This window comes from Pundamilia nyererei, unplaced genomic scaffold (assembly GCF_000239375.1).
Source record: "Pundamilia nyererei isolate P.nyererei 1_Seehausen unplaced genomic scaffold, PunNye1.0 scaffold00392, whole genome shotgun sequence".
Taxonomy (NCBI): Eukaryota; Metazoa; Chordata; class Actinopteri; order Cichliformes; family Cichlidae; genus Pundamilia; species Pundamilia nyererei.
Genome location: NW_005187793.1, coordinates 10053 through 81624, shown reverse-complemented (window position 1 = coordinate 81624; position 71572 = coordinate 10053). Strand labels below are relative to the sequence as shown.

The following is a 71572-nucleotide window of genomic DNA, read 5'->3' as shown; positions in this document are numbered from 1 at the left end:
ACTTACTTTATTTTCACAGATTCTTTTTTAGCAAACAGTCTGAACACACACACACACACACACACACTTGAAGTCACGGATGTGTGGGAGATTGGATAATGTGATCAGATAAAAACAGCTAAATCTGCCGTCTTCTATCATCATTTTTATTTTCATCCCAATTCTTCAATTTATCACGCGTTGGGCTGAACCGCATCCCTAAATGTTTGATGTATTTTTCAGCGTAATTTGATTCAACATCTTAATCGAGTAACTAACTTCAGAGCAGAACGCAAACGCTTGAGCTGCTGACTGACACTGAAATTTTCAGAGGCATTTAATTCAAATGGAATATTTGGTAATACCGTTCGCACACTCACTTTGCTTTTCTGAAGCGCTGCATCCTAAAAGTAAAAGAAAAGAGAGTGCGTATGGCTGAACGCTTTTGCAACAATCATTTAAACCAGGACTGCAAAGCTGATTTCAATTTAGCAGATTGGTTAAATTACAAAAGAACCTTGATAAAAGATTAAACTACAGTAAGATATTTTCTGCTCTTGTATTGTTCTTTGTCTGTCCTTAGTGCCTTTTCTTTTGATCACTGGTTATTGGCTTTACTTAAGCCTACTACTTATTCTGGACCAGAACAAATTTGTCAAGGCACAGTATACAGTACTATCAAGCAGCACAACCAGAATAGCAGAAATTAACATTTTATTAACCTAAATTTGATTTAGACTTATAGTTGATGATATCATTGTGACTGTAGGATCACATAAATCCCCCTCACTTGTCATAAAGCTTATTAATTAATTCACATCCTGGTACCCTGTATATTAAAGTGTTGACGATGTCTAGGTATAAGTGCAGCGTGTGCAGGTCTTGTCGATATGCCGAGTCTCTGCACGTTCCTGCAACCATGAACACTTAGTTTCCACTCACAGATAAAAACACGAAACTGTGTAACATAAATTATTACTTACAGCTCTAAGGAACAAATAAAAAACAGGAAATATACTGTTTGTTGGCATGGATCCATGGTAAGTTGAGAGAGACGCTAGTGTGCTAAAAACCACGTCTCAACAGTGAAGCAGAACGCAGCATTATAGTGAGGGAGACGACAACAGTGACTTGACTTTATTTTTGCACTGTGGAAGTATTCACGAGTTTAAGATGCGTTTTACTTTCACTGTGGAGTCTTTTAGTCTATACTGACCTCGTCTGAAGCCTCTGCTTCCCCACCAGACAAGTAGCTTTGAGAACAGACTGAGGTTTCCAAACTAGTGTGGAAGTTGTGAGAAGATATTGGCACTGTGCCTGCATGGTAATGTAGTCTTATTAGAAACTGTTCATGGATGCACTGTTCACTTTGCAGATGAAGAAGAAAACTCTAAAGAAATCTCAATCCATATGGAGAGATGGGTATTACAACATAATTAAGCTATAAGTCATTTCACTAGCAAAAGCCTTTGTATCCTGACTAGACCATGTGCTGACCTTGCCAATATGAGAAACACACTTGGCTTTTGCTTAAAGGTAAATTTGCCTGAAACACCTCTTAATGCATCACAGTGTTTAACATCCTCAAGTCCAGTGTCTCCTATATTACCACAGCACCTTCTGATTGGACTAATGTTTACGGACAGGGAAAAGCGAGAAAAACAGCTCTGAGGTACAAATGTAGAGAAACCGGAGCTTCAGGCTGAAGTGCACAGATGAGCACACACAAGCTGAAAAGCTTCCAGGATGAAGGGGGGAAACGGCAGTGGAGAGAAAAGGAATGAGAGGAACAATGGCAAATACTGTCTTTCAGAAACACCGTGGTGCATGCAAACATCCACTAAAACAGGCATCATCACACATACACAAGGAAACACTTCGGTATACTCACATCTTGGACTGAACAGGGTCATATCAGGGATGCAGAACAACCAGAAGACTGTTGAGTGGAAGGACTAGCCGAGGATTTCTTTCCTTCTGTTTTATAACTCTCTCGTCTTATGTCCTCACTCTCAGACTATGTGCGCGGTGTTATTTGCGTGTACGCGCGCCGGTAAGCGTGTGCTCAAAATACTGTTTGGCTGACTGCTGTGATACTACTGAGTCAGTGACAAACCAGCTAGAGAAGCACCAATGGGATGTACCAAATTTGTTATTGTGGCAGGGGCGTACGGGAGCACTGGAATGTTCCATTAGCTGGAAAACTGGAAGGAGGGTAGGATGAGTGCGCAGCTGCTTCTCCCCACAGCAACAGGAGCTTTGGCAGGAGCTTCGGGCTTACAAATTCAAACCAGGCGAAAAGGAAGCTGCTATAGTGCATGTAGTGCATGTGTGTGTTTGTGTTTGCACTTTAATGCATGTGTCAAAGAAGAGCAGAAGCCTGAAGGCACAGGTGTGTATTTGTTTCACTTCACATGTGCACTATACAGAACTGTAGTCTCTACTGTATATAATTAGCACGACTAAAAGTAATGCAATAGGGAAATCAATTTTCCACAATCCAAGGACAAAAGTGACCTATTTCCCATAGTTTCCAGTGTCATTAACATGCAGTTGTCTGCTAGGTTTCACCTCTTTTATGATTTTTCATGCTTTCAACTGTTTTTCAGGTCAATTTTGGTGCATTTTAATACAATTATCTGTCAAATAATATGCTTTGTGTTGCCATCAATTCTATTACTGGCTCACTCAAGAAGTCTGGCCTCCTGGTTTTGGCAAGTGAAATTCCATTTATTTTCCATTATTTTTCTGCTGCTTATCCAGATTCAGGCCGAGGAGACAGCAGTCTGAGTTGAGAATCCCAGACTTCCTTCACCACAGCCACCTATTCCAGCTCATCCTTCTTATCCGTAATCTCTTCATGGAGTCCTGGGTCTGCCCCAGGGCCTCCTCCCTGAAGGACATGACCAGAGTAGCTCACCTAGGAGGAGGCATCCTAGTCAGTTGCCTGTACCACCTCAACTGGCTCCTTTCGATGTGGAGGAGCAGCGGCTCTATTCCGAGTCCCTCTCAAATGACCGAGCTCCTCACTCTATCTCTAAGGGAGAACCCAGCTAGTCTTCAAAGGAAAATAAATGTAAAAAATAATAATAAAAAAGAATATGATTCACTTTGGATCTCGCCCCAGTCCATCTGTCAATCTAATGTTCTCCCTTCACTCGTGAACAATGTTGAATCAAATCCACAAAACACATGTAGACTGGTTGGACAAGTGCAGCCTTGAATATCATCGAGATTATAAGCTGGTCCAGTGTTCCAGGCAAGTGAAATTCCAGTATTTTATTGTATGCTATTAGTGTGGTGATTGGCAAATATGATATGTTTGAAGTCCATGGAGCAGCTTGCTAACCAGAGTAACTTAGCATGCCAGCCTCTTATTAAAATGTTGCCACTTTGTCTTAAAGAAAAACAAAATCATCTGTAGCTAACATGCTAATGCAGCTTCAAAACAGGGCTCCCTCAACCAATAAAATTTAATCACTGCAGTCATGCCCATCTTTTATATACAGTTTATAGTACACACACATTATGTGAGTAAACAGAAAATAAAACAGGAAACGATCATATAAGTAGTGACTTTATCTCTACACAAAACCTATACTGCACTGGAGGCAAGTTACATGTAAGACAGCTGAGAAAGTAACTGAAGATTTCATTGCAATCCTAGTAATGTCCCATTTCTCAGCATTATTTCCATCTCTGGGATCTTGATTATAATTAATACTGTATCGCAAAACACACCCAGCAGAATCCTGTTTTGCGTGGTGAAAACTGTGCATGCTGTCTAATCGCTGTTTCACTTTTGTTGCGCGGTAGTTAGAGAGCGAATACACCTGAGGGCGTTTAATCTTTCTAGCTCCCGAGGAGGGGGCTTTCATGTGGGGTTTGTTTAATTAGCTCCTTTAACTACCAACACAGAGTGAGACTGGCTGCAAGCCAAACTTTAATCTTAGGCAACTCTAAAATGATTATTAGCTCTTTTCACACTACACTTAACCCAGACAAAATTGCTTTATTAAACTGTTAACTCTTGGATAACTGTGTTGTTAAGTGACAAGGAGCTGAAACCCTATAACTTATCACTCAGTAAGGTAGAACAGCACAGTGTATCTTGTATCTTTAGACACTTTTTTATTAGCTGCCCAGTACAAAAACACATAACAGGGTGATTCTAAAAGAGCTTTTATTTGAAAACCTGAAAGGTTTAGGAAAATGGAAAGTGGAAAAGAAGAAGTAGCAAACCTAAGAAAAGGGATTTACAACAGGTGAACAGTATGAGAAAATCATGTGCCTGAAAAATAGGAAAAAAAATCCAGCAAAGACCTGACACTGGACCTGAGATGAATCTGGCCCTTCAGCTGATCTGGCTACTGTTCACTGAAGCCTCATCAGAAATGGTTTTAGTGGAAGGATGGCTGTCAATGCCGTTTCCCTTCCTTAACAATGCCATTCTTAAGGAAGGGAACAATCATCATTCCATAAAACCTGTTGGCACTGATTATGAGTGTTGGTTCAAATCCTGACATATATACATATGTAAGAGGTCAGGAGAAAGCTGGAACCGTGGGTGTCAGCAGATGTCTGTAAAACACAGTGGAGGTTCTGTTATGGTTTAGGTCTCCAGTTCAGTTAGTGGTGTTTGGGATCTTGTCAAAACTGATGGAATTATGATCGTAGTACCATGATGGTGAATTTGGATCCGTCATGTAACATCATCTGGAAAGCATCTGACTTGAAACACCTTCCTTTTTCAGCATGACAGTGATCCCGAACACCCTGCTAATGCAGTAAAAGCATACCTGGTCTGAAAGCCAGGATTTCATCATTTTTGAAGTAGTGTGGGGTTGTGTTGAACAGAACAAAATCAGCCAAAATATACAGAAAAAAGTACTACACAGTACTGTGCTTCAGCCCTGCCAAGCGAGCTACTCCATGGATTTGTCATAATTATAAAATGCATTTATTTATTTTTACATGTGCCTGGTTTAGTTAGCATTTCGCAGCTCTTTCTTTTGTGTGAGAGTCAATATCACAAGTACAGTTCAGAATACTGACCACTACTCAAAATCCAGCGCAATTACAATACGGAAAAAGAGGTAGAGATGATATACAGGAAGCCTGTTAGGGATGGGATACTGCTGTTTTTTTCAGGTTGAAGGTACTTATGGTGGAAGTGGAACTTTATTTGTGTAGTGGTAATTTAAAAAAAGTAGTGTGTGAATAATAGTGTTACGGTGATACACCTACGCAGTTAAGTCGAAACTCAGCTATAGGCCTGCAGAAAGAAATTTGTTTTAGCTGACATACTCAAGCTGTGCTTAGCCATCTGAAAAATTGACCACATAGCAAAGCATATGCTGTAGGCTATATACTCTTGATAAACTCTCATGAGGAGGCAGGCACCCATGCTGAGGTTTAGCATGAAGTAGTGACTGAGGTCAAGAAATAAAATAAAATAAACTTTTCCTACATGAAAACTTCTAAAACTACTGTATTTTTGTTGGTTAGTGATGCATCTTGAAAAATTTGTAATAAACTCAAGATTCTTAAATCCTTATTCACATTCATACTGTCATGGTCCCTCTGCCCTCTTGGTCTTAGACCTGCTTTCTCGTCTACATCTGAAGTAGCCACTCACACTCTGATATAGATGATTGGTTGTGTATCTTAGACTGCTTAGTTTTGATGCTCTGTTTCCTGGTTACCTGTTAATCCATACTTACCTGATTTAGCCATCACAGATCTTTTGCTGGTGTATCCGCGTTTTGGAGAAACCTACCTGTTCAACTATTGTCCACTAAAGCATACTTACCTGAGTGCAAATTTGTGGATTTTGAGAATACTTGTCTGTACACACCCTTGTGGAGAAACTGCAAAGTCCTACATCCATGGCTCTGAATGCCAAAGAAGATTAATCTAAAGCCTTCCTTGTAAAGACAGTTACTACTATCCTGAACTGGCAACCTGTGTGAACAAAACACTCTTACCTGCCAAATCGCCTGGTTGTAATTGGACTTAACTCAGCAAAAAAACCCCCAAAAAAACCCCTGAAACTCATTGCTTGAACTATTGTCAGTACTTAGTCACTGTCTGAAAGTGTTCATTAACACCATTGCACTGCGTCCTGCCATCGAGTCTTTTGCACAAACTGTGACACATACATAAAACACAAAACTCTTTTGTGTTTAAAACATGAATTTACAGCTGGAGTCTCAGTTTTCTTTCAATTCTCTGCATTCAAACGCAGATCCTAAGAATATATGAAAAGTTATTTTTTGTACTGACACCTGGATATCAACAAATCATACCATGTACTCCAGCACAGTTATGAAGCAATTAAAAGAACAGAATTGAACCTTTCAATATCAGTACGTTACAGCTGACATGGATAACAAAAGAGCATAAGTGAACGCATAGTGCATTCTCCATCTCCCTCTTAAGGTCTCAAAGTCTAAAGCTGGCGATCACCTGCTTGCTTTCAAATGAAACAGGTCTTCATTTATTTCAGCTAAAGCTTCATTCTTTTTCTTCATTTTTTTCTATTGGATCGAAAAATACATAGAACCTACTTTGTTAGCTGTTTCAGAAAACATATACATGCAACAATACTAGCAAATACTTTGCACTGTTTAAAAAATGGGAACAATAATAATAATCTGGTCCTTTGCAAGTCTTACCTCAGTTGGATAAAAAAACATAGCATCTTACACCAAATCAGTTTATTTATGCAACAAGAATTAAGTCAGAATGCAGAAGCAGTCCTGTGAAAAACTAAGTAAGTTTAGCTTCCATACGAATTAAGAGGCGTAGAAGCAGCCAGGTGCTGATAATCGAATGCATTTAATTAATTCATCATAACCAAGTGTGAGCATCTCTGTAACAGCAGACGTTTTCTGGCTTGGAGGAATCACATGTGTGTTAGCATAGAGTCAAGGAGAACATCAGTGGTAAATGTAAAGAATCAACAATTGCCTATCAGTACTGGAAGGTACATGGCCATTTACAAAGAACCAACATGTGGACTGACAAGTGGAAAGCAAGAGTTTCCAATTTTCCTAGAGGAAGTAGCAACAAATGGCAAGGTCAGACTGTGCAACACTCAGAGAAACTGCAAAACAATACAAGAGCCACAGGCCTCAGTTAGCATGTTAAATATTAAAGTTCATGACACTGGAAAGGTTGAACAACTATGTCTCGCTTGGAAGGATTGCCAGGAAAAAAGTCTCTTCTCTGTAAAAAACAAAATAATGGCAGCAGAGCTCAAGTTTGCAAAAGTGCATGTGAGCAAACCACCCTGTCCTGTTTAGACAGGACAAGAACAAAATGGAAATATTTGGCTGGACAGAACCAAGTTTATTGAAAATCAGACATATCGTATCAGCACAAAAACCTTGTACCAGCTGTCAAGTACGGAGGTGGAGGGTTGATGATTTAGGCCAGTGGTCCCCAACCCCCGGGCCATCCGTGAGTTGTTTGGTACCGGGCCGCGAGAGTTGAGGCTCAGGTGTGAAATGTATGTTTTTCAAGGTTTTTATCGGTTTTCAGCGTTATTTTGTTATCGTTTTTATCGTTAACTCTGTTTTCCTGGGTCTTTTCACGTGTGTTATGAATAAATCTTCTTTTTTTCGGTATCGGTACTAGTTTTATTTTGTTGTATTTAAAGGCCGGTCCGTGAAAATATTGTCGGGATAAACCGGTCCGTGGCGCAAAAAAGGTTGGGGACCGCTGATTTAGGCCATAAGACCATATTGGGATCTAGATATCTTGCAGTCCTAGAGTCGACCATGAACGCCTCTGTATATCAAATGTGAGGCCATCTGTCCAAAAGCTGAAGCTTGACACAAATTGTGTGATGCAACAAGACAGTGGACCCAAACACAGCAACAGATCTAATATAGAAATCGAAAAAGAAAAGAGTCGAGGTGTTCCACATGGCTCAAAGTCCAGAACTTAACCCAAGTGAACCTTAAGACAGCTGTGCATAAACAAATGCCTAAATGAATTAAAGCAACGTTGTAAAGAATAGTGGTCCACCTTTCCTCTACAACAATGTGAGAGATTAATAAAGTCATATAGAAAACGAATGCTTCAAATTACTTTAAATTATTGTGAGATTCTGCATGCAACTGAATTATCCAATTATTTACTTTTTCACACTGCTTGCCTGTAAAAGAGGATTATATGAGCTGGTCCATCTGTAATAAATACAGGATGAATTAAAATGTTCTCATTTTAATTTACTTTGTTCTGTTATGGGATGACTCGGCAGCATGTCCTACACACACTCTCCTCTCCTGATTAGCCTCTTTTTGTGTTCACACCCAGACAGACAGCAGCGACCAATGCCCAATGAAAATCAGTGTTCAGCGAGGTATTACTGTATCTTGACATGATAATCTTCTTTTTAAATGCACCACTGCACTCTTTCCTCCACCATGGAGCACTGCAGACAGCTCATACATTATCATTGAGTGCCTTTTCTCTTTCCTTACCCCTTCCTTCTCCATGTCACACCCACTGAACCCCCCACCTTCCCCCTGCCACTCTCTCCAGCTTGAGTGTCTCAGTGTGAAAACCTCATTATGTTTTGCTACTGGACCTGCAAACTCAATTGGACAGCAAGTTATAGTTCATGTCTGAGCCAGTGTGTCTGCTATTGTGTTTCTGTTTGAGTGTGGATGCGCATGCATTCATTTCTGTTTTGTGTGCGTGCATGCACCTGTATGTGATCTGTGGTGAATGAATCAAAAGGGCTCCATCACTGTGACAGTCCTCAGGTGGGGCAGTTTTTTTAAGCATTTAATAACTGTGGCAGCCGTGTAATTTGGCTGATGATAATGTCTATGCATTTCAAGACAGCTTTATACTGGCACTATTCACTTAGCTTTGATGCTAACCTTGAGCGATCGGGCTAAACATATTCTTTTTTGCAGTACAAACATTTTATTTATGACCAAACACTGACCAATGCTTCCAGAATACCTATAAATTATTATGAGTTATACTTTAAGATGTTAAAGTGTAAGAGATGGTATACAAAAATCGACAACCTTGGATTGTAATCTTTTCCTGAAAATATAGCCCAGTGTTGTGAGGTTGTAAAACATGAATTTGGACTTTGTCTTTATTGTGAGGAGCTTGAATGTGAGATAACAGTGTCCTCTGTGCAGTTTGATCTCAGTTTTGGATGAGGCCGTTTCTCCCTGGAGCATCTCTCGGACAGAGACCACACACAAAACTGTATGCTGTTTCCAGACTTGTGATGTAGTGAACAAAGAAAAATTGGCTTGACAAAGAGCACAGTAGGTTCCTCAGAGGATGAGCCAACCTATATTGGGCATTCTCTGATGAGTAATTAGTAGGAGGATTCAATTATGTTCAGAGATAGTGAGAACCTGAAACTCAGTTAACTTTGCATTACTGCCTCCTTCCCTGCCTCCTACCGTGAGAGAGCGGAGAGTGTGGCTGAACTGAGTCGCATTCTCAAACAACCCCATTCATCATCCTCCAGAGCCCTATCTTTTTCTGTCAGGGATAGTCTTGTTCACTTGGACTGCCCAGCTGTGACGAAAGAAAAAAAAAATCTCTTAACTAACCAGAAACTTCTGTGTCATCTTGAGAGCCTGACAGAAATTAGAAAAGACAGAAAAACAAAAACAACTCAACAAGGAAAATATGAAAGAGACTAAAACTATTAAGCACACTTAATAAAAACAAATATAATCATATACAAACAAACAAGCAAAAACGACCTTAAGAATTAAGGGAATTTTTATGTAGAGCTTGAGCACCAGCAAAAAAAGAGCCAATTCAATTTGGTGCTGATTTGGATAAATATGAGGGTACTGGAAGTTTGTTTCATATTTGCTCAAAGGGGTTCATACGATTGTTGGTGTTTTCTATGTTTTTTCTGTTTTGCTGTATGGTCTTTAGCTTACAATGTAAAATGCCCTGAGGCAACTGTTTTTCTGATTTGGTGCTTTAAAAATAAATTTCAATTGAAACTGAATTGAATATTTCCATCCGACCAGCACCTTGTGACCAGGTGTCCCCTCAAACAATTTGCATTGATCTCTTGCTATAAAGGGAGGTGTGCACAGCATGCCAGCTGTTCTAAAATGCTAGAATATTTCAGAGTAGTTTAATAAACATTATAGTGAATTGATATTTGATATTGCTCCTTTGGCATTTAAGTACTCGGGCATGTGTACATGTCGTCATATTAATTGTTTTTCTAATAAGCAGTTATGAAGGTTGGGTACTGTAGTTATGATGTAAGAGTACTCTCTAAGTATCCTTCTGTTTTTGGTCTTCTTTGCTTCAACTGGACACAAATTATTGTGTTGTAGAGGACAAAACTTTTTTTTTTTAAAACTTGAGGGTGGCATAGTGAGGATATCATTTTTTTTCACCAATATGACATGTTGCCTGTTTACTGCACAAACTTTATGCATTTTTCTGGATTCATTTATCTTTAGTAGGCCTTTCAGATATAAAGGATAAACTAACTCGTTTAAGTACGCAGTACAGATCTACTCAAGCGCTGTAGATTTTCAATTCAATGGAGTTTTATATTTATGTATCAACAAATCACAACAACAGTTGCCTTTATTATTTTTTTAAGGTAAATACCCTACAATAATACAAAAAAAACCCCTTTCACAATCAGAGTTCGAGCAAGCACTCTGTGACAGTAGGAAGGAAAAACTCATTTAACAAGACAAGACCTCCAGCAGAACCAGACTTAGGGAGGGGCAGTATTATGCTATAACATGTTAGGGCTGAGAAGGAGACAAAAACTGAAGGTAAACAGCTGACTTTAAACTTATATACATGCCAGAAATTACCTGTTTAAATATTTTGTTTCTATTGATTTTTATCTAGCAAAAGGCTCTCGAAATACAATTTTCTCTAAATATATTTATTTTCCATTTTCCTCATGTAACAACAAAATAAGATAGCTGTGTAAATATACTGTTCCTGTTTTGGTGGTTACAAATAAACTTTGGGTTGAATTTGATTGTGTTTGTCTGTTGTAACAGTTTGTGGGGGTTTTGTAACAGTAACTATTTTTGAGCTGGTTCAGCATAGTACTCCATGTATCAACTTTATGTAAACAAAAAGGAATGATGCTGAATGAAGGATTAAGTTCTTGAAAGTACTTAATCAAAGAGCTATATGTGTATACATACATATATCGTAACATATATTTATATATATGTGTGTGTATGTACATTGTACAAGTAAATGCATAGTTATTTATAGAATTTTAGTTTTTCTTCTTAGGAAGGAGTAATAAGACATATGGAGAGAATATTATGTCAGTGCACTCTGGTATATTGCTTGTGTATATTAGAACTCATTTATTCATGATTTTAAGACTTATTTTGTCTGATTTGTCAAAATAGTTCCATAAGAATCAATGTGCTGCAGAAAATATCATCACAAAACCTGGGTGAAGAAGAATGCTATCATTATTGCAAGATTGTTTATTCAGCCAACTTCTCTCCTCTGGGTGTCAAATAGAACAGCTTGTTGTTGTCCAGTAGAGTTACCAAGCCATGTGTGAAGAAACATTTGTACCGATGTCTAAATAGTTTAAATGATCTAGCGCTAATCCAATTTTGCATGTCAGTTTGTTGAAAAAGTAAACTAAAAATTAGGTTGCACTAAAGAGGGCCATAGTGTGGTTAGTGTGCACTGTTCATTCTTGGTTTTTGGCCTTGACCCTGTGTACAGACTTTTGTCTAAGACCTCTAAATAATTCAATGAAGTGATATACACTAGATGATGAAACTTCTTCTTTCCCCCATAATTTTAGGATAAAATGTTACGTTACACTAACAGTCCAGTTGGACTATCTGTCTGTGTAGTCTCTCTCACAAGGCGGTAAAATCCTTTATTTAACTTCAGAAAGACTCAGTCTCTGATGTTCTTTTGTAATCTGTATGTAATCATGTTACTAATTAAGGCCATTAGTTGTGAAATGTTCAGCCAGGTGGTTTTTAAACAGTACATAACCAATCACGTATTTCATTGGACCGACATTTTGAAACATGTTGCAGGAATCGAATTCAAAGTCAGCGTATATTTTATTCATTTCATTTATTCATTTTGGGATTTTAACCCGACACTGCTTCAAAAATATTGAAGTTGAGACTTGGGGCAGCTGACAGGATTCCTCTGTTTCTCTATCTAGGTATGCTTTTACTGCATTGGCTCTGTGTTTAGGATCTTTGTCAGGCTGAAAAATGAAGCCAGTCTAACACTTTCCAAATTGCATCGCATGGTAGATCAAAATACTTTTGTGGCATTCTTAATACAACCAATTTTGACAAAGCTAAATTGCAGCCCAAACTATGACAGAGCCTCCACCGTGTTTTACTGATGGCTGTAGACATTCATGGTTGTACTTCTCTCCTTAGCCAGTTATAGAGAAGCACACAATCAGAATGAATACTGTTATTGCCCCAAACGTGTTGTAGGTAACTACATAGCTTCATATTTGCCTAATCAGACTGAGAAAGTGACAAAATGTTCATGTTGACTTTGCACTGGCTATTATTGAGTCTAACTACTGGTTCGGGCAGTCAAAGCTGCCATGTTGTATTTGGTGCGCTGTTGTTTTTATCCAGTGGCAATGTCAGAATATTTTGTTCTTCAAATGTCAGTCATCCTCATAGGCAGCGACCAGGCCAACAAAAGACCTTAAATGGCGTACTCATGGAGCGAGAACTATATGTGATTCCAGTAATAGGTGTGTGTGCATGTGTGTGTCGTCTTGTCTTGTTATATTAAAAAACTTTGTATCCATGTCAGAAAAGCAGTAATGAGGAAGCAGCTACTCGTTTTAAAACAGAATAATTGCCACTTACTGCTGTTACTTTTTGTCAGGACTAACTGCCTCTTTGACAGAATAGCATCTCTATGCTTCCTGGTTATTATCATTTAAGCCTTCATTCTTTGACCAAGACCCGTGTCTCTGTAATAGAAAGTCATTGCAGCAGATTATCCTTTAACCTATGCATCAGTCTCCTTCATCCTTTGCACCACTCCTCATCATCGGCTCCCCTCTGTAGCATTCAGAAAATAATATGCTTTTCCCAGTTTGTCAGGCTGCATCACTCTTTGAAGTTAATGAGTCAAAACTATCAGTCGTTTCGCTTTTAATTAGAAAACGGACAGAATGATTACAATTTTAATTGAAGTTGTCATTTTCAATTAAGATATGACATCCTTGAGAAGCCCTCTCGTCTCACAGCCCTTTATTTATTCATTTATCAAGAGCCTCCTGGAGATGTTTCACTCCAGATCTCATTTCTCTTCTTCTCCTCCTCTTTTCCTGTTTGGGACTCTCATCATGCCACCACTCTATGTCTTAATGTCTGTTTAATGTCTTATTTTTACCCTCATCTTACACTCTACTATGGCCATTATTCTTAATCACTATTCCTACTCAGTCCCTTACAGAAAAGCTTCTCGTCTAAGTCTCTTTTTACTCCACTGCATCACATTTTATATTCGTCTGTCAACATCCCTCTTCTTTAAAATGAGTAAAGAAATGTGAATGGATCTAATTTATTTGCTTTACAAAATATGTTAAAAAATGTGTTTGGTAACTTCCACAATTAACACAAATTACAATAATGCATCACATCTCTTGGATGTTGATAACGCCACCTCACGTGGGTCGGTTATAAGGAGATTAATGTGTTAAAAAACACTTTAAGTGAGATTCAGGGCTCGATGTATGACAAAGCTAAAAGAGTCGGGGTACAGAGCACAGTGTGCGTTAATCTAAAACCTGTAAATTCTGAACCAAAGTTGTTTATATTTTTTACCCGGAGGCTATTTCCTCAAAAGCTGAAGCTTTAGGAGGGAGTTTTCTCTTCCAGCAAGAACAAGTTTCACAGATAAATAAGAAAGACAACCACTGAATTTTAGATGGCATTTTAAATATTCCCTCAGATTCTTTTGTGATAGAGTTTACAGTTTTCAAGATTCAGCTAGGACATGAAATATAAATGTTGGTGAGAGATGTTTCTGATTTCTGATGATGGCTTTGTTGTTTAAGATTATGAAAACACAAAATACTGTGTGTTCAAGCCAGGACTCTTTGATCTTGAAAAAGAGAATGTTATAGATGACTGGATTTCAAACAGTGATATAATCTGCTGGTCAACTCGCCAATAGTTTGGTCAAAACGTCTTTGCGTGTATGTTTTATGAGGCGACTTCATCCATTTGTGCATGGACTGATTATTAGTTTTGCCTAAGGAAAAAATAAACTACCTTTAAAAAAAACAGTCACTGTACTTAGATATTTCCAGGGACACTGTGCTAAAGACGATGCTTGTGTAACTGCATTTTGTTAAAACAGCTGGTCAGAAAGCTAAGTGTAACTGACTGTGTTTCTCTCTTTTATAGAGGAATTAAAATCATTTAAAATTTTGTGACAGGCTGGCAGGACGAGAGGTGTACCCCAGCTCTCGTCCTGTGACATCTGTGATGGGCTCCGGACCCCATGTGACCCTGAATTGGATAAGGAGAAGAAAATGTATGGGTGTATAAATGACTATTTAACTAAATGCAAACACTCATTTATTAATTATTCACTGAGGCTCAGAAGGCTAGCAGGTAAAAACGGGTATGATTTTTTGTTGACCATAATTTTTTGTGGTTGATCACAGCACTGATATTTGCAGACAGTGTGAGCTTGTTTTAAAAAGCTTGACTTCTGTCTTTGTGGATTCTGTAATTTTCCCTGAAACATGAACCACAATTCTTTTATCTTATTCGACTAGCTAAAGAACATGACCTTTATAATAACAGATTAGGAGAACTCTACATGGACAGAAATGCAAATGTGCACGACTCCGTATTGCATTTTTAACAAAGGACTATTCACACACAACTAAAAAAGTGCACGCACAGCACTGCTCCCAAACAAATACATACAGGAATTCTGTTGTGGACGGTTAGGCTGCACAGACAAGGATGCTCAGAATTTTAAGGCAGAAGTTGCAGTTGTTGAACATTGTTTTCTTTTGTACTGGTTATTTTTTGCCAATTGCAAGAAGAGCTTGTTCATTCCTAAAAGAACATCATGTCTGATAGAGTGCTGGAACAGGTGCCAGCCAATGGAGGCTGTGCTTTTCTTTTCTTTTTCTTTGATTAATGAAAAAAAAGATAACAATAAGTTTTGGGGCTGAGTACAATTATGTTGGTTATATAAATGTGGCAATTATGTGTAATTATGTTTTTACCCTGGACTTCTTGTGCTGTTCTACATTTCTGCTTCTCGGTCATATATTTAGTTTTCCTCCATTCTTTTTTTTTCCTGCTTCTTCCTTCGGTTCTTCTTGTCCTCACCTCTTCCAAACTGGAGGGGTGGGTGGCTACAGCTCTTTGCAGTCCATTTCCTAGTGAGGAGGCTCTTGAGTGCAGCCCGAGCCATTCTTTGCCTGCACAATGCTGTATTCACATTAACTCTTATCAAAGTTCATCTTGCATCCAAATGCTGTGCGCTGCTCAATACCGACTGCACTGAAAGGAGAAAATGAAAAAGACAAAGCAAGCAGCCGAGAACGAGAGGGAGAGAGCAGTGTGTAGATAAAGGACAGAGAAATAATAGTTTAATGGTGATTGGAGATGGGTGGAATAATCATGGCAGTCGTCTGACTGCACAGTAAAAAAATTGTAATATAAAAGTATTTTACTGTGTATTTTACAGTTTTGTACTGTTTTTCTAGAATATCATTAAATTCACATAAATAGACTGTGATTTTACATTTCAAATGTAAATTAACGTAAAATCATTGTAAATGTAATAAAACATAATTTTCTTGTTTTTTTAATGTATTTGTCTGTACATATGCATATTTAGATTGTTAAAATACATTCACAAATGTATCATAAGTTCACAAATATTTGTCCGTTATTTGAAAGATTGAACTGTTAAATTCAAATGTAATGCTATGGAAAAATATATATAATGGTTCTTATAAACTTTCTTTACATCAAATAATTATTATTATCATTGTTATTTAGGGCGATTGTGGCTCAAGAGTTGGCAGTTCGCCTTGTAATCAGAAGGTTGCCGGTTTGAGCCCTGGCTCGGACAGTCTTGGTCGTTGTGTCCTTGGGCAAGACACTTAATCTACTGGTGATGGCCAGAGGGGCCGATGGTGCGATATGGCAGCCTCTCCTCTGTCAGTCTGTCCCAGGGCAGCTCTGGCTATGACTGTAGCTTGCCTCCACCAGTGTGTGAGAGTGAATGAATATTGGAATTGTACAGTGATTTGAAGGTCTCGAAAGGCACTAAATAAATGTAATCCATTATTATTATTATTTAAACCAACTGTTAACTGTATATTTCTGTACATTTAAGTATTATTATTCATATTGCCGCATTCATTGACCTTGTTTATAGGTCATTTCATTGTTTAATCACATTAAAATGTTCCTAATTTAATGTTTAAAAGCACTTGAAAGAGGCAAAATCCCATGTAAAATTAGGGCAACAAACTGTATTGTCACTACTGAAAATAACCGTACTTTTATGAGAAAGTTATTTTCTGTTATTTTCTGGTATTATTTTGGCGCCCCAGCTGCCGGAATATTACTGTTTTTGTAGGATTTTTTTTTTACGGTGTGGACTGAATATTGGTTTGATGTAAAATTAAACTCTGTTCATATCTGAAACTCTGATAGTTTATATTAAAAACAGACCTAACACTTGATTTTTACAGAGCTAGGAAAGAAGTTAGGGAAGAACAAATGGCTGGCACAAATAATTAAATAGAATTCGAATGCTCTCGTGGCATTTGTTCTCAGTTTGGTATCATATGAGAAACGCTGATGTCAGGATTCAAAAACTGATGCAAGGGACATTAAAAAAAAGGAAAGAAAACATTGTCCTACTTCTGGTAAACAGAGACCCTCATCAGGTGAAGACGAGAAGGGAGTGTTTAGTGCAGCTCTTATGATTTGTTCAGATGATTAGAAACCCCCTTCGTAATTCTCTCTCTAAGTATCATCAGCCTCTTCACATAAAAATACATGGTTACTCCTCCGCCTGTATCATCATCGACTAAAGTGCAGCTGGATTTCCTCATTGAAATGTAAAGAGCGATAATTGCAGACTGATTGCAGCTGTATGAGAGCTTTCATCTAAGTCCTGGTCTTGAAATATTGTGTGGTGGAAAGATATTTTGTACCACGTACCTTGAAATGCGGATTATGCCTACTGCTCTGCTGCAAAAGAGCCAACATTTCATGAAATTGCTGCATCTTAATAAAGTTCCTGCTAAAGACTGTTGTTTTATCTTAGCGGCCTCCAGCTCCCCCGAGACACTCTAATAAAGTCAGGATACATTATCATCCAGGAATGAATGAAATGTTTTCTACCTCAACATAAATGAGAACCAGCACATTACAAAGAATAGTTATGACTTAAATTCTGATTCAGTTCATATTACAAGCTCATACTGTATGACAAATGCTGTTTTCTTGAACACCTGGGATTTGCTGCTTTTTGCAATTATTCACTTTTTACACCAACAGTGAAAGTGCCTTTCACTGGCTAATATTTTCAGCTGCAAATAAAAATCATTTGAACTAATCTTGGTAAAGCTAAAGCTGGTTATGAGGTCAGATACTGCAAAAAACAAAAACAAAGGCTGCTTGTTTGATATTTTAGACTTGAGCTTATATTTATGGACTGACTAGTCTGATCAGACACAGGTTTTATATGAGAACTGGCAATATATGAGTCACACAAGGTTTAAGTTGGCAGGGGCTCCGCTAACAACAAAAGCAATGGACTGCAAAATATGGACACCGCACTGTGCATTTAAAACCTAATAATTAATAAGGCTGGAGTAGCTATAAGCAGTATATGAGGATTGATTTCATATTAACAGTTATTACAAAAAGTTTTCAGATGGCTAAACACGTATAACTTTAGATGGGGACAAGATGTTTATGCAGTAGCAGTTCAAATGAGCAGAGAAACAGTTTGGGGCTAAAGGTGGCCGTAGAATAAATGAAACTTTCAAGTTCATTGTTTTCTCTGGGAGACTCTTTGAGTAATTGTCAGAGGAGTGATGGGTAGTATTAGTTGTATTGTATTAAAAGAAATGTATCTGGCCCAGCGGGCTTTTGATGAGCTTAAGGCTCATAGATCCCAACAGCACACGTGCACTTAACTCACCGCTCACACTTTCGAAACTCTTTGTACTCCATCGTGACTCAGCCTGAGCTGCCAGAGGAGACTGTCTGATACCGTAAGCACTGCCGAACAATTTAACGGTGATGGGTAGTGTTGGGAGAGTGTCTCCACTTTGCTCTGGAACTCTGTCCCACAATTTCCCAACTTCAATATTGAGGCACTTTCAAATCAGTAACGCGTGTTCCTGAGTCTGTGTACACACCGTGCTCAATAAACCTCTTGAGTTATATAGTGCAAACTGTCTGTACCCCAGAAAGAATCAGGTTTGTGAGGAAAAAATGAGGATTAGATGTTCTTTGTTAAAAAGAAAATACAGAATCTAATGTGTGTGTCTCAGTATTGCTTAATGTGTGTGTTTAGAGAGCCTCAGGTCTTCGGGATGGCACTGTTCTTCTGCTCCCACTTTAATTGGCTGCTGGCCCCTTAGCCTCGCCTGAATAGAGAGTCATTTAGGGACCTTTCACTCTCATAGAGGATTGTCGGTTGCCGCTGCCGGAGAAATTGCATTCCTGTTTCCATACAATGGCTGGTCTGAGTTGGAAGGGGCATGAGTATCACTGTCATTATCATAACAATGGAAGCTAATTCCACTGCCACTAGCACCATTCTGAAACCCTCTGCAGCACCAGCTTATCAGGGGGCACCATGAGACCAGCAGGAAGCTGCGCGAGCAACGAGCATGAGGCAAAGATTCACACATACTGAGCACGCTCTCAGACAGACGCAGGCACATTCAGGACTCACACTCTGCTTAGAAAGACTGTCAGAGATGTAAACCAACACATCAGCAAAAAAAAAAAAAAAAGTTTATTGGACAGCACGTCTCACTGATGGCACACAGTGTGGCTGAATATTTCTCTGCACTCATGTTATCTTTTCAGAGGCAAGGACTTTTTTCATGTCATCACTGAAACAATGACTCTTTAAATACCAACTTTAACCGCTACAGCTAAACACTTCTTTAACCCTTAAATGTGTGTGTTGGAGCATTAGCTATAGGTACAGGTATACTAGCAGGATTAGGGCTGTATGTGTATGTAAAACTGGATGTGCTGCATACTTGCAGAGAGAATATATAAAATATATAAAGTAGAAATTGAAAGCTTAAGGACATTTGTAACTATTTAACCCTGTGTGCTTATTCGCATTAATTCACTGCAGGCTGATTTGACCCAGTTATATTGCAGCACTGATCCCATTCTTCCATCTGAGTGTATTATTTACCATCCAGCAGTATCTTCCTCTGCTAATTCAAAAGCCATCGTGATGTCAGACCTTAGAGTCCCCATTAAAAGCTCACTGACCTGATCCACATTTAAATCACACACACTCATTTGCATGGTTATGCCTGTGAGGCTGTTCATTTCCCAAATGCAATCTTTCTCCCAAACCTTTGTCTTTCCTTCAAGTCTCTAAACGTCCATCGTACTTTAAGCTAAAGTTGAGGTAGAGCATGTTTAACCTGAACCGTAAAAAGCAAGTCTCAACTTCAAACAAGTATTTGAATGACCAAAAGGTCCTCATATTTCCTAAACATCTTCATTCTAATGGTGATGAGTTTGACAGGTGCTTACATACACAGCTGGCCACGTATATGAGGATATAAGTACCCCATGTTGGTGCTCTAGAAGAGACCATTTGAATTCACTATCTGAAACCATTATAACTGTGTCTATCTATATATATTTTTTCTAAAAGTGACAACATTTTAAAATTATTATTTGCTTTTTTAACATTTAGCACCAAAGTGGCCCAAGATACAGACAGTGTGAAGTCGCATTAAAATCCAACAGAAACAAGGAAAAAAACAGGAAGAATAAAAATAATTTAAAAAACACACCCAGAGAAATAATTAGAAGAGACTCACAGAAGCAGGCAGGGGAAAAGACCACACACACACACACACACACACACACACACACACACACACACACACACACACACACACACACACACACACAGGACCGATTAATCACAGGTGGGAAGAATTAAGACACAGCAAACAGAGGTAAGAGCAACAAAAACAAACAAGTAGAGAAATCCTTTCAAAATTCAACAAAGGTAACAAAGAAACAAAGACTAACCAAGAATTAAACTCTAAATTAAATCAAACTATGGCAAGAAATGTCAACCTCATGGTTATGTTTAGAATTTAGGGGATGACCAAAGCTGTGAAGGTCTTCCTCGGGAGATAGTGAATCATTGATGTTTGCTTAAAAACAATCCATGCAGATCCAAAACGTACCGAGATGCCGTAGCTTGGATCAAAGTGACCACCTAAATAAATATGCCTGATTTCTGTAAGCGAGATGAACAGAACTCAAACTCAAATTTGCTTTAATGTTGGCTGAACACATGAGTTTCCAGGACAGGTGAGGAAGAAGATATTTTAAAAAGTGCACTGATGCATGTGAGACTTTTCATTCCAGCTGTGGCATAAAGCCATTTCATTGTAAAATACTTGTAAATTATTTAAAGCACATCTAAACCTAACCGAATCCATGTACAGTATTGTGCAAAAGTCTTAAGCACCCCCTTATTTCTTTTATTTTGCTTCAAAGGAGCCAGTGGTTTTGAGCATAAGCTCTCCAGTTGTTTTTTGTTGTTGTTGTTTTTGTTGTTTTTTTGAAGGTCTGAAAGTGCATGAACACTGGTGCCTTTTTCAGTCATTTTCAGTCCTGTCCGATCATGTATTATCCTCTCCAGGACCTCCCCTGGACCTCAACATTATTGAAGCAGTGTGGGATCATCTTGACAGAGAACTGAACAAAAGGCAGCCAAGGTCCAAAAAAGAACTTTAAATGTCCTTTAAGAGCCTGGAGAACTATTCCTGAACACTACATAAAGAAATTACAAGGAAGCCTACCCAAGAGAGTTCAGGCTGTGTTGAAGAATTAAGGTGTTCACAGCAAATGTTGACTTTCATTAACAAATTCTGCCTTACATACTCTATTTTCATGCATGTTTACACATATGTCAATCAGTCACTGCATCACACGTATTTCCTGCTCTCCCAGTAAAAATGGTAGTTAAAGAGATTTGCACAGTAAAGTACTACAACAAAAGCAAAACATTCACCAACACTGGTGGCTATTGTCCCAGCATCTTAAAATAATCACACCTGCAGTATTTCACCCCTTTGAAAAATCCAGGTCACCTGCTGTCCTCCCACTGAGCAATATGCTCTGCATCTGTTAAAAGAAAAACATGAAATATAAAAGAGATTCTGCTTGTTGTTCACACACAAAATGTCGCATTTGTGTTATAATTCTCAAGTTATCCTTCGGTTCTCTTCAGAAATGATTGTAAAGTCATAAATGTTTAAGTCATGAAAGAGTTTCAAACTGTGGATACGTTTTCATACAAAAAACCCCCACATAGACACAAGTACAAGCGGTATGTGGAGACACACAACTTAGTGTCTGCTCCAGGCTGTGTGATATCCACTTATCATTTTATTACCAATTAAAACAACACAGCAATAATGTCTGGAAATTAGTCTGATGGGCTGCAGGGCTCTGTGCACTTATAATCAGCTTAATTTATGCTTGTAGTTCTTTGTTGCTTTAGTGAAATTTTGCTTTTATTTTGAGAGGAAGTGTGACAACGTTATTGATTGAGGAAGAATATTTCCATAAATTTAGCTTTGTTAAAACCATGTAGGACTATCTGCTACAGACACAGTTCAGCAGCAAGCTCTCCTTTGATCACAATTTACTAATCATGTTTTACACATTGTACACAAAGGAAAAACAAAGGTGGTTTGTAAAAAAATCACATCCCTGCAACGAGGACCAGATTCAGAGCAGATCCATCATTCAGCTGCGAGTAATCAATAGATTACACAGCAAACACTTGCAAAGACACACTCAAGTGGGCAAAACTAAACATCTGCCACCATCTCATTTCTCATGATCAATGTAAGTGCATGTGTGTGTGTTTTCAGACACTGAAGGCTTTTGTGGAGCTGAGGTATATTGATTACTCAGAGCTTCTTGATGGTGAGCACTGAGTGCCATTGATTTAGACTGAGAGGCAGGTGTGAGCGGGATCACATGGAGATTTCTGTGTTTTCACATCATTACTGGACACACTGGATTAATATTTTACACTTCACTGAACATCAGTGACAGAGGCAGTGAAGTAGGAAAACTAATTGCCTCGACACAGTGCAGCACAGCATGTACAAGAAGCAGAAACCAAAATTGTAAAGAAGAGGCCATTTTTAAATGGAAAAATGAGGGGATGTCCATTCTGCTGCCTAAACAAACAAACTATTATTGAGCTCTCTTTATATAGATTTTTTTTTAATATTAAAATATAATATTTATTTTTCGTTATGTCAAAGGATCACTTATACCATGTGGCTTAGAAGATAAAACACTGTCCTTGAACTGCAACGTAGCATTAATCTTATTACAGTAATCTCTCTTAAATGTATTAAAATGTCAAAAAAAAAGTACAAATTACAAAGTAGTCAGTGTAGTGAATCCTTTTATAATAGCACTATAGGCACTGAGGTTTTCGGACACACAGATCTCTTTCAAAATGAAGACTGCCATAGGAGGACAGTACATTCTCATTTGCAAATCATCTGTGGACAAACAGCGGTTGCTTTTGAGTAAAATTAATGTGCAAAGATTTCATAGTGAAGAAAAAAAGAAGTGTTCCTCTCAGGTTAAGCTTTATCTCTGAATAAAAAATGTCAAGTCTTATTTTTTCTGAAATTCTGTTACAATATTTTTAGGCAGCCAGTTGTGCAAAAATTTAATCTAGGTTTTCATCCATACCGTGCTGGCAAATGTATCTGTTCAGTGTTTTACAGCGCTGGTCATTCCAGTTGAAACCACTCGATGCCTGCAGCTCGACACAGTTTCCAAAACTGTAAAGAAAAAGAGAAGCTGTGAGTGGACTAATGTGAAGGGTTTGTGATAGATACCAGAAATGGTTAGCATTATGCACTGCTACTGAGAGCATGGACAAAAGAAGTGATTATAATTACAAAGGTTAAGGAAACACAGAGGGAAACAGAGACATCTAGTGGCATTAATGAGGGATGCATGTCAACTAAGATCACTGTTTTTTCTATTGGTTAAAAACTGGGTTAATTAATTAATTTGAAATAAAAATAAAGAACTAAAGTAAACAGAGGGGGAGGGGCTAAATTAAAAGAAAACAAACGTCCAAACCCACCCCCCAAAAAACAAAACAGAGAAGCAGATTTTTCCACCTTTCAGGAGAATTGCTTTGTTTGTTTTGGTCCATTTCCCTCGGCCGTCTGTCAGTAGCTAATGTCTCATTCTAAATGGGTCTCTTACCCTTGGTTGTCAGGCTGCCCAAAGGCAAAGCTGAAGTATTTGGGAATCTCTCCTGTGTCCCAGCGAAATGAGTCTTTTGGAGGTTTATATGTCAGCCCTGTGGAGTAAAAACATGCTGTTTTATCTATGCACCATTTCAACTACATCCATACCCATAGCATGTCTAAATAAAAAAACAAAACAGCAAGTTAACGTGTCAGTGTTTTTCAGTGTTAAAGATATAACTGATATATTTCATTTATATTAATTTATAATACAAAAGAGTACCTATCCAGAAGTTTTCAGTTTCAAAGTCATTCCTGGTGAGCTCGTTGCTCGTCTCCAGCTGACTAAGATAGAAAGCCAGAATGTCCTGAACCTTCTGATTGAGGATTTGAGCCAAAATGCCTCCTTGTTCCTGATGGTTTACATAAAAAGTTTAAACTTGGTCTCTGTATGTTGTTTTATAGAAAACTCGATGAGGCTCCTTAGTGAGGCGCACACACACCTGACAGTGACTTTTAGCCCCATAGTAGGTCTCAACATCAGAAGACACCATGAAGCAATTTCCATCTATGATGAGATCACAGCTTTGAAATGGGAATTCCACTTTCTCTGTTGGGACACAAGCACATAAACTAAAAATGAAGAGTAATAACACTGAGTGACCACCAACCTCAAATCAGACAGAACAGACTTACACATGCTTGGGAACAAGCACAAATTTCCTTACTCAGTGGCTGCCAGTTTCTCAGAAATAAAGTGATGTACACTAAGGTATTAAAGTGTCTACCGGTCTACCTGATGAGATCACAGAAAATCCCCTCATATCTCCTCTAAAGGTCAATGATGAAACCATCAATAAACTACTATAGTATCCTTTACCATGTCATTAGCAGATGGCATTTCTCATGATGTGTGTGGACTATGTGGACGAATTAAAGCATTTCTTGGTTTCAGAGCAAAACTTGATTAGATATATAAAAACATAAAGAACTGTTAGTCAGTGACAATATTAAAACCACTAACTGGTGGTGTAAGATTTTCTTGTCTGATTCCACTGGCAAATTTCAAATTGTTGGCTCTATAATGCAGGAGGACAATTGGAAAAAAGAGTGAGCATCTCAGGAACTTTGACAAGGGTAAAACATTCATGGCTTTCAGGCTGTAGCACACGCTGACTGTCCACCATCTAAAAGCACCTAAAATGTAAATGTAAGTCACATTTTAAAAAAGCTGTTGCTTTTGATAAAAATGATTAATTGCACTTTCATTTATATCAGTGAACAGTGTGTGTGTGTGTGTGTGTGTGTGTGTGTGTGTGTGTGTGTGTGTGTGTGCACTGCAGGCATTAATTGTCCTCTGGATGTTCATTAACACATACAACCAGCCTAAACTTTGTTGCACATTATGTGGTCGACTTTTCTCTCGGCTGCTTTCAGTGTAGTTGCTATTATGAGATCTCTCAGTGAAAGCCTCCTTTAACACGGGTCTTTGTGCTCTAACTCATCTGATGTGTCAGATAGGTTATCCTTTCCTTGTCAGGAAGTGCAAGGAACCAAATCTTGTAACTAGGGAGGGCACTGAGGGCATACTGTGTTTGCGTGGCCATAAAGCACACTCTGTACTTCAGGTCTTAACTGAGTGTACTCTGTCAGACACCTCACAACAATAAAGTGGAACTCCGTGACGACAGTCTCACCCTGGGGGACAAATTCATGGTGCACAACCTATTAAACCTACCAACGCTATTAGCCTTTAACGCACTAACGTGTTTCTAACCTTGCTCATCACTTGAGATGCTGCATGTGGACTCGTAAACTGAAAACTCCTTGCAAATCCAATCAAGCTCTCATTAACACCAATGATTGTCCACATAAAATCAGATAAAATGAAATCAGTCGTAAACAGAAGCTAATTTTTGCTGACTTTACAAGTCTGAGGTCTGTGAAGAAACTGCAAAGTGGACAGTACACATGCTCAGAATGGGACTTCCAGGAAGTGATCAAAGAATAGCAGCATCTTTGGAAGCTGTCTTAAAAAGATCCAAGAAGAGGAAATTAAACTAGTAGATCAAATTTAATTTTCATTATCATTATTATTATTATTGTTGTTGTTATTATTATTAGTTTTGCCTTTGTTTTATTTTTATGGTGCTGTTCCTATATTTTTTTTTATTTTTTTTATCACACCTTAGACAGCCCTTTGTGCCAGCGATCACTTTTAGTACAGTAACCTTGCAACACTGTAACAAACATGTTCAGGAACAGATGGAGAAACTTTACAGGAATCTGAGGTGTAGACTCGATCCCCAAATTCTCCAGATCTCATTTTGATCAGGCACATGTGAGCTGGACAAACTAATTTTAACTACGGAGAACACAACTCGCAATTCACAAGACTTAAAAGATGTGTTGCTAACATTTTGCTGACTGATACCACAAGTCAGCATCTGACATCCAGTGAAATCCATCACTTGACAGCTTAGAGATTATCAGTCAGTTCAACTGAGACCTGCACAATATCAGGCAGGAGGCCTTACTCTTGTGGCAGACTGTTGCATACTAAAGCACACTTCACTTACCTGCACACTCAGCACCCCCATAGCCAACAGCACACAAGCAAGAGCATCCCTCTTCTTTGAAATGTCCGTGCACACATTGCACATTGCACCGAACTGAAAAACACACAATAAAACAGCAGCATTTTTGCCTTTGCTTTCTCTTTGTATATTAAGATAAACAAGGACAGCAGACTGAGAATGATATTTATGACATCAGCTGTTGATAATTGGTACCCTGGCAGAAGCGTCCAGTGAACCCGAGGTCACACTTGCATTTGCAAGAGGAGATATTAAGATGGCCGTGTTCGCCACAGTTCATACGACATGGGTTCTTTGGAATCTCTGATTAGAAACACAAAAACATGTAGGCCGCAAAATGAACAACTGGGAACTGATCATATTAAATATTAAAGAAAGTTTGCTGTCACTGAAAAAATACAACTATAAATACATTTTGTGTGTGTGTTTGTCTTACCACATAGTCCGCCTACATGGTCCCACAGTCTCAAACAGCCAGACATTGAGGAGGTGCAGAGAGAGCAGTACAGCCCTGATTTATACGGCATCACCAGTTGACCATTTACCTCCCAGTTACCCCTGAAACATGAAAATATATGCAGCAAAAAATTGTGTTTTCTAATAATACTTTTAATATTTAGCTTTTTGGGAAAGCAAATTGTTACCCAGGATAGTATGCACAGACAAATATCTCCCAGAGTTCTCCATTTCTCCAGCACTGTTGGTTGGCACAGCCCACCTGGCTTGAAGTAGCCCAGACCAGCTACAAGACAAGAGAGGATTTGGACACAAAAAACAGCATTTTTATAGGCAACAGAAACTGTATGCAGCTGTGGGACTTCATATAAACATGTGTAAGGTTTGTATATGCTGGTGAATACCTGGGTATAGTGTTGACAGGTGGCATTTTCCTTACATCGGCCGCTGGAGTAGAGAAAATCTTTTCCTTCCTCGAACCAGAAGTCAGTGATGTCAGAAAATGAAGCAGCACCAACAACAGAAAGATGTGTGTTCCAGCCAATATGGCTGAAAGACGAGGAGTGTTGAAGGAAAGGCTCTTTGTGACACAATGTGGCTCTCTCCTTTGCAAGTGTAGCCAACTCCTCATTCCAGTCCTATAGAAAATTAACATCCCCATTATTCTGCAATAGAGTGACATGGGTTTCAATTTCAACAGTAAACAAAGAGACACACAGATAAAAGGCTAATGCTTCCAATCTCGTCTCTGTTTTTATGGTCCTATGGTCCTAGGCAACTGGCTAACATAGGAGGGTCATCAGAAAATGCAGCTCAAACAGGCCCTTTGTCTTGTTTACACTGTGTTTCTCTGATTTTCTTGTTTATAATCTAATGCATTTTATAATCTAAGCGGCATTAGATTATAATATTTATAATTTATTCATATTTATGTCAGACTTGATCAGTATTGTCAGTATTTCCTACCAAAAGTTCCAAATAAACTACTTTGTCTTTTAAAAAGTGATGTATATCAAGGCCATCTAAAGTAGGTTAATTATACACAATGATTAGCCAGTGTCAGCTACCAAAATTACATGGTAAATGGACTGATTGTTATATAGCAATGTTCTACTCTCCTGGAGTACTCTACACAACACGCCACATTCACTATCTTCTATGCACTTACTAACTACCATTCACACACCAAGAGAGGCATTGCAGAGCAACTTGGGGTCAATATCTTACCCAGAGATATTTGGCATGCAGACTAGGGGGAGCCAGGGATCAAACCACTAGTAGAGGGCCTGCTCTGCCTCCTGAGCTACAGCCACCCCGCTCCTAAATGTAGGAGAATGCATATTGCAAAATACATAAAGGCCCCAGGTAGCTGGTGAGTTTGAACCAATAACTTTCTAGCTTTAAGGAGACTTCTATTACTTCTATTACTATCACTAGCATTGGTGCTCTGTCCCTTTCCTTTTTGTAATTTTGTAATAAGAGGAATTGGACAAAAGTTGTCTTTTTGCAGATTAAGCATGATGCAGAAAACAGTACCAGAAATCCTCAGTGGGGTTTCGGTGAATAACTGCCTTTATAGAGTGACTCTGTTCTCATACAGTTAGGCATCACACAGGCTTTATTCCAGGGACCTGGCAAGTTAAAGATCGGCTAATATTGAGAATATGTGTCAGAAATGTGCCCCTCATATACCCTTTTTTAGCACCTAGAACAGTTAAGAGCTAAAGTGCACGTGTGAAAGCCATTATGATGTACTTTTGGACTATTGATATTGGGCTGGCTGTTGTTCAGGAGATAGAGCAGGTTGTCTGGTGATTTGATACCTGGCTTGCACATCAAAGTATCTTTGGCCAAGATGCAAATTGTCCCAGATGCATCTATTGGAGTGTGAATGCTAAATTTGATAAAAGCGCTTGTGTGAATGAGTAAATGAGTGCAGTAAGAAAGCACTTTGGGTGTTCAAATAAAGTGCTGTATAATAGTCCACTGATATACATAAAACTCTTTGTTATTCTGGTGCAAAACCATTAGTTTGCAGTAGCAGTGTGCAATATGTCTACCAGAACAGGAGTGAGGGATCTTATATCGATGTGTCTGCTTGGCTGGCTCTCTGATGTCATGCACTGCTAAGACTGCACTACCCAAATCAATCACAGGGCTTTGTTAAGAGTTGAGGCGTGAACTCAGTGAGCACAGTCCATGGTTAGCTACAATCCTGACGAACTTTAGGTCAAAGAAGAATGATTCAAATGTCCACAATCATTTTTTAGCCTAAATGACAGAGATTCCTGTTTCTGCTTGTATTTCTGTCCCTCTGTTCTGTTCATAATTAGTACAGATGGAAAATCCAAATCTGTCTGAAATGTCAGACTGACAGGATTTTCAAAACAGGTTTTCCTGGTGTAACTCTGCTGTGTAGTGTCAAAATGCTGAGGCCTCTTGAGTTCATCATTCACTCTGCTCTCTGATGTCAGCCAGCCAAAGCCTTTGATGACGGAGGGCTATTAGATCACTGGGTAATATCTTTCATTTTGAAGTGTGCCATTATGTATCAGCGCCTAACAGCATGAACAATTTATGCATTTCAGCCTTCTTTGTGGCGCCAACAACTGTTATATTCAGGCGTTTAGTAGCAGTAAAAATACAGAAAAAATGGAATTGCATCTAAAGTTCAGGAAAATGGTTCCCTCTGAAGCTAACTACATTAAAATAACACGTTGGACCCTTGGGTATAGTTCTGAGAGAGATTAGTAAGATAAAATCTCACAAACAGAGGTCATGATTTCCATATCAAAAGAGACCACTAAACTTCAATTTCGGCCTCTTTGAGTGATGGTATGACCTCAATACTTCTTAGCCTAAAGAGCTCAAAGAAAATCCGCCGACAGGGCACTGGGTGAGAAAAGGAGGAGCATCATTCATTCTTGGAATATTGGTATTTTATCTCATCCTGAAAGCAAAGCCTAAAGGACCATATAATAATCACTTCAACACAATCTCACCATAATACTTGCTGGTTCATTCTTGTGCGGGAGAGGGGGAAGAAAAAAAGTATATTAAGATATTCGCAAACACAGGCGAAGCCTTGAGCCTTTTAACGTTTATCAGTAAAGCTCTTTAATAATGCCTCTTCAGCTTGGCAAAGCCTTCTCTGAGGGTTTTCATGGGGAAATTACCTGTAAAACCAGAGTTGTGAATGCAAAGTGATTATCCACATCCTCTTTTTCTCATTACTGCCTTATCAGTTGCGAACAGTTCTCTGAGGCTGAAGAGCAGTCGAAGAAAAGGGGCTCAGTCTGTACGACTGGCTTTGAGGATGTAATCTATGAAAAAAGTGACAGTTTGCCCTGGCACAAATCTCATATTGGGCCCAAAGGGTATCTAGTACACAGTGAGTTTCATAATCCTTCATTACCTCTCATAACCACATACATGCAAGAGAGTTGTGCAGATAAGCACTGTATCAACTGATGGAGTAAGACAGGGAAACAATTTAGCACTGCTGTTTAGAATTTGCTGCACATTCAGAAACATTACTCATTGTTTCTCTCGAAACATGCTGTTATTGTCATGTTTACAATAGACCTATCTGTTGATCATTAGAATAAAGAGACAAGTGAAAAATGTTGCTTAGTTACTTAACTTTAGTTGTCTAAGAAATAAACTTAGTGACCCTGACAAACTTGCACACACCCAGTTGATTTTGGCCTCATTCTCATTTCTGACGCTATCAGTGAGCCTGCAGCAGAGCAGAACAAATTGTGCACTAACGCTACTATTTCACACCGCCGAGACTATCAGCACTACAAAGGAAGACAGCTCGACCCCAAACCCTGCTGTTTGTGTGGTCATTTGGTGAGTTTACTTTTAAGAATTCAAATTATTTTCAGTGAAACAACTGTGGCCACTGATCAAAGCTGCCTTTTCTGCACTTCAGCGTGTCCTTTAAATGCACAGGGACCTCAGTAACCTCAAGAGTGCTCCTAAGTTATAGATGCTGTCATGGGAGAGTCACACTTAGCTGATTGAGCACTCAGCTCGGACGTGCTACCTCATATCTTCACACATTCCTGATCAGTGTGACTGACACTTATGACAATTACTGTTTTTCTGGGCCTTGGGACTGAAGCTGCAGGCTTACTTAATGTTAGAAGCATAACAATTAAGTTTACAACCTGCAGCTAAGTGTTTTTCACACAGGAATGGGAAGAGAAACAACAACAAATGACTAATGTTCCTTATTAGGAGAAAAACATGAGCTGCATAGGAAGACCAGGCAGTCTACCCACACTGATTAGTTTACGTGAGCCCACACTGTTAACAAAAGCGTGATGTTAAACTCAGTGACAGCAAAGGCACTATTCAAAAACACACAGAGGAGACAGACAATAGGTGCCACAAACCATTTTTTGCATGTTAGCTGCCATGGGTTTGACCCGGCTGCGCAGTCTATTGTGGTGAGCAACAATCTGTGAGTGCTCCTTCACCCCGAGCCCTGGAAGAAGATACAGATGGTCATTAACTATACTTCTACTGCTGTCGCTGTGGCAACTAAATGCAAATACACTGGAGAGAGACAGAGAGTAAAAGTTTGGACTGTAAAGTCTATCACATCTACACCCGGGAGTCTGTAGGTTAAACACAAAATCAATCACAACACATTTTAAAACTTTTTAACATTATTGAGAGAATTCTTTGTCATATGTCATATGTCATATCTAAAACCGTTTTAATAATATAAACGTGCTGGCAGCGTCTCTAAACAACATGTGTATGTCTGCTGATCATAGTGTATGTAATTATGCTATAAATAAACGCTAAGAATGTGTCTACTTCTTATGTTAACTCAAGTAAAACAGTTAACTGAACGTATTCCCAATTCTCCTTACTTTTAGCACTTAGACAAGCTAAAATAAATGCTATATAATAATCTAAACTGGGGCTGACCACGTTAAATCTTTGTTTGTTAGGCTGTATCATGAGAAAATTTCACTGCACTGCTGACTTTGATCTGTTGATCATCAACTTCACATCTTACTGACTTAATTCACTGATATTAGATCTAAAAACATTTTAAGAAAAAGTTAAAGAGAAGCCTGTTTAATTCAATTTAAGCTAATGCCACATTTAATATAGAGTTTAGTAGTCAGCAGAAATTTACATTTTACTTCTAACTACTAGATAAAAAATTTGAACCTTTATAACTGAACCTGTCCTTTCAAACACCCACTCCACAGCTGCACTTAACCAATCTAAAATGTGTGTAAATTGATCACTCTCTACTGGAAACTGTCCCTTGTGGCCACCTGACTTCTCTCACAACGCTAATTGTGTTTACCGGTGGTGGGGAAAATCCGGAGCTCCGGTGTCTCTGCCATGATCCAGTTTGCTGAGTTAAACGAGGGCAGAAGAAAGCAAACGACAAAAACATCCAAACGCCCGGACGCTGTTACCGACCCCATTGTGAACTCCTGCAGCGTCTGCACCAACAGTGGCCACTTGCTCTGCTATCCTATCCTGCCTCCCTGCCCCTCTCCTCCCTCTTTTATCCTCACCGGCTCAAGTGCTTTCACCTCAGGCTGCGGCACATGCCACTGACTATTCAAAGAGGAATTTACTAATCCTACAGGGACTGTAGACACAGTGTAGATTTTCTATGCTGTTTCAATATATTACTAAGTAAATATTCAAATTATCCCAATTTTAATTTGTGTTTAAAGCATACTGATCTTTCAACAGGTTATAAAAGTAAGTAAAATAAGTCATCTTTTCAAATCCATTAAGCAGACTGAGCTGTCTTTCCACAGAACTTAAAATGAAATGATTATATTGCAGTTTTCCTAATGCTGTTTTCTTCTCAATACAATGCACTTAAAAATAAATACACTTTCCCCCCCATATTTTATAAATTGCTCTAGTTTGTAGTACAAGCATCATGGCAGAGGCACTTAGCGCTCCAAGCTGAGTGCCATAGCAATTTTACGCACTATCTACCGATTAGTAATGTAATCTACAATATTTCAAGAATTCTTTAAGCTTGTTGTGTGACACATATGATGAGTATAGCAAGATTATAACAACAGTTTTAAGATAAATGTGGTAGGTAGCGGAATACCATAATAAAGTATAGCACTTGAAAATAAATGCTTTGTTTGCCTACTATCCAAAACTGACAGCAGGTGTGTTGCCACTTACTGTCAGACGCTGGAAGGAAAACATATGGCTTAATGATTTCTGTCATTCTTATTGATGGATTGCTCACTGATATCTGTTTTTCAAATGAGCCAGTTGAAATCTGTCTTCATTTCTAAGCCATATGAAACTGTAGGAGAACATGATGTGTGGTACAAAAAGCCTACAAATATCTGTGTAAAAGTACAGTATGGTGCTCTCTCTGGGTGCCTGTTTAGACTTGGTGACAATGTTTTTAAGGACCCAGTACAGGAAGCATGAATCATGAATCTGCAAACTGTGAGGTGATTCAGTGTCTGGAGATGACTGCAGCACAGTACAATACAATCCCACTCATTTCTCTCCATTGTGGTCTGTAGGTATTTTGCACTGAGGATTCGGTCCCTCGGCTGTCCGCTTTTTTCCCATCCTTTTGATTTTGCTGTATCAGTGAGGAACATTCTGACTCTGCTGAGCCAAATGACAGCTGTGCGCTCAGTCTGTTAAAGGCTCAGACAAACACAGACCCACAAAGATGATTTCTCAGGTAAAACCAACAATCAAAGGAAGAACCAAAACATTCTTCATGCTTGAGTTCAAAGCAGTAGTCAAGGTCTTCGGTACATTTTACACATCGAAATGTAGCGCTGCTGACTGCTCACAGGGGTGTGATGACAATAGTCCATCTACACAAATGTTTTCTTTAGCATATCTCTACATTTTTATTTAAATGATGAGATTTCACTCAAAAAAAAGATGTAGCAGAGTGAAACTGACATATCTGTTTCATCCCTATTGCAACGTTACAAGTGTATCTGTCTACAGCTAACGTTGTTGTTCAAAGAAAGGCTAAGGTATATGGCAAAGCAGAAATGGTTTAAGGTGCAGCTCTTTATCGCTTTCTTTAGAACTAAGGATTAGCTCTGCAAGTGCAACTTCATTCCACATCACTCGTGCACCATACAGACAGGTTTAAAAATTATAATCTATCACTTACCTCAACAACTAGTCATGCAAAACTTTCATAAGTCAATGCACTGATTCCAAAAAGTGTGTAAAGGTGTCCTGAGGTATTAGGTGTCAAATTGTTTGCAAGCATATACAGTAAGCTGAAGGTTTGGTCCTCCATAGTATAATATTCAGAATATTAAGTCTTGTTTTTCCCTTACATCTCACGTATGATACTCTATCTCGCATTATATTCAGGTAATCAGTGTTATTCACACCAAGTCTGCAGTTGTAATATTCTGGCTGATAGGTGTACATGTAGTCTGCTTACTCTTGCTGCGTATAGCTCGTTTAAGAAGAGCATCTGAGATTAAAGAGATGAATTTAGCAAAGTAAAAGTGAACTGGGGGCACTTTTTGATTTGGATCCAGATGTTATACAGCTGCCCACAATCCACTGCTACAATAATAGCCACGGCAGGTATGGACATTATGCTCGAAAGCTGAAACCAGTCTTTATTTCAATCTAATTAATCAGTCTAATTACAGAACAGGAAAGCACCTTTATTCCAGCAGAAGTTACAGCTTCATTGTACCTTTTCTCCAAGACCAAGCTGCTTTAAACAGAGAGGAAGTGCACTCCAAATTAAGTAAAAAGGGATCATAATGTGGTCACATTTTTCTCCTTTGGTGATTGGCTACTGAAGAGTAAACAACATTCCACAACGTTTAGCTGCAGCAGCTTTCCCACTGCCAACTGTGGTCCTTCTCTCACCTGGAGTTCCTACACACTCTGGGAGCCGGCGGCACAAAGTTCACACTGCACGCAAGTTCTAACACATTTGAGAAGCGATTAGTGAGTGCACACTGGACTGGTTTTAGTGGAAACATGTTTGCATCACCTGTGACTGCCATCACCTTACTGTGTTTCTGTTTGCTTCATCCTACTTTGGGGCAGGTAAGCAAGCATGTAACTAAAATTGTTAGCTATTGACTGAATGAATGAAGGAATTAGTCGCAGCAGGGTACCTGAACTTATATCACGTCATTCCACTTAAAGTTCTTATGTCAAAAGGAATTGGTTAAAATGTGCTTCATGAATTATGTATGGCTTAAAGAGAATTGCATGCATAACTTCTTTTGAAGTCCAGAGCAGATCTTAATGTGAATGTACTTCTTGGCATCACAAAAAATGTTTCACAGAGCAAACCTTGAGTCACCCTTACTTTGCACGCAAGCCTCAAGAGCAACATCCCAGAGGCTCCGGTGGCTGAATTCACTCACTATATCTATGCTGTGCTTCACTGCAAACCAGCAAAACATTTCCAAAACGCTGCATCTGGCTGTGAATGGCTCTCTTCAGCTTCTGCCATGCATGTCTGTGCCTTTATGTGTTTGTTTGTTTGTTTGTTTGTTTTCTACTGAAAAATGGCCAGCCAATTATGTGTTTGTAGAAGTGCATAATAATGTGAGTGTGATGCTGTAGACTCTTGCATATGTGCGTGAGAGCATATTGTTATTTAGGCTCTAAATCTATTAAATAGAACTGTGCTGCAATTTTGTGCTTCAGCACCACATGCCTCCTACAGACTGTGGTAACATCACCCAGTTAACATGAACACCATGTGAAATATCTCCTAGCACAGGCAGAAAGGGGCCTTTGACAACTACCTGATAAACACCAGCCATCAGTACCAAAAATGACTGAAGTCATTCCAAACCTCAGTTCAGTCTAAATAAGAAAAGCGTTTTCAGCAAATATTGACTCTTCTTACATAACTGCTGCTGGATGAAAACACTAATTGGCTGTCTGAAAACATGTGAGAGAGCAGAGGTCTGGTGGGGACTGATGCTGCTGAATCAACGAGAGTAATGAGGGAACGGTTATGGGTTGAAAATAGGTGTGTACAACTCACTTGAGCTCACACCCTGTTAAATGAAAGCAAGGCGCTGGAAGGAGATGACTGGTTGAGTCAAAAATCAGCAAGTAATTACCCTCTAATGAAAGCTTTTACCTCCATTTCTGTAATGACTCGTGTAGTTAAAACTTCAAACCTAAGCAGAACATCACACCTGGAATCACATAAGAAAGTGTTACACACAGAGCCTTTCTTGTCAGCATGACTGAGTTACAGTATGGAGCTAGCTGGGGGGGGAGGTTCCTGCTGGCAAATATAGTGACAAAACATTCTCTGATCCCCACAAGATTTACTCCTTCATATGAGCACATCAGCCTCTGCAGTGCACTGGGTAACATAGCGCAGTAGGTAGAGCAGATTCATTTGTCTATTCATTTAGATGAAGAGATTTTTTTTCCTCATTGCGATAGCATTCACACAGAAATATGTGCAGGTGCAATTTATATGACTTAACATTACAGAAATGCACTAGAAGTTTGCATTTTGAATTTTTTTTCATTTGACACAAAAAAGAAAACCACATCCTTTTATTGAAGACTTTTGAATGAATTCGTGTCCTTGAATGAACAGGAAGATAAATAAACTGTTAATAGAAGCAGCATCACTGGCTTGTGGTGCTTTCATCTCTCAACAAATTTCACCTGTCCTGAGTCAAATAAATTGCTTTTCCATTTTCAGATATTTAGCAAGGATGGTGTTTTTTTGTTTTTTTAATAAGAAACTGTCATTTTCAATGTAATATTATATAGCGTGCCTAACCTTCTCACGTGGTTTTTTTAGATGGTTGCAACTGTTTTTCTGATCCTCTTTGTGAATTAGAAGATCAGTATTGACTTAAAATATTCAACATTTATGAATTTATTCAGTAGCTCTGTATTATTCTAGGACTGTCCGAGCAGGCAAGAAATTCAAGGGTCCTTGAAGCAGGTCCAGAAGCTTCTGTCAGCCCATGAAGCCTCCTACATGCAGAGTCTGCGCAACCTAAAGAAGAAAATAAATTTACTGCTGAGCAGTGCTGCAAGGCAGAACACAAAAGCCATCAACAGTAAGTAAATATCTTAGAAAGACTTTATTCAAATTCTTAGATATCAGAGTATTTCTGCTGTTATGTTCTTATAATTTCTAGGTACCTGCCCCAAACTGGAGTCCCTCATTAATGGGAGGAAACTTGGCAAATCGCACAGCATTGGCCATGAGATTCACTTCCTGTGTGACCCTGGTTATGAACTCGTGGGATCAGAGAGCAGGGTTTGTCAGGAAAGCCTGACCTGGAGCAGCCAGCAACCAACCTGCCGAGGTGAGAGAGGAGCCTTCTGCTGCCTGGCCTTGCTGTGATGGTCATTTTCTCCATTGCGTCCTCCTAATCCTCCTCCCACCAGTGTTTCTCCACTTCATTACTCTGACCATCACTCATCATGCTATCTAACCCACTGATCACTTTTACAATCTTGTCAACATCTTCTGTGTAACCTCTCTTCTCCTTGCCCCCTTTTATTTGCACTATTCTGCTTTCTGGGCATCAAACATGCCGACCACATTTTTCTATACGATGATACATTTCACATGTGACCCATGATCATATTTCTTTATGTACTTTGGTCATTGTCCAGAGAGCTTTTTGAATGCTGTGACATGCGATATTCCAGCCTCCTTGTCCTTTGACAGCTTGCTGACTTTGAGATAACAACTCAAAGGCTGTTTGATCAGGATGTGGCATCCCCTACACTTTGGCTGCCCCTCCTGTTAACTCATTTGCTCCCGTATTTTCTCATATGTCTCCACACACATGCATATGTCATTATGTAATGTTCCGTGATGTTCAAGCATCAAAGCTATTGAGTTGCATACATGTGTGTATCTCTGGACAGAGTTCAAACATAACCTTAATATCTTTTTTCCCTCAGACATCAATGAGTGTGCATCCTCCCCTTGTCTGAATGGTGGGACGTGTGTTAATGAGGTGAACCAGTTTTCCTGTGTCTGTGCCAAAGGCTGGGCTGGAGTTACCTGTCAAAGCCCTGTGCCAACATGTAAGTATAATACATTGCATACTCAGACCACACACTTGAATGAAATGTAGTGATACTTTACCATTTGAAAGAGATTGCATTGGGCATTTGCTTGTGTAGGCACTAAAATTCAGTAGACACCAACAGTTTTACTAAATTCATCTCCTTTTTCACACTATCTAAATATTTCTACAGTTACAGATGGTTTCATAGTTTACTGAGAGATTTGAAAGTCTGGTAATGTTTTTGATAGTCATCCAATCGTTACATTAAAACATCCACCAACTTTACCCAAGAGAGTGGAGTGGTAGATGTGGACAGATTTCCAGGGCTAAGAGAGAGAGAGAGACAGCTGTGAACACGCAGGTTCAATTTAGACGCTTACTTAAAACACATGTGTTTGGACAGTGGGATGAAGCACAGGGAGAACATGCAAACTCCACTCAGAAAAGTCTGGCTGACAAACAGGTTTAAAGCCAGAGCGTTTCTGCTGTGAGGCCACAGCACTAACCACTATACCTCCCACTATTTAAACATACACAACATATTCCTCCCCACCCACAACCCCCATTTAACATAGTGTGGGTAACTGCAGTCACCAGTCTGTCACAGGGCTAACACACAGAGACAGACAACCATTCGCACGCACATTCACACCTATGGGTAATTTGGATTTATCAATTAACCTATCCCCACAAACTGCATGTCTTTGGACTGTGGGAGGAAGCCAGAGTACCCTGGGAGAACCCATGCAAACACAGGGAGAACATGCAAACTCCACACAGAAAGACCTGATGGTGGAATTGAACTCAGGACCTTCTTGCTGTGTAGCAACAGTGCTAACCACCGAGCCACCGTGCTGCCCTAAAAATACTAATAATAATGATAATAATAATAATAATCTAAATTACATTTCACCAGAATTTCTACACAAACATTTGCTTCTTTTTATTCCTTACTGGCAAAATAAACAAATCCAAATATATTAACACTCAGATATCTTCACTAAGCTCATGCTGCTGTCTTGTTCTTGTAGAAGAACAGAGCTTATTAAATATTACCTATCAAACTCGTATCTGTGAGGGCTTTATGTTGTTGCCACCGATACAACCCAGTGACTCTCCTCTTGGATTCCATTTGACACGGGCAGGCGTGACTGACACTGTCTCATATCACCATCGGCACACCAACATCAGTGTCTGGCATATATTGTCAGCTGACTAAATAAATAACTTGTATCCCTGGGGCAGATACAAAGCTACAGCAAAGAAAATATGAAAACAGGTTATGAAAACCTTTTCTACAACACACCAGCATTGCTTACCTGTCTTCTCTTCCTTATTCAGTCTTTGTCACCATGACAAACACCTCTGCCGCCACCTCCCCATCCACAGCTGCTGCTGCATCCACTTTACCAGCTGCCACCACCGGGCCTCATGTTCGCCCATCACAGTGCACTATAGTGCAGGGGACCACCCACTGCACCTGTGAGCCAGGATACACCATCTCTGGCAGAGACAGCTACACCTGCACTGGTACACCTAACAGCTTTAGTATAACACAGACTATACATTTTTCATATTATGATGTTTCCATATGGGTTGTTAGCCATGTCTGTGTGTTATGCATTTTAGATATTGATGAATGTGAGCTGTTTCATAACGGACAGGCTGGGAGGTTGTGTTTACACGCTTGTGTTAACACCCCTGGAGGCTATCGCTGTTCCTGTCCTGCAGGATACAACGTGACCCGTGACGGACGCAGTTGCAAAGGTGAGAAGTCCTTCTTCCTGCTTTATTTTTTGCTATTACTTTTGTTTTGATTTTTTCTTTTGCCAAATTTGCACTCAGAAGTACTCAAAGCATTCCTCCAAAAGGCAGATTCTGAGGAATGTAATACAAAAATGTAGAGTCTACAAGTACACTTAATACAATGTTATTCATTTTGACTCTTTTTCTTTTCAGTAATGGCAAATCAAAGAGTTGCAGCCTAAATGATGTCCCAACTAAATGTGGGGGTTTTGTGTTTCTCTTTTGTGGCAGATATTGATGAGTGTGCTACGAGGCAAAACAACTGCACGAAGGACCAGATGTGCATTAATACATATGGTGGTTTCCAGTGTGTTCGTGTGGACTGCCCCAAAATTCCTAATGCTACATATGTCAAAACGTCACCTACGTGAGCATTATCCTTATTTTTGTGTGAGATGCATAGTAACAACTAATTCTTTAAAATCTCTCTTTTAGTAACATCTTTCTCATTATTTTCCAGGCGCTGTGAACGTAACCCCTGCCCTGTGGACAACAAGGTGTGCTCTCAGGCCCCAAACTCCTTCTCCTACCATTACTTGGCTGTTGTTTCCAACCTGTCAGCTCCCCGCGTCATGTTCAGAGTGTCAGCACTGCGCCCGATAGGTGACACCCTTCGTTTCTCCCTGCTAGGCGGAAGGCCAGTTCGCCGCCACTTCACAGTGCAGCGCTCAGACCGCCTCACGGGCGAGCTGATGCTGGTGAGCCCTGTGCAGGGCCCTGCCACTCTGGAGGCAGAGGTGGAGATGAGTGAGCTGGAGAGGCGAGTGCAGCTGGGGAAATACATCACCAAAGTCACTATGTTTGTTTCCCAGTATGAATTCTAAGAAAAATCTATTTATTGTGCAAAAAAATAGAAATGCATGTAGAAAATTGGTACATGTAGCAAAGAGTAACAGCACTTGACTTGAGGATACTTGCAATAAGCTGGAAAGACTAAAGAATGACAGCCCGTCCTGAAATAAAGCATTATTTTTGTAATAGTGCCTTAAAATTTATATGCACGTAATCATTATGCCTACGGATGTTTTGGTTTATAATTATGTTTTATTGATTCTAGTTTTGGTACTCTTTCTGTGATAAAACTATAATACCTGTATTGCCTCCAGTACACCCATTAAACATCATATAAAACATTAACAGTTCAGTCTTTTCCTTACTAATTCTTTAAGGCTTTTCTACACTCTATTCCTTCTGAAATGTGTTTTAAGAACTGCCCGATAGACTGTGAGCAGGGACATATGCGAGCAGAGGTTGTTTAACACTTCAGTTCCTGCAGCACAGAGCAACGCTGTTCGCCTGACAGCCAAGGAAGGCTTGCTGAAAAGAGCCTCTGTGTTCCTACAGTGCACGAATAACTTTAACTTTTGCATTTGCAAAACAAGTACACACAGAAAAGAGCTGTGTCATGTGCCCTAAAAGTAAAGTCTGTGCAATCTTTTTCCTTTCATTTGGGGGGGTTTATATCTGAGGAGTTTCCAAGGAGCGTGATGAAATGTGTCGCCACTGTGCTGCACCAGCCATCTATCTTCTCCTTGATGTTACACAGCTTTCTGAGAAATAAGGAATCACATAGTGGATAGTGTGCCAGGATGTAGTTACACTGGAGGGAAACAGGAAGTCTTTAGTTGCAGAGAGGGCTCCGTACTCTGGCTGAGACGCAGCAATGGCTCCATGAGGGAGCAGAGATACTTTAGACACAGAATTCTAAAACAAGATTGAGTGTTGAGTGAAGAAAAAGATGCCCAGAGATAGAGAGGGAGGCAGACAGAGAATGACAGATGAATAGAGATGACTGAACAGAAGACAATTCACACCAGCCAGTCAGTCACTGACTTAGCTGCAGAGTGAATTAAAAACAGTAGTGTTTATTACCACCACAAAAAAGACCTCCCTGTTCTTCAGATCTCCCCTCTACAGTCTTAATAAAAGACTGTAGGCTGGAGGGTGGCTTTTGTCTGTCCCCCAGGGATCCACAAGAGGTAATGATTCAGTAATAAAGCCCCCGATCCTCTGCATTTTACCTCTCCATTGTCTGTCTAGGTTGATACACAACAAAGTTGGTCTGTGAGAGCACCTGGCCTGAAATCTGATGTTTTGCCCATTCTCTTCACCTCACCGTCCTGTTTTCCACCGCTCCTTAACCTTATCACATTACATCCACTTTCTTGTCATTCCATCCCTTTTCCTCTGGCTCCACTGCCCTTCTCTACAGCTTTTTCCAGTGTGGATGAGTCACACCTCTGTGCAGATAAAAAAACAAAACAGTCCCCCTAATGAGTGCTTGCAAAGTGAGACTGCAGTGAGTATTCTGATCTCAGTCTGGTTGTTGGGGCATTATTATCAGAAACAAGCATGCTCACTTTGACAGCCACTTGGGTTTTCAGTGGTACTTACTTTTGCGTGTATCTTGGTCTCATGTTGCTTTTAATGGAAAAAGGAGAGAGTGATGGTGTCTGCTGAATCTCCAGATTGTGCATGTGTAGTAGAGAACTCTTAGTGAAAAATGTTCCTCACCCGAGTAGTGTTTTTGAACGCACCATCAACCCTCACTCCTCTAATGCTTACATTGTCCTATGCACCCATTATTCAGCCTGTTCTTGCCTTTTTGGCCTTATTCCAGTTAAGGATGGTACCAGAATGAGCACATTAGTGACTTTCTTTATGTCATTGTCTGATCCTGGTGTTTTTGGACCAAATTTTTATTTCCTGTGTTTGGCTTCCCAGTGCCTGGCAGCAGTGAGGATCACAGCATTAAGTCTCTAGTCTATAGCAGTGTGGTCCTCAGTTACTAATCATTTTTCTCCATTTTTTAAAAATATGTTTCCCCTGCTCTTTCCTGTTTAGGCCTTTTTAAATAAATTCTAGCTTGTGTATTTTAATGTAGTAGCCACACAAGTGTTTCATCTTTTAACTGAGTAGCCATGTCTTTCTTTAGAGTTAATTTGTTTTTGTTTAGTTTTTCCTTTCAGTAAGCTGGAGAGCCATGTAATTGCGAGGCGTCTTTGGTGAGGTCCAAACGCTGATGCAGAGAGTGATGTAAGAACATAAATATGAAGGATACTGTCTTAGTTTGAAGTGAAATATGGGGAGGGGGGGGGGGGATACAATCACTTCCAGTACTTCTTGTTCTTCTTTATACTGACAGTTCTTAATGACTTTGGCTGTATGTTTGGGGTCCTTGTGCTGCTGCAGAATACATTTGGGGCCAATAAACAATCATTTATATTTCTGAAAGCATTCTTTGCATACAGCATTTTTTCACACCTGCCTAACTTTTGCACAGTACCGCATATTACAATGTTATAGTAAAGTAATATTTTAATAATCGAATTCTATGAGTTTTTAGGGGGTTTTAGTTGAGTTTTTCTTCTTTATTTGCAGATCTAACCTTATTCAAGGTTTATTGCTTTGTCAAATAAACTAGTTAAATTAATCTGCCATGCCCCTTTCTTTACCAGCAACTCTGCGTGCTTTTACTACAAATAGGCAATATGATATATATAACAAAAAATAATACAATGTTTGTTTAATATTTCCTGAGGTGCGCTGTTGGTCTTCATTCTTTCAATTTTTTGACACCCCATACAAAACACCTGCTTCCTACCTCACCCTTGCCACTGCACATACAAGTCTCATAACAGTGTTGTGGTCAGGAAGAAATGGCAACATCAATTACAAGTAGTAGGATTACTGTTAGGAATACTATTTTTATTCTCTTTCAAAAGGCAAGCTTATTGTTAAACCTACACTGTGAGACTTTGCAAAGAAAATGTACCGTTTCAAAATATGATGCAACACTGCCCTCTGTTCACAAATTAGACATACTGCACCCTCAACTCTTTTTAAAAGTGGCCATAAACCATATCTGTTTAAACAGTTATTGGTTATCGGTTTGGAATTTACTAAGATTTTAACAGATTGCAAGAGAGAGAGAGAGAGAAAGGCCAAACTTCATGTGCAATAGGATCCAGACACACATTTATTTGTTTACTGTGCTTGTGGCTTTTCATCACCATTTGTAATCATTGTGGCTATGATTATTAGCATCACTATTGTTTTTAGATACATCATTTAAACAACTAGCCTCTTTGAGATTTGGAGCTCTTTTTTAAGAAGGGCCTGTATAGAGAGAATACAAAAATAATAGCAAATAAAACATTAGGAAAAGTATAATGCATAATGTTTCAACAAAATCAGAGAATGTAATAGTTTTGTAGCACATTTTCTTGTGGGCATTTAAACCCAGTTTTTCAGTGAGAGTAAGAGCTACAGCTACCATTAGATTGTCCTGCGAAAGGGCATTGCAAATAAGCCTGTTATATTTAAATATAACACGGGAGCCGTGGAAAGTGGGCAATTTTTGAAGAACTTTAAATATAGCCCAACATTTCATTCAACATCATATCATGTATAGCCGACATTTCAAGTCTTGTTACATCTGAACTGACCTGCTCACATAATGTGATTGGTGGATGATCACCAGCACACATAAACATCAAATTTGATCTTTTGTTTTTTTTGTTTGTTGCTTGGGAATTCATAGTTTTCAGTGTCCATTCATTCATTTTATTATAGTCCATAAGCTGTTTACTTTAGTTTTCTTCCACTAAACAGTTCTCTGGGCTCAACCTTTAATTTTCTCAAACATAATGTAAGTTGCATTTACTGAAGACACAACCTAAGATTATCCTTTCAGCAAAAATGAGACAGGGGAAAACAGAAAAGTACAGCTTTAATGTCAGTTATGGTCCAAACAAGGCTGGCCATGTGGTGAGAATGAACCATGGAATAAATATCACTGTAAAATTCTAAACTTTCATTTTTGATAAAGCATAGTTAGGGATGCACCAGGTGCCCCTGAGTTCGCCCTTAGCTACACTAGGTGATTATTACACACCACTCTGCTTTCAATCCCTAGTTATTATTACTCTCAAGCTCTCTTCTACAGTATGTTTTGCCCTGTCTTTCTCTCTTACCTGAGCCTGCACAAAGATTTTTCCTGTCAAAGGTGAGTCCTACCATCGCCAAGTACTTTCTCAGAGGGTTAAATGTGATTGTTGGGGGCTCTCTCTGTGTTACTGTAGGGTATATATAAATATATAAAGCGCCTGCTGTTTTGACTTGGCTCTATAAAAAAGAAAAGTGAATTTAAAAAAACAGCTTTCGTGATTTGACTAGTTGCATTTACACATGTGGTTTTCGTGCAGATAACAGAAATTTCTCTCAGCTCCCATAAATGATTTTACAATCCAGGATCCAAAACAAAACAAAACCGTAATGATTAAAGTGCCTTTTATACTAAATCACGTGTGCTGTGACCTGCTGAGATGTTGTCGCCTCTCAGCCAAGATGCTTTGCTGCTGCAGATCAAACCCAGGCCACGGTTTCGTGCTCCTCCCCTGGGCTGCCCGTGGACTGCCCCTCAGCTTCCATTCTTCCCCAAAAAAGCTCTCCAGAGTTACTCTGAACCCGTGGTACAACTCCTGCTGCATTAAAGTAAGTCGTGAAAAATGTTTAGTGGTTACGAAAACTATCAATGTACGCCGTTTAACGTTACGCATTTCTAACGGGCCGAGCTAGTTCGCGCGTTATCAGCTTTTATCCACCCTCATCCTCAAGTTTTTGATGTTGTTTAGACTGTCAGCTAACTTTAGCTTAGCTGAAGTGAATCTGGACAACAAGCAGCCTCACGAACTTATGAACTTTAGGAAGCAGCGTGAAAATGAAACAGTCCTAAAATAAAGCCGACATTTTTCTCATTAATAGAGGTAGTACATTTTTTGTGTTTTCTTCTTCTTTTGTTTTTTGTAACCCTGTACAACAGCAAGCTAGCGTTACCCTGCTAACTTGGGAAACACAAGTTAGCAGCGCTGTGATTACTTCTGGATGTGAACTATAACTTATTTTTTCTTTACTCGATACAAAGCTGGTTTGTCTGCGTGAAAAAGCGATAACTTAACTAATGAAGTCGCTGATGAAACGCTACCCTTGGGTTAAAACGCAGTAACGTAACAGTACTTAACCAAAAAATAAGAAAAGATTATTCACAACGCGACACCCGCTATTTTAAACTGTTGAAGACTTTAACTGTGTCATATAACTACTGTGTCGTTAGTGCAGAGCTGTAATTAACCAGTAAATAGGGGAAGTAAATAGGCTCAGACTAATCCAAGTAATAATAAAGCATCCTTGAAGGGGTTTAATGTGAAATTGTAAACGTTTATTTTGAATAAGATCTTGGTACAGGTATATATTTTTAGTAACACTATAACTTTGGGAGAGATATGCTGTGTTAAAAAGCCTGGAAATCAAAACTTATTTTATACTGCATGCATCTAAAAAAGATTGTGAGTTATTTCATCTGAAATGTTGTTGTTTGTTTCCTTACTGTAGTTTCAGGGAGTGTACATTTACATGAATAGAATATGAATGATAATCATAAACATTCACACAGCAGCTTTTCCTGCAGATGTTTGTTTTTGTTTATTTCATGTTTGCACCCAGGTCAGCATTTCTTAATGATCAACTCAGAAGCTGTATGCCTTTGTCTAAAATGGTAAATTCTGTGATACTTATATAGTCCCATTTCTACTCAGTTTTGAGAACTCAGAGTACTTGCTGTTACAAGTATCAAACTATAACACACATTAACACACATTCATACAGTGCTTTTATCTAATTTCACACATACACACAGACTCACATTCCAGTTGGTGCATCAGGGGCAACCCGGGGTTCAGTATCTTGCTCAGTGTTACTTTGACACATAGCCAAGAAGAGCCAGGGTTGACCAAAAGACCTGTGTCCAAAAGACCTTTGACTGAAGGGTAAAGTTGGCTAAACTGAAAGAGAAGTGGGTTTGCAGTTAAATATTCTAGCTCTAGGTGAGTCGACATTACCACATACAGTACAGTGGTGTTGTCACTTTTTATAGAGTTTACCTTATAAGAACTTTGTTGTGCATGGATCTCCTTTCATTTTTGTTTTGTTTTTTTAAATAACTGTAATAACATTATTTTATTTTATCTTTTTATAGAACACATATCTTATCAATGTTCTTCAGCAGTAAGTACAGTATTGTGAAAAACCTTTTACAGGACTACATCCAGGAAAGGTGTTGTGTAGTTGATGGTTAGTAGCAGCCAGGTACTGCTAATCAGGTGACTTTGATTAATTGGGCATCAGCATGTGCCTTTATCCTGGTGTTTGTGCAGAAGTTTTGGTAGTTTGCTGGTCTGGACCATTCAAGTGTGTCTTAACAAAAGGCCTCAATCTTTCCAGAAGTGGACATCGCAGCAAATGCACCCCAAGGTCAGATCATGCAATGCTCAGAGAAAATGCAAAAAAACTAAGAAAACAAAACAAGAACTACAGCACATGGCAACACCGCGTAGGTTTGCAAAGTTGCGTCTTATTCTTGATTCACATGTGAGATTATCTGTCAGACAGATCAAACTTGGCCCAAATTCAGTCATGCAACAGGACAGTGATCCCAAGCACAGCAGCAAATCTACAACAGAAAATAAAATAATCAAGGTGCTGCAGTGGCCCAGTTAAAGGCCAGACATTAAACAGACTAAAAGCTGTAGAACAACTTTAAGAGCTGTGTATGAATGAAAGCTGGCAAACCTCAGTAAACTGTAGCAATGTTGTGAGGAAAAGTGGGCCACAAAGACTGATAAAGTCGTACAGAAAACGATTACGTTAAGTTATTGCTGCTAAAAGTGGTTCTACAAGCTACTCAGTCATGGGTGCACTTATTTTTTCCCATCTTATCATGCCATCAATCGCATCCTCATTTATTACCTTGTACCATATTCATAAATGTGACATGAGATGTTCATCAAATATTTGTCAATAAATGATTTTTGTTTTCTTTAGGCGTGCAAAGATGATCAATACATAACAGAGAGGAGAGAAGAAATGTCTCCCAAACTGCCTGCTGGCCAGGGCAGAGGGGAGTATTCTGCAGTGCAGGTGGCTGTCCGAGTACGTCCGCTGCTGCCTAAAGAGCTTCTGCACTGCCATGAGAGCTGTATCACTGTGGATCCTGAGCTGTGTAGGGTTACTCTGGGTCATGACCGACACTTTCTTTGCGACTTTGTATTTGAGGAAACTTGCAGTCAGGAGGAGATTTATTCTGCGTCTGTTCAGCCGCTCATAGATGCCTTCTTTCAAGGTTTCAATGCTACAGTGTTTGCCTATGGACAGACAGGATCAGGCAAGACTTACACCATTGGGGAAGCTAATATTTGTAAGTTTTTCTTTTTTGTCTTTTAGAATTTTTTTTACTTCAAAATATTAGTAAAATCTTTGGTTTCAACAAAGCATGCATGGCACACACTTTAAAAATACAAGCTATGCTATTTTGCAGTTTTTTTATTGGATTGAAAAAATTAGCTGAACAGAATCAGATTTTCCATTTTTTAAAAATTAACTGTAATTTTAGGTTCCTTTAGTGATGAGGAGCAGGGCATCATCCCCAGGGCCGTTGCAGATATCTTCAAGCTGCTCGATGAAAATGACCTCACAGACTTCTCTGTTCGAGTCTCCTATCTGGAGATTTACAAAGAGGATTTCAAGGACTTGCTGGAAGTTGAGACTGCCAGCAAGGACATCCACATCCGGGAGGATAAGGGCAATATTGGTGAGGAATAAAGAGTCTTAAATGTTTCTAAGCATGTTTTTGAGTAGTCAATGCAGAAATGTTTTCATTTAAAAAGTATTTGTTGATGTATTTAATTGCATTTTGACTTCGTAGTTTTGTGCGGCGTAAAGGAGTGTGAAGTGGAGGGTCTTGATGAAGTGCTAAGTTTACTGGAGTCTGGAAACACAGCCAGGCACACTGGTGCAACCCAGATGAATCCCAACTCCAGCAGGTCTCACACCATTTTTACTGTGTACATGGACCAACGACGAGGAAGCTCTCGCCTTTATGGGACTGCTGGAAGTTCTGGACCACAAATGTTGTCTTCCAAGTTTCACTTTGTTGACCTGGCAGGATCAGAGCGCATTTTAAGGACAGGAAACACTGGAGAGAGACTAAAGGAGAGTATCCAGATTAACAGTGGTCTTTTAGCTCTAGGAAATGTTATCGGGGCACTGGGGGACCCCAAGAGGAAAGGCTCTCACATACCATACAGAGATTCTAAAATTACAAGGTAAGTTATAATAAGTTGATCTGGACTTAAGCATGTCAATCTAACTAAACATTAATACCTGATCATTTTATTTTCCTTCTTTCAACTAGGATACTAAAAGATTCTTTAGGGGGAAATTCAAAAACGCTGATGATTGCTTGCATCAGTCCATCTTCTTCTGATTTTGATGAGAGCCTGAACACACTAAACTATGCCACAAGGGCAAGAAACATTCAGAACCGTGCTACAGTCAACTGCAAACGTGAGCCAGATCGCGTGGAAGGGCTCGAGCAGCAAATCAAGGCGCTTCGCAGAGCCCTCGAAAACCGCCAGCGTTCAGAGACCCGCATAATCTCTCACGCCGAACCCAATAGGAGACCTCGACTTGGAGAGGGAGAAATAAGCAAACTGCAAGTCCAGAGCGCTCACTATAGGACCTGCACAGACACTGCTTACAGGTTAAAGAGCATTTATCGATGGGTTTGATTTAGTCTGCATTATTTAACCTGTGCTGTAAGATTTGGACACTCAGTTTAACCTACCAGAAAAACGTACACATTGGTTGACAGCTGCTTTGTGAATTAATCCTCATCTACATCTTTAGAGAGAGAAAAGTTTGATATATGTATATATCATACAATTTAAAAAGCCAGTGCAAACACAACACTGTTTGGTTTATTTTATAATTACGTAATAATTTTTTTTTTTTTTTAAATATTGGAAGACAATGAAAGTGTCCAATCAGCCAAAGTCTTAATATGTGACGCAGGATGGGAATAGCCAGCCAAAGATGCAGACTGAGAATCTCAGCTACCAACATAAAAAAACAAGCAATAGCAGAATCAGGAACAACTGAACTTTTTAGTATTTCCAGTGTTTGTCTTACATTCACTTTCTGCAGGTATCTCTCAAAATGCATGTTTGAACAGTTTCTGAGGCAGAAACAGTATCTTATGCACTATTTTGCCCCGCAAAACTCAACCATGATAAGAAAAAACGGTCCCACACTCCTAGGGACTGCAACCCAGTGCTGGCGACTGTTGTCTTTAGCCTGTGGTGATAATGCTGTATGGATTTTGTTGGTTAAAACAGGTTTTTTTTTTTTTATTTATAAATGTGTTGAAAATAAGCATTTTTCCATTTGCGTTTTAACTAAACAATAATAATTCTGAGAATGCAAGTAAAATTTGTAGAAATTTGTCATGCAAACTGTTTGTTGCATGACAGAGAATAAATTAAAAGTTACAATTTGGGACTTTAGCGTGGTTTTCACATAAGGTAACTTGGTTAAAACTATTTAAAACCCAGTCATCAGCGTATTTTATTCTAAATCATAATTTTTGATGTTTTTCTGTTACAAAAATGTAGAAGAGATAAGTGAAATCAATGGCTATACAAACATTTGAATGTCTGTGCTGCTGGTGGATCACAGGTTGCTGCGGGAGCTGCAGAGTGAAGGGGCTCTGACTGCTGAACAAAGTCTGAGAGTGAAGGAGTGGCTTTGTTCTGTGGAGGAAGAGAGAAGTGGACTGACCACGGCTTCCGGTCCAGACAGCGGTATTGAGAACAGCTCCACTGAGGACAGTGCTGGCCTGAGGAGGGCCAGGCCTTCTGTAAGAAACCAGGTCTGTCCCTTTCACTCTAAAATAATTACTAAATCACTAGTAATTATTTTTAAAGAGTAATGTTTTGAACAAAAACACAGGACACGTATTACTAACTATGAATTACTCCTTAGGACACCGCTGTGGAGGAGAGGTGGAGCCATGACCATGACAGTGATAAAGATGGAGAGAAAGAAGATACTATTGCACACCTTCAGTCACAGATCCAGCGGTTAGAGAGGGAGAACACAGACTTTCTAGCAGCTCTGGAAGATGCTATGGAGCAGTACAAGCAGCAGGTTAGACAAAGTTTATCTCCTATATTGTTTTTCTGTTGGAGCAGTGACTCACACTTTTGATTTTTTTTTAATTGTCATCACAAAGTTAATCCTACTGACCCGCACCCGAGCTGTGTCAACACTTAATACACTGATGTTTCAGGTCATATCTGATCTTAGTGATGCGATACTGATTTTATTGTCCTCTTATTCTCTCAGAGTGATAAGCTGCAGGAGCAGCAGGACCTGATAGCAGATCTACAGTGTCAGCTCTCTACTGCAGGACTGATGGGCCTGGGTCTTAACATGAGGCTGCGGCCGCACACTGCCCCCATGGGCTCCATGCAGCACAGCCAGAATGGAGGCACCCACAGTCAGGTAACCAGCCATTAAAAAAAAAGAAATAGAAAATCCATATTAAGATGCATTAAGAGTACAATTTATTCTTTTGTTTTATAGTTTTCATACCTCTACATCTGTGTGTTTTGTGTGATTGCAGGTCAGTCCAGTGGGATACATTGGTAATGGGCCTTGCACTGATCAGGATGGGAAACTGTATGAGGAGCAGGAGATCCCAGGTGGAGCGGAAATGCATTACAGGGAAAAAGACGGCAGTCATTCTGGACAAGAGAGGTCAAAGTATGTTGTTTCTTCTGAATCTAAATTGAGTTTCAATTTTTTTTTTAAAAGTTGCTAAACAACTGTCTGGGCAATCATGTCAATCAACCATTCACTCAAAGTGTCATTGTGTTACGCCTGTGCTCATGGTATTTGTGACTTGTGCGTTATTCTGTCAGGCAGGTGAATCTGACCTGGACCAAGTGGGACATGCAGTCAGGGGGATTACCAGCTGCTGGCAAAGGGCTGGAGCCAGACCAGCACCCCTGTTTAGCTAGAAAAGCATGTAAGTCTAACAACTTGCTCACTACCAAGATTACCAGATTCTCAGAAATAATTTAATGGAGCGTTGAGCGGGATGTTGAAAGTATTGTCAGGATTTCTTTTTTGTACTATATTTGCCTTCACTAGTGGAACATTTCTTAAATCAGAAATCAAGTTTAAGTCATGCAGTGTCATACAGTCAGAAACACTCTGTTACAAACACGATCAGTTATGATCCAGTTTTAAGTCCTTTTGCTTATTTTTCTGTGTTTTCTGCAGACTGCGTATCCAGTCTCTGTGCAGCATGCACAGAAAATGAATTAAGTAAATTGCAGGGACACTAACATCACGTGGAAAGATTAATTCTGTACTTTATTGTGGTTACATGTTCAACCAGTGGTTACCGCAGACTTCTAAAACTGATTGTTATTCTTCTGTTGCCTCTTTTCTGTTTCTATATTACACTCCACTCGTGCTTGAGTTGAGTCAAAGCTGTGTCTCCTTCCTAATTGTACCACCATCCTATCAACCTTGTGTGTTCACTTTCAAATTTCTCTGTAGCCAACTCCAGCAGTGGGGAAAGTCTAAAAAGCTTTGAAGGTGTTTCAGAGTGGGGACTTCTTCAGGCACAGCAGAAGATCAGGGAGTTCTCTGTCACCATTCGCATGAAAGAAGAACTCATTAAGGAACTTGTGAAAACAGGTAGCAATTAAAATTTTGGCTTTATCCTTTTCACAGAAAATATTCTCTTGTGTGTTTTTTCTGAATCAGTTGTTTGCCTTTTAAGGTAAGGATGCTCAGGCTCTGAACAAGCAGTACAGCCATAAGATCACAGCTCTGGAGGGGGAAGCTGTGCAAGCTCGGCAGGAGCTGCAGGAGGCCCAGCGGCAGCTGCAGGACCTAGAGAGGCAAGAGAGAGAGATCAGCATCACAGACAAGACCAGAGCACAGGAATGTCGCAGGAAGATAGCTGCTGCTCAGAGCAAAGTTCAGGTTTGTTTTCATGTGATGCCAAGTTCGGAGTGATGTTGTTGTTTTGTGTCAGTGAGATGCTGCTTTTTAAAACTGTGTTCTTAATGATTTCCTTTCCTGATTTTTAAACATGACCTGTAAACTTCTAAAAGTGAAAATATTTCTGGTTAAACATTAGGTACTAAGTCAGCGTCAGAGGGATACTGCCCGTCTCGCCAACCTCCCTGCCCAGAGTGAGCGCCGTGTGTTAGAGCTGGAGAGAAGCGTCCAGTCTATGAGACAGCAGCAGGAGCAGCTGCAAAAGCGGCTGCGTCAGGAAAGTCAGCAGAAGCGTCGTCTGGAGAACGAAATGCAGCAGAGAACTCACAGAGTCAAGGTACCACTGAGTGGCTTTGTTGTTTGTAACTAAGCAAAGTTTAATTGAAAAATATTAGTCTGTGTGACAGATGGCACTGCAGTTTCAGTTAAGGCTGGGTAATTAATCCAATTTTATGTCAGTTATGATTTTTTTTTCCAACAAACACGAAACCAAAAAAATCTAGATTAAACAGCCTTTGAATTCATTTTCACTAAAAAGCTGTCGTTTGTTTCTTGAGTTATAAATCAAGCACCTCTTTCCTTTGCAGCTTAAACTCACTCAGTGTTTAGTGCAGCTCAAGCCAAGAGAGAGCAAATGGGGCTCACTTTACCCCCAGGCTACACTCGCAGACATCCCACAGTGGTGGTAGGGTGGCGTGGACTGGTGGTTGCCCTTGCGAGAAAGGCTTTAGAGTCAAAAACGTCTCATCTTAGGGTCTAACTCTCCTACAGGACAAACGTCTGTCCTCTGTCACCTCCATTTAAATACTTTTTACTCAGCAGCCTTAGAATGAGTATAGAATCTGTCTTTTGGGGGGCAATGATGAGCAAATTAGCTTAACTGGTAATTGGAGCCAAATGCAGTTCTTGCAGTTCTTCTTGTTCTTGCAGTGCGATGTGTGAAAATGTGACTTTCATGTTATTTACACCATACCAGGAACTTGAAATAAAGAATGAGCAGCAGCAGAAGATCCTGAAGATAAAGACCGAAGCGATTGCAGCTTTCCAGAGGCAGAGACGCAGCGGCAGCAACGGCTCTGTCATCTCATTAGAAGAGCAGCAGGTGCAGCAAGAGCTGAGATGCAGTAGTAGTGTATACACGTAAAGCACCTAGAAATACTACTACTGTCTGTTATTGTGCTTTTATGTGTCCTTTTGTGTCTCAACTCGCCTGTGAGCAGAAAATTGAGGATCAAAAGCGCTGGCTGGATGAGGAGATGGAACGGATACTAGAACAGAGGAAAGGATTGGAAGATCTGGAGGGAGAGCTGACAAAAAGAGAGGAAATCCTGGCCAAGAAAGAAGCATTGCTACAGGAACGCAGCGGATTGGAAACCAAGAGGCTCCGCTCCAGTCAGGTATTAACATAAACAATTCAGCTTATTAGCACAGAGGACTTGCAGATACTGAGTCCTGTTTTATTCATCTTTCCTCCAGGCCCTAAGTAAAGATCTAATGACACTCACCGGGCGCATTGAATTACTCGAGGAAGAGTTGAGTGAGAGGAATGGTCTCCTTCGCAGTAGTAGTGCTCAAGACTCCCAACAGATCCGGCAAGAGATCTCCAACCTACGTCAAGAGAAAGATTCACTGCTTAAACAGCGAGTTGAGCTGGACGATAAACTGCGGCAGGGTAGCCTGCTCTCACCAGAGGTCAGATATTACTCTGAGGTTCAAGCTCTTTTATCTGATTTCAATTATCAGCACTCTTTAGATTAATATTTTGCTGTACAGAACACATGTACTGAATACAGTCACAATAACAGCCTAATTATCAAGAATCTGGAAAGCACTAGTTTCAAACTGAAAATGAATTCTACATCGTATTCAAATCTTCATTAAGGACATCTGTTCACTCTGATGTTACCAGGAGGAGCGAACGCTTTTCCAGCTGGACGAGGCAATTGAGGCTCTGGATGCAGCGATTGAGTATAAGAATGAAGCCATCACTCAAAGACAGAGACAGCTTCGGGCTTCTGCCAGTATGCTCTCCCAGTGGGAGATGAATCTCATGGCCAAGCTCAGTTACCTGTCTGCCTCTGAGACCAGAGCTCTGCTGTGCAAGTACTTCGACAAGGTATGTGAAACAGAATAAAAAATGTTCTGAATAAACAGACCCACACAAATTTTTGTCATTTTTAGGGGGTAGAATAAACCTTAAGATGATAAAAAAGAGAGAGAACTGTGCCCATGTAAGCACCTCAGTCTGATTAGTTTGTGGCTGTGCTCTTCCTTAGTATGCCCTCTCCCTCACATTTAATGTGCCCATGCCTGCCTTGACAGAAACGCCCGGTGATGCATTCTACTTCCCTTTCGACAAAACAGCAGTTACAAAGCTGAAATGTGTCTTTGTGTTGAGATTTTTAAGAGAAACTCTTAGAGAATTAAGAGCAACACATATCCAATATTGATGCCTGTTTCCAGAGAGTTGATTTTATGTGCCAATGAGGATGGTGATTGTAGGACATACACTCAACAGAAACATTACGAGGCATACCTTGCTAGCACTCGATTGGGCCCCTTTTTACCTTCAGAAATGCGTTAATTCTTCAACAAGGTGCTGGAAACATTCCTCTAAGATTTTGGTTCATATTGACATGATAGCATCACAGGTCACACCACATCTGTGAGTGTCTACATCCCAAAGGTGCTCTGTTGACTGTGGGGGCTATTTGAGTACTGTGAACTCACTGTCATGTCCAAGTAAGCAGTTTGAGATGATTTGAATTTTGTGATATGGAGTGTCATCCTTCTGGAAGCAACCATCAGAAGATGGGCACACTGTGGTCATAAAGGGGTTGGTTAGTAACAAAACACCGTTACAGCACCATCCACCACCAGCCTGAACCGTTGATACAAGACAGGATGGATCCATGTTTTCCTGATGTTTATGTCAAATCTGACCCTACCTAATGTGACAGCAGAAATCAAGACTCATCATCAGGCAATGTTTTTCCAGTCATCTATTGTCCAGTTTTGGTGAGCCGTGTTTATTGCAGTCTCAGTTTCCTGTTGTTCACTGAGAGGAGTGGCACCCAGGCTGCTTCAGGGTTCAGTATGTACCCATAACTTGATTGTAATGAGTGGTTTTTTTGAGTCGCTCTTCCTTCCTATAAGCTTGAAACAATCTGGTCATTTACCAACATCCACAAGGTGTTTTCATCCAGAGAACTGTTGCTCCCTGGATATATTCTTTTTCTGACCATTTTCTGTAAACTCTAAAATTGGTTGTGTAGATCAGCAGCAACATTCAGTCCAGCCCAGCTGCCACCAACAGCCATTCAAGGTCACTTAAATCCCCATTTCCCCCCCCACCTTTTTTCTGATGCTCAGTTTGAACTTCTGCAAGTTGTCTTGGCCATGTCTACATGCACAATGCTTGGAGTTGCTGCCATGTTTAGATATATTTATGTTAACAACCATTTGAGCAGGTGCACCTTGCACATGTGACTCTGGACTGCGTCTGGACTCACCAGTTGTAGGCTTATGAGTGTTTGTGTGCACATTTCCTGCAGGTGGTATCTCTGCGTGAAGAAGAGCGTAAGCTGCAACTTGCCCTAGCTGAGCTGGAAATGCAACTAGATGAGCAGCAGAGGCTGGTGCAGTGGCTGGAAAATGCACTCGATCGCACACAACTCGACACAGATCGCCGGCTTACACAACAGCAGAAGGAACATGAGAGGAGTGTGCAGCTCTTACTGCAGCAGTGTCGAGGTGAGACTAACATAAACCAGTCACGCTATACTGCAGACTAAGTCTCACACACTGAACATATGTAAGGCTCAAAGGTAGAGTATAAGTTAAAGTGGCAGATGGTGTTTCCGTTAATATACGGTGTACGTTTTATCATCCCAACAGAACAAATGGACGAGGGTCTGTTAGGGCGGCAGCGGCAGTATGAGGGATGGATCCTCAACCTCAGCAGGGAACTGAACCATTACAAAGCGGCTAATGTGGAACTAAACAGCAAACTGAGGGAACTCTGTGGGTCATCCACGCAGCCAAAAGAGCATCCTAAAGGTGCAAAAGTGTTTATTTTTAGTGTGTGATTGCGATGTCATTCTGCAGGACTAGGAACAAGATGCCTTTAGTTCAAATTTTCCTTCTGTTTTGTAACTTTTGGAGTTTTCCAGTCGAATTTAGTGATTTTTACCGTTAAAAATAATGTATTCCTGCATTAGTAAATATCCTTATAATATACTGTCTTTCAGTCGTGCCATCTGATGGTAAACCTGCGAACGCTGGCAGCATGGAAAAGCTTCCCCGTTGCCCCGAAGACAGCTCAGGAGGCAGTGGGGCAGGGCAGCTGGACAGACCTTCCAAGTCTAGGGAGGAAATGCGGGAGCTGGTGAACACCCCTCTCCCGTCCACGTGGAGGCGCTCTTCTCTCCCAACGGAGGAACCTGCCATCATGGAGGAGCTGTGGCTTCAGGTGGCCAGTGATGGCCCTGTTAAACGTGTAGGTCAAACTGCTGTGGGGTGTTGGAGTGGGCCAACATCCCTGCCTGTGGTTAAATCTCGCCGGGAGTCCCGTCGCTCCAGCCTCAACATTGGACCACTGACCTCAAACAATGCATTAATAGATGTGCGAAAGAATCCTGTCTGAAAGTAAATGTAACATGTAATTCGCATGTATTTTTGCTCTGTGGTCGCTGAAAGGTTTTATTGCTTTGTCAGTCTTTTAGCTTTTTTTATGTGAATTTTGTACTTTAAATAATGAACACCCACTGATTTTGATACAAAGCACTTTCCACTAAGTTTTTCATGTCATACAGATGGTAGGTATGTGGTCTAACAATATGGCTCATTTCATCCCTACAAAACGAGATTCTGTCTTTCTCTGATGATGTAGTCTTTTGACTTTCTTGAATATTTTATATTAAAAGGTTTTTGCCTTCTATGCTCATGTTTCTTATTTTCTTTTGTACTGAATTCAAGTCCACAGATGTCAAACCTTGAATAAATTACCTCAGAGAAATAGTGCATTTTAAGTTTGAGTCAGGATTTAGAGTCCATCACAACACAGAAACAGCACTACTGAAGGTTATCACTGATCTTCCTATGGCCTCTGACAGGTGAAACATTTGATAACACTGACTACACCAATTACTATAGAGACAGGAACTATTATTAAAGAACGATTAAAGAAAAATGTTTGCAGCACAAGTCATGGAGTTCCACAGAGTTGTGTTCTGGGACTCATGCTTTTTATATTATAGATGCTTCCCTTAGGAAATACAGTGATGTGTGATTTTTTACTTCTAAATTCTGATAAAGCTGAGGTTTTTGTGTTTTGACCTAGAAATCTCAGAAACATGTCTTACTTAGATGCAGTATCTGCTCTCCAGTAGCCTTATGAAGAATCTTAGTCATTTTTGACCAGAGCATGTCCTTCAAGGTGTGCATTAAACAAAAAAGTAGAACTACATTCTTTCATCTGTGCAGCATACCTAAAATTAGAAACGTCCCATCACCAGTAAAGCAGAAAAACTTGTTTGTGTATTTTTAACTTCTAGGCTTGAATGTCACTGATCCCATTTGTTCTAAACACTCCTGCAACATATTTGTTGTATATCAGCTTCACTTCTGTGTTGAATCCAGGAATGAATTTAAAATGCATTTGCTGCTCGCAGATACTGGATTGTCTAATTGTTTGAGATTTATCTCTAATCTTGTAAATCTCTACCTTGCAGTATAAAGCACGCTGATGGGGCTTTTTTTAAGTGAATTTTTAGCAATTAAACTAAATTACATTGAATATGTGTAGCTGTACTTTAAGGACTTGTAAAACAATCATTTTGGAGTGACGTTTGCATGTTCTGAATGTTAAATTAATGGATGAATCTTAGCAAAGCTGATGTTGATAAGAGAAGAAAAATCATTTTATGTTTTAATTAGCATAATTTGCTGAGGACAAAGAAGCCAGATTCCAGGTAAAACTTTGCTTCATGGTTTTCAAAGATGCATTACACTGCATTATTATTATTATTATTATACACAGCCTAAAAGTGCACATCTGTTCACAATGAAAAATTACTCTTAAATACAAAAGTCTGAAGATCTGTGTCTTCAGGTGCCAAATCCCACCTGTAAGAGAAAAGGTACTACACTTTAGGGCAGTGGTTACATATTGTCATTCACAATATTCTCCCATTTCTCTCTTTCTCTACACTTTTTAATGAACACAATCTTTTTCTCTCTTCTGTTAGAAACACAGGAACACATGAAAGATAATGGAGACTATCTGGGACATGAGAGTTTGGATGGACACTAGAAGGCAGTATAACCTCAAATCTGAAATGTGGACTGAACATCTCTGTACTTTTTCAAGTCTCATCTCTGTGGACTGTTTTCCCCTCTGGGCTCAGAAACTTTGGTTCTTCGTAAAGTCATTGACTTCTGAGAGAGAGCAAAAAGCATGTATGTGTTTGTGTTGTGTTGTGTTGCTGACTTTCGCAAGTCCAAAAGGAACAAGTAATCAATCAATGGAAAAGAGCCCAATGGAAAATCTGATGGAAAATCTGATCTACATCTAATTATTAATAATTAAAATTCAAATATTTAATCAAACATCAGATTCTTACTCATTCTAATTTCAAAAACAGGCATGATAGAGAAGGGGCAAGTGGTGGCTTGAAAATAACTGTATTATATATGAAAAAAATAAATAAATAAATAGCCTTGTTTCAGGACACCATTAGCAAAAAGGTGTGTATCTGAGGAAAAGCTGGGGGGATTTTGTGTCCTCTTCTCATAAAAATAAGTAAATAAATAAAAATATTCAGCTGAAAATGTGAGTTGGTCCGAATGAGTTTGCGTTACATTTTTGTATTTTTGTGATGCGATAAGAAAACAATACGTGTTTCCTTTTCCCACCTTTGAAAAGCAGTGGAAAGGTAAGTAAAAGTAAGTAAGAGAGTAAGAGATCACATGATGGACGTGGGGTATTGCTTGTCTGCCACAGCGTTGTAGTTGATTTTGCTACCGCTGGGTGGCGTTAAAGTCAGAAACTGACTAGATCTGTATGATGGTTTTAATTAGTGGGGAGCCGTTGATAATATATCGGGAAAAGGAAAAAGAAAAGCATGTGCCAACACCGGCTTCAAACGTGTCACAGATGATTTCCTGTTTTACTAACACATCTTTAAAAAAAATAACAATAATAGATGACTAACAACACCGACACCACCCAGGAGCGATATGGCTACAACAAGCTGAACGAGACAAGAAAACTAAACTTATGTAATAATAATAACAAAACATTGTAACTACTCTTTTTTTTTTTTACTTTAGCCAGCAACAACGTGCTCTCTGCTTCTTTTTCTTCTTTTTTAAGTTTTGTTTTGTTGGTTCGGTTTCCACTTCCACAGTTAAAAGAGCGCAACGGCGACGTGATGTCTTCGTGAGTTCTCCAAAAACACGCACACGCACAGAGAGAGAGTTTGCGATTGGTTATCGGCAACTTGCTGTCCACGTGACGTCAGCAAAAGGAGGAGGAAGTATTGAGAAAAAAAGAGAGGAGGCGAGATGAGAGCACTGAAGTGTCTGTCAGGGGACACGTCGCAGCTTCAGGACCGCGGACTGATGATGCGCGCTTTTGGACGCGGTTGATGAAAAGCGTGTCGCTCCTCTGTCGGTCCCACGGAGATCACGGCACTGACCCGGGAACGTCCTGATCTCGGATACAAGCACACGGCACGACGAGGATGTCTCATCCACAGCCGTCTGCGCAGGCTCGGCAGATGGCGTGGGATTTATCGATCTGATCCACGCGCTCACCTGTTTGTCGAAGCGAGGCTGTACAGAAACTCATTTCCATGTTCTAAACATCTGGAGCCCGGATGATGCGACGCTGGCCGCCCCTCTTTGCCACATGTGGATGTTTTGGTCTCCACGAACGCAGGAGGCATCTCAAGAAGTGAGTATTGTGGTTAGGGTAGGCTTGACTAGTTTCCACAGATCATTCCACCTTCAACAAATGCGCCTCGATCTGAGGGCGCAGACTTGACATTTGACACATTTATGGTTATATTGTCGGCGTTTATTTAACGTGACATGCTCAAGTTCACCGTCAAACCCATGACCAATAGATAACGATGTGTACTGGCTTCTATAACTAGTTTGCAAGAGAACAACATTAAAATGGTACATGAGTAACCCAGTTACCTGTGCCTTAACTCATATAACAAGGGCAAAACATTAGTTGTGACAGAGAAGCAGTGTTTATGCAGGCCTGCACTCTTCAACCAGAAGCCTTTCACACACCGTCCAGGCCACTGAAGGCAATTTGACTCATACAGTGATATATATTTTTTAATTTATGAACCCCCAAAAAAAAAACACACTATGAAACCTGCTATTGCCTTTTTAATATTTTAAATTATATACACATATATACAAGTGTTAGTATTTGTGTGCGTTAGAAAATGACGCACGTCTTGTCGGTGCATCTATTTCCCAATTAAAAATATTGACGTCAGACGTACAGGGGAAAAACGTGAGGTCATCACGAGGTTGATTTGAGTCAAATATTTAGCAAAATAATTTGAAATAGATATAAATATGTGACAGGGTGCTCTTGCATTGTGACCAAAGATGTAGTGGCACCATTAGAATACCTATAATAACAATACTCATCATATATAGCTGTAAAAATAACCGAAAGGCAGATACTACTACTACTACTACTACTACTACTACTAATAATAATAATAATGTCTAGCACACATGTTTGATAGATTCCTAAGGTGTTGCTGTGGAAGATGGGCTTTAATGAAACGTTAAAGCAGTGGAGTTTGATGAATTCTGATGATCTGGGTTTGTTTGCAAAGTGTGAGAAGGAGCACAGAATCCACAAACAGTCACACAGGCTACACAGCTGTGAAGTTGCACCTTAAAGCACAACAGGAACAGCTACTGTGCAGTTTGTCACCCCACATCTATTTTTCATGTGTATTTTGGTGCTTAGGCTCTAGAATTGGAGTATCATCTCGGTGACTGACAGACCGGTGAGATATTAAAATGGTTTAATTAGTTTTGGGGAAGTTATGGAGATTTGGGATTGACATATCTGATTTAAAAACATTAAAAACAAAAACAGAAACCATCGTTCGATGGTGTTGAAGTGAAACCTGAAGCTAAACTTGCATAAATACCAAATCATTTTCTTTGTTCCCAGAAAGCCTCGGACTTACCTTTTGCTGTTGTCGCTAATGACGGAGCCTGTTCCTGTCTTTGGTTATCTAGCTGTATGAGTGATAATCATGCATCATAAAGCTAGATAACCGAAAGTAGGAATGACCTCCAAATTCTCAGCCTCTTGTTTATGAGATTAAGAAAAAAAGAAGAAGAAAAGAAAGAAAAACTCCAAAAGGAGGACATGTTGTCTTTTCAGGTAGGTTATGTGTGTGTATTAGGTTTAATAATACACAGATTCTTTATGAAAATGCATACAGTAAGGTTTTACTTACTGACTATTCTTCAATCAAAAGTGCCTCTTCCTTCCTATTTGTGAGAAAAAGACTGGCACAATGAACACATTGTCTTAGGTTTTAGAAAATGGTTGTGAAAACGTTGGGTAAATATTTTATCAGTAAACTGAAAAAGCTTTTTTCAAAATAAGGTGTTTTTGCTGCACCTGTCCACAACAGTTACCAGCCTCATGATCAAATACACAGAATCCCAGAAATTAAAGCATTTCTTCTAATAAATTCTAACACTGAACTTTTCTGAAGGTTGCTTTAATGAAGTGATCCGGGAATAATAAGCTCACGGGGTCACTTAAATATTTCTGAAAGTAGAAAGAATTTACAAGGGGCCTTTGTTGTACATGAATGAATGATTTTTCCTACCACAGACTTCCTTTAGAAACACACTGATGACATTTCTTTGTATAACAGAAGAATTTGGCCTCATGTTGTCAAATTTAAAACACTATTTTTACCTCATGTTAATGTTTATGTTACTGTGATTGAAACCTTAAGTACCGGTAAGCATAATGAGACTGTTGAGATACAAGTCGTGCTTTTTGTTTGGAAAAAATGCTATTACATTTAAATGTTTTCATTTTTAAAGCTGAATGCAGTTTAGCTTTAAAAATTAGAAAATTGATATTATTTTGCCTTGACTCTGTTCAGCAGACTGTGTATTTTACTTATCACAGTATAAACCAACAATAAATTCCCAGATTCCTTAAATTGGTCAGAACAGTTAAGATCCAGGAGAGAAATCACAAGTGTTAGCTTATGTCTTTCCAAGGATTAGCACCCATGTATTTGTGTCAAAAGGTTATATTTTTAAAAGCACGGTTATAATAAAGGGATTTCATTGTCCTCTAAATGAGAGGCCTCCTTCTCAAATTTAAGTACGTGGGGATGTTTGTATTTTGGGAGTCATCTAGACGGAGGTTCAATGCTGCGTTTAAAATGGATGTGTAGCAGAAAGTATAGCCGCATTAATGTGGTCCATCATCAGCCGTCCGTCAGATACAAATCACTGCCGTCTTTATGCCTTCCTGTCTTAACTGTCACCTCCGGTGTGCTCTCACTTAACAGAGATGTAGCAAATCACTGAGGTCACGTTTCTGTGGCCTTTTGAAGGTCGTTCTGTGAGTCACTGCACTTCTAACTGCTGCTGTAATTGAACAGAGCGGGAGAAAGTCATTGAGTCAGTGGCTGAAAAAAACCCTCATGACATTTGATTATATTAAAGCTGAGAGGGAACCTGCATCTCTGTGACTCTGCAGGTGGTGAAACAAGTAAAACAAGTAAAAATTCCTACAATTGTCCCAAGTTTACCGAAGCAAAACATAAAGGAGAAAAATGCTTCTCAAAAGCTAAAACCTCAATGTAAGTAACAGCACCGTGTTATTGTGTGCAACATTTTCTAAACTTTTGACATTTTAAGGTTATTGAAGCAGTTTAGAGTGACCTGTTACCTGTTTATGCCTAATTCTTTTCCCATAAAAGCTAGTCAGCAAAAAAAGTTTGAAATGAAATATATAAAATTTATTTGTAATTTCCTTTTTTTCAGTATTGAGTTTATTTGTTAGGCCTCCTTTAAAAACAAATCATTCACTTAAAATACAAAAAAATACAAGTAAACTATAAATAATATTTTTTAAATGAAAGTAAAAATGCAGAATGTTAGCTTATATTTCCTCTTTTTTTTTCTTTTTTTTTTTTAGCTCAATAGTAATCATTTTAAATTCAAATAGAGATCAGCTGCTTAATGACATCCGCAAGTAGAAAATTAGAAACCAAAACGCCAGGTATGGCAAACGTCTTGTTTTGGTAAAACTCCTTTAGACCATTAATAACGGATGCATTAATTATTATGGGGGTTTTTTTTTTGTTTGCTTGTTTAATTATTTTTGGTGTAAAAGACAAAAACATGCAGTTGTGACCTGGAAAACGAAACACTGATTTACGTTTTTGTTATTTCAAAAAGAATGATTATTTGTAAAGGAATCAAGTTTTTAAATTAACCTTTGCCCCCTTTTACTAAAAAAAAATAAAGGATACAGCTGAAGCTGAGGGGTTAATATGCATTTACACTGACATCCTTTTTCGACATACACGTTTCGTTTTTTCCTCCACCTTTAAACCGTTTTATTTTTAAACCTTCCTTCTTCTAACTCGCTGTATTCAAACATGTTTAAATGCTTCCTCCAGCCTTCCGTTTCCTGCCGTGATGCTGATGAACGGAAAGAGATTAACGTTAGGCCCAGGTTTAAGTCGAGGTCTGTCAGTGCGCTGAACTGCGTCCGGTGACCTACATAAGATTTAATAGTTAGACCATGAAAAAAGGAAATCAGTCTTGGCAATTAGATTTTTTTTATGTAGTACTTAGAAAATATATTTTCCTTTTATTTATTTATTTTTTTTTAAAGGAGAATAAACCGTGCACCCAATAACCCACCTTACAGCTCCCTGTTGGATCACGGCATGCATGAAGACCCTGACTGTAATATAAAGAAAACAATCACGCATTTCTAGCAGATAATGAATAGGACGCAGACAAGCTCTGCATATTAACATAATTGCATCAAAACTGGGTGTAAAAGCGAGTAGGCCCATTTAAAGGCACAGCACCACCTACGAGCTCCACCCAGCAATGCAAAGACAGAGCGATTCTGAACACGTTAATATAATTTTATGCTTACATTTAATATAAAGATTGTTTTATTGTCCTAAATATTTTTGAAGTTGTAGTAAATAATAATAATGATAATAATAATAATAATAATAATAATAATAACAACAATAATAATTAGATTAGATAAAAGTTCAGCTAAATTTTTATTGTGCCTAGATGCTGAGAAAATGCTATTTTAGATTATTTTAGATTTAAAAAATTGTCTTTCAGATTCTTGCTGGCTGGCAGTCCTCCATGTGCTTCTTAGTTTTTCCTATAGTTTTTTTTCTCTGTCGTGCCAAAATACTGGTTTTAATAGCCAGAGGCTGTGGCTTGAACAAGTAAAAGGGGAACTGTCCCTTTATTACATGTTGTAATTAGACATTCAACTGGAAGGGTTGGGGGTGAGGGCAAAACTGGGTAATTATAAATACTGACACACTGGAATACTGCGTGACTAGCAACACACAGCACACGCTTTAAATCCTCATTATCAGCTTTTCAAGAAGCATTCAGCTCTCTAATTTCTATGTCTGGATCTTTGTTTAAATTTTAAATTCATACAGTAAGGTTACGCTGGGTTTAATGTGCTTTGGGTCCAGAAAACAGCTAAACATCTGGAAGGGCAAGGAATTGTGACTGCATCTTTGATTATTTACCTGCTGCCATTCTGCACAATAACTGTATAGTGAATTCAAAAATATTTCTCGTATAAAAAAGTCATTCCTGAAATGTATTTTATTGGAAAAGCGCTGTTTGACTGCACTCAGGGGTATAATGGATAAACACAAAAGGCTTTCATGTGCACCCGTGCACATGTACATACAAACACAGTGCAGTCTGCATGTCGGTGGTGGACAGTGCAGCTGCAGGAGACCTGTTGGCCTGTTGGTAAACAGTGACCAGGCTCCACATTATAATTCTGATCCTGCCTTCTCTCCACAATGGCTGCTTTGTGAAAGGAGTATTTCACAAAGGTCCACCACTTCTTTTTTTTTGTCCCCCTCCCAACATTGTATATTTGAGAGGCTGCTGCAGTAAACCCTGTGGTGGGAACAACAGTCAAGACTAGACAGTGGCAGATGCTTGCATTAGCACAGCAGCCATAACAGTGTCTCTGGTAGAAGTTGTCCTTTTGTCTTCCTGCCTCTTTATGTCTGACACTGACTTTCATGCTGTGAGCATATAATTAATGCACTGTCTTACGCCTGAACTATTGCGAATCACAAACTGAATTGTGAATGTGGTCATGTGTCATGAGTCTTAATTTTCCAAAGAACGATTAAGAAAAATCTTGCCTAACATGCCTTAACAAGCAGCACATGACACACTACAAGTATCCCAGCAAAAACCCAAAATCTTAGCAGTAACAGAAAGATTGCAACGATTCATTGCAGAAATGTATAAACTGGCAGCAAAACAGCAAACGAAGATGACACAGAGACACAAATGAAGAAACATACTGGACAACTGGAAAGACAGTCTGAGCTGGCCCATTTAGTTTGTCTTTGAGGGCTTTGATGATCAGTTTATTGGTTGATCAGTTTATGTTGCCATGTGTCAAATTCAATACTCGAAAACAACGCACAGATTAGACTCTGGTTAGCTCTGTCTGGGTGAGCTGTGCTTGCATGAGAAGTGAAGAGTAGTGAAGGATAGCAGTGAGAGTGAAGCTTTCATTCTCATGGCTCACATTAGAGAAACCTTCATTTGTGTTTTGCTCTCACCAGAGCAAAGTTTTACACAGTAGAACTTTTTTTAATAGGGGAATGAGCCTGATCCGAATGAGTCAAAGTCTCATACCTCAGTACCTGTGTAGTACCTGTGTATAGTAGGGATGATGATGAGGTCTCCTGAAGGCAGGACATTGTCCTTTTTACATCTCTGCAGCCCCCATTCCTCCCACAAGGATACCGCAGCTGCGATCCAGTCTTAATCTGGGGATAAACACGATTATCCTGCTATGGCTTGTTCTTGGCTTTGTAACAGCGACAGGGGACCTTTCACAGCTCGCCTTTTTCCCATGGTCGAGTGGGTCTGAGCAGCTAAGACCCCTGATGTGGACCAGTCGTCGTTTATCAGCTGTAGGCAAGCAATCAACCCCGCGCTGACTCTAAGGGAGCAAAAGACTGAAAAGGTTAGAGAGCTGCAGCTCCTCATAGAAGATCCTGATGTCTGACATGCACGCAGCTTTATAATTAGCAGAATCAAAATGTGTTTTTCAGCTTGTTATGTTAACTAAATAATTAAATGTCCATATTCATACATGTAGTAATATAGGGAAGAAAAAGGCAATGTTTTAAATAAATAATGTGTTATTTTTTCTCCCAATATTAGATCTCTATTATTAATGTAACTGTAACAGGGATTCGTTTATAGGCACGAGTCCCTATTTTATTCTAACGTGTACATTATTTTATTTATTTTATTTTATTTTATAAGAGGCCAACGTGTAGTACTATAATTGCAAATGAGCAATTCATATGTAATTTATGCACCAATCATATTATAATCATTACAAAAATGAAATCCCTGTCTTCCTCCCAATTAAACATTTATCTATTTGTGAGTTAAAATGCATACACAGTATGTAATTTGACCATATCAAAGGACAAAATCTCTCAGGAGTGGATTTTGCATTCTCTTCCCGCCAGTCGTCATTTGGCTGTCAGTCAAGTTCAAGTTCACAGGGGTAGGAACGTCTGGACTCTTCATTCACTCCTCTCATTCCTCCCCTGGACTCCCTCCCTCTCCCTTGCTCCCATGCTCTGCGTTGACTGCATGGCATTACTATGACACAGAGGCTGTGGCGTTGTTATGGCAGCAGGCTGGATGGCCTGGGTATGTGCTGGTGAAAAAGACAGCCTGTCAGAGACAGAGAGAGAGGGAGAGGAAGAGAGAGACTCAGGATACCCCCCTCAACAGCTGGGCACAATCACCCCCCTTCCAGCCTCCAGCCGCCCCCTCCAGCCTTTCAAACACCACCCAGACCCTGGGAACACTGAGAATTTCACATTCATCATTCATCACACACTCCCTGCACACCCCTCTCAACCTTCTTCCACTTTTTCTCCCCAACCAAATCCTAACTCTGTTACCCATCAATTCATCCATCCAATATTTAAAATACTCCTTTAAAATACTACCCACACCTAGAGAGATGCCTGCCCCACGACACAGGTGTACTGTGGGATCAAGTAAGGAATTTCAGATTTTAAAAAATGGTAATTCAAATGCAAAAATTGAAGATGATACTTGAGCGTATTTTTACACTCAGTCATGCAGTGTGTGTGTGTGTCTGTGTGTGTGGGAGAACAAGGGAGAGATTTTGTTGAGGTCTCATTCAACTTTGAGCATGAAAGGCTGATCATTTGCATAAACTGCATGCTGTCTGAGGGGTTTGGGGGTGGCAGCCATACAGAGAAAAGATATAAGAGAACATAAAAAAAGAGCACAATCCTGCATTGTGGGGCTGCAGGAAGAAAGAGGAGGTTTGAATAAGAGAGAGGGTGAAAATTGGCAGAGAAAGGACTTTACCATGTCTCCCAGTGGGATTAAATTGTCCAGGAGCCTCTTTATATATAATTTGGTGAATCTGGCAGCAGCATGGCCACAGGGCTGAATTCAGTCTGATCCTACACCGAGCCCGCGCCTGAACTTCATTTGAAAGGAGTTACCAATATGCTGAGATGATGCAACCAGTTAAAGAATAAAGTAAATGTTTAGAGCGGTTCACAAAAAAAATCATACCGCGGTTTTTTAAAAATATTTAATTTATTTTTTGTATATTAAATTACAGCTGATGTCGTTTGTCCTCTTTTTTTTTCTTTCTGGTTTTTCCCCTCAGATGAGGACCAAAATGGTACCAGAGTCATCAAGCTGTGGAGGATCAGGGGTCACTGTGAGGAATCCCGTCTCCGCTACTGGACTCAAAGTTTTCTATCCCCACATGCGAGCAGAGCTGTGCAAACAGATCTCACTTCAAGCAGATTACAAATAAAATTGCTCTGCGAACAAAACAAAAATGTTCTCACACTCTGTGCAGAAGATTCATGCTTTTTCTTATTTTAGAAAATAAGCTAAAATGTGTATCATTTTTTATTTTTTTGTTTATTTATTTAAATGTAAATTTGTCCCTGAAAGTTATTACTACAATCATATTGTATTCAGATCTTTGTATTTCGTCATTTTAATGACTTACTCATAAATTAACCCAATAAACGTGTAATGTAAAATTTCTGTACGTCGACAGTGTATTAATGCATCTTTTTGGAGTAACCCTTTTAAACTGTATCTCAGCAAAGTGACTGAAACCTATTTATTTAATAAAAATGTAATTTAAAACAACAGAAATGAGATGGCTCTGTCATTATTATTAAAATCTGAGCCAAACTGAGCCAAAATCTTCACAAAGGCCGTTTCGGTCAGCACCTTGGACAGAGGCAGACTGCAACGAGCGCTCCACGCTTGGAGGGTGAAGAATGAAAGACTAGTTTAGTTTAGTTTTTTTAAAAACAGGTGAATTATGACAAATTTGAAACAAAGATGGCATGATATATACTCTACGACAAGCTTAAAATTAGCTTCCTGCCCCTGCTGTTGATTCGATCGTAAAGTAAAACAGGTCAAATAAATGTAATTCGATCCAGCTGTTGATGACAGCGTAAGGCAGACTTCCGCATGTTGCCCTTCCTCTAGTTGCTGCTTTTCTGGAGATCAACCCGACCCCAGTTCCCGAGAACTTGTCTGCTGCTGGAAAGCGGGTCGTGACCCTTTACTCTCCTGGGACACAACTTGACCCGACACAACCCGTCGGACACGTGCGCCTTCCTCGATCCACGACGCGACTTCATGGTTGGTGAAGTTTGCGTCATTCCTCTTGGAAGAAAGAAAGAAAGCAAGCATCGGTGTCCACCTGATACCACTGAATGGGAACATCCACGCTGTACACATTTGCAGTCCACTTCTTTATTTGTAAGTCCTGCAATGCCCGACTCTTAAGTTTAAACACACCTCATTTTAAATGCAGACAGCACTGCCTTCAGTTCTCCTCCTTTCATGTTGTGCACAGAGTAACAGTACATTTATGCTGCACTGTATGCGTGAGTGATGCGTGTGTGAGACCCAGCTGACGTGAGGATGAGGAGCAGGCTGCAGGTGTTCCCTCTCATGGCACTCAGTGTGTGTTCATTCATTCATACATTCATTCTGCTCAGATATTCTAGTAGTTGGCACATGTAGATAGATGGACATGATTTGTTTTTGTTAGAAGACACTGGAAATCATATCACTAAAGCTGAGAAATTAACTTTCATACCTTACTATCAAGAAGAAAGCAAACATTTTATTATATTTATTATGACATTTCCATCCATTACACTGATTTTAAACTAAAGTCTGGGTGATAGGTGACACTTTCACTCTTTCCAATAGTTTATCAGCATTTTCACAGGAAGAGAGATGTTTAAAGTGAACTCAGATGTAGTTGTACTTCCTCACACAGCTGTGGTCCCAGCTTGTGTCTGTGGAGGGCTGCAGATGATTGTCCAGTCATTTATATCTTCCAACTCAGTGAACTTTAGGTCTTGTTCCCCTCGTTTGCATAAGAATAAAATCTGGTCCTGTGAAGTTCCCCAACCTATTGACCCAACTCCCCAGCAATGAATGGGACTGCTTTGAGGCTCCCCAGCCTCTCAAACGGGCTTTAACCATGCTTTAAGTCCCAATCATGGTAATTTAATATATCTTAAGCCTCTGGCTGTTTTGCTGAAGCCCCTCTACAGTTTGTTTTAGGCATTCTCTGCTTCTGGCCTCATCAGTGATACTCAGCGGCAAATTTAAGGAGCTGCTGTGGTACTACAAGTTCCCTATTAGTAGCTAAATAAGCCTTAGCGTCAAATAATTAGAAAAAGTATTTTCTATTGTTGTTCAGTCTTTTGATTTTAATAGAAGAGGGAAATCGCACCACATAGCTGATGAACAGGGTGATGAAAGAGTCTGACTATTCATTTATCTCACTTAAAGTGTAATATCCTCAGTGGCCTGAATTTTTGTCTTGTGGGAACAAATATACATACACGATCAAACCTAACTCTTGATGCTAGTTTAAACTAACTAAACTGTGTGGTGGAGGTCTACAGTTATGCAATGACATCATGATACATATAGTGTTGTCACTGTGATTATCAACAGAAAACTAAAATCTCTCAAAGTAATTAAGTAAGTAAAAATTTTTCATAGTGTCTTTTAAGACCAAACACGAAGTGCTTCACAGAGGAATCAGTAAACCTGCCCTGACTGATCCTGACTGTCCTCACTGTCAGAGAGAACACCTCGATGATTATGCTCATAACAAAGTTCCTGTGCACATTTCCTGTGCTTATTCTTAATAGTTGAATACAAATGTGGACGGTGATTCTGCATCCTCTCTCAGCTAGTCTCCATGTTGAAAGAAAGAACCAACATAAGGTGTTTTAGTAAGCCGCTGGGCCTTGTCATGTCTATGTCTCCGTATGGCACTGATTCTGACAGGCAGTAAAAGAGCACTGTCAAAGACACCAGTCCAAAAACTCCCAAAGGGCTTAAATAATTCACATTGTTTTAATACTCAGCACATCACTTGCGCCTTCATGGTGTGAGAGACCAGTCGCATGAAGATTCACCATAAAGTTCATCACTCAGAGAGAACACCCACCAAGTCAACCACAGCAAAGCAGAGCGATGGCCTCACTGTAGGGGTCCAGAGTTCATGATTTCCCTTTATTCTGTTGCAGTTCTTTAAGCGATGAAATGCACACATTTATGCAACATACATTTTATATAAGCTTATACAGTTTTAGTTGTTTAAAATTGAAGTTTATCTCTTCAGCTGCTGGCATGGACAGCTCCAAACTTTCGCTCCTTATAGAAATCAGCCCGAATGCATTCACTGATAAATATTTATTTTAAAAAAAATTAAATGACTTGGCTTGTTAACCAAGAGTTACTTTCATGTGCTGTGTTAATATATTTATTAATCCAGTATATGGTGAGAATTGATACTTTATAAGCAGAGAGCGATC

The 71572-nt window shown here is 39.5% G+C and overlaps 4 protein-coding genes across 4 annotated transcripts in view; 2 read left to right on the top strand and 2 right to left on the bottom strand.

Annotated features, from left to right (window-relative positions):
* LOC102211565 (heterogeneous nuclear ribonucleoprotein C-like) overlaps positions 1–2081 on the bottom strand; it is a 40559-nt gene extending 38478 nt beyond the window's left edge. The window contains exon 1 of the mRNA XM_005752944.1: positions 1871–2081. Within this exon, the coding sequence (XP_005753001.1) occupies positions 1871–1892 (22 nt within the window). The 5' untranslated portion in view covers positions 1893–2081. The remainder of the gene's footprint in view (positions 1–1870) is intronic.
* A 20896-nt stretch (positions 2082–22977) lies between these two features.
* LOC102192967 (C-type lectin domain family 18 member A-like) lies at positions 22978–32027 on the bottom strand. The gene is made up of 11 exons (XM_005752964.1): positions 31904–32027; positions 30969–31060; positions 26970–27203; positions 26754–26851; positions 26546–26667; positions 26305–26412; positions 26092–26184; positions 24016–24122; positions 23796–23925; positions 23529–23625; positions 22978–23092 (listed from the first exon to the last, which is right to left on the bottom strand). Exons 1-11 carry the CDS (start codon positions 32025–32027, stop codon positions 22978–22980), a joined length of 1320 nt encoding a protein of 439 aa, XP_005753021.1.
* Positions 32028–34453: 2426 nt separating this feature from the next.
* LOC102211283 (fibulin-7-like) lies at positions 34454–40536 on the top strand. Its single transcript, XM_005752943.1, has 8 exons — positions 34454–34641; positions 36488–36647; positions 36729–36899; positions 37507–37632; positions 38958–39146; positions 39246–39383; positions 39654–39789; positions 39883–40536. Exons 1-8 carry the CDS (start codon positions 34573–34575, stop codon positions 40244–40246), a joined length of 1353 nt encoding a protein of 450 aa, XP_005753000.1. The 5' UTR covers positions 34454–34572; the 3' UTR covers positions 40247–40536.
* Positions 40537–44798: 4262 nt separating this feature from the next.
* On the top strand, positions 44799–57276 carry kif7 (kinesin family member 7). The gene is made up of 20 exons (XM_005752941.1): positions 44799–44918; positions 47304–47676; positions 47872–48069; positions 48184–48583; positions 48673–49020; positions 49995–50187; positions 50301–50465; positions 50664–50822; positions 50944–51083; positions 51242–51348; positions 51888–52028; positions 52114–52319; positions 52477–52674; positions 53314–53439; positions 53558–53734; positions 53814–54029; positions 54247–54453; positions 55892–56090; positions 56235–56396; positions 56588–57276. Exons 2-20 carry the CDS (start codon positions 47346–47348, stop codon positions 56980–56982), a joined length of 4068 nt encoding a protein of 1355 aa, XP_005752998.1. The 5' UTR covers positions 44799–44918; positions 47304–47345; the 3' UTR covers positions 56983–57276.
* The last annotated feature ends 14296 nt before the right edge of the window (positions 57277–71572 follow it).

What these genes read in the sequence shown, in the direction of transcription:
- LOC102192967 (XM_005752964.1), bottom strand. Translation starts at nt 32,027, where the DNA reads ATGGGGTCGGTAACAGCGTCCGGGCGTTTGGATGTTTTTGTCGTTTGC. An exon ending in GTCTGTGCATACTATCCTGG is followed by an intron (nt 26,668 to 26,753) that starts GTAACAATTTGC and finishes TTCATGTTTCAG; the next exon opens with GGGTAACTGGGAGGTAAATG. An exon ending in CACTGGACGCTTCTGCCAGG is followed by an intron (nt 26,185 to 26,304) that starts GTACCAATTATC and finishes TGTGTTTTTCAG; the next exon opens with TTCGGTGCAATGTGCAATGT.
- LOC102211283 (XM_005752943.1), top strand. Translation starts at nt 34,573, where the DNA reads ATGTTTGCATCACCTGTGACTGCCATCACCTTACTGTGTTTCTGTTTG. An exon ending in TTCATCCTACTTTGGGGCAG is followed by an intron (nt 34,642 to 36,487) that starts GTAAGCAAGCAT and finishes GTATTATTCTAG; the next exon opens with GACTGTCCGAGCAGGCAAGA. An exon ending in CCAGCAACCAACCTGCCGAG is followed by an intron (nt 36,900 to 37,506) that starts GTGAGAGAGGAG and finishes TTTTTCCCTCAG; the next exon opens with ACATCAATGAGTGTGCATCC.
- kif7 (XM_005752941.1), top strand. Translation starts at nt 47,346, where the DNA reads ATGTCTCCCAAACTGCCTGCTGGCCAGGGCAGAGGGGAGTATTCTGCA. An exon ending in TGCACAGACACTGCTTACAG is followed by an intron (nt 49,021 to 49,994) that starts GTTAAAGAGCAT and finishes GGTGGATCACAG; the next exon opens with GTTGCTGCGGGAGCTGCAGA. An exon ending in GCCAAAAGAGCATCCTAAAG is followed by an intron (nt 56,397 to 56,587) that starts GTGCAAAAGTGT and finishes ACTGTCTTTCAG; the next exon opens with TCGTGCCATCTGATGGTAAA.